General features: G+C 43.6%; 1 protein-coding gene across 1 annotated transcript; it reads right to left on the minus strand.

The window, feature by feature from the left end:
• Positions 1 to 19,580: 19,580 nt before the first annotated feature.
• On the minus strand, positions 19,581 to 51,545 carry SLC17A9 (solute carrier family 17 member 9). The gene is made up of 13 exons (XM_083146781.1): positions 51,069 to 51,545; positions 45,037 to 45,234; positions 43,476 to 43,615; positions 40,184 to 40,283; positions 36,670 to 36,800; positions 34,780 to 34,876; positions 34,237 to 34,333; positions 32,803 to 32,890; positions 30,801 to 30,835; positions 30,589 to 30,704; positions 21,729 to 21,784; positions 21,261 to 21,290; positions 19,581 to 20,357 (listed from the first exon to the last, which is right to left on the minus strand). The coding sequence occupies exons 1-13, from the start codon at positions 51,212 to 51,214 to the stop codon at positions 20,200 to 20,202; spliced, it is 1,392 nt and encodes a 463-aa protein (XP_083002907.1). The 5' UTR covers positions 51,215 to 51,545; the 3' UTR covers positions 19,581 to 20,199.
• Between the last annotated feature and the right edge of the window lie 20,544 nt (positions 51,546 to 72,089).

Here is a 72,089-nt window from a genome sequence, read left to right on the forward strand (position 1 = left end):
GTGAATTTGATGTCCATAAGCAAGAGCAGATATAGCAGCTGTGTGTAGCCCTATGGAAATAGCAGTGAGTGGCAGTTAGTTCTGGACAATCAGGTAGCAGGGGGGGGGGGCGGCAGCCAGTGAGGTTATATCAGTAGGCAAGAGACAGGAAGTGAGCCTCTTTGAAGCTGGATCCCCACCCTCCCTACCCTTTTTCTCTGTGCTACCTGGCATCAAGCCGTTTCACCAAATTTGGTACTCTATTTCCATAGCTATAGTTAACAATCGGCGAGAAGGCGCTCTCGACCAGCAAACAGGTGGGGTGTCAGGTGGTCTCTGTGCGGTATTGCCCCCCCTTTGCCAAGAAGGCGGGCGAGTCCCCAGCTCCAGCTGGGGGCGTTGGTCCTTCATGGAAGGCCACGTCATGCAATAGAAGGGGGCGGTATGTCCGTCACAGCGCAGGCTGTACCCACAAGAAGGGGTGTGGCCATTGGGGGCGCTAAGGTCGCTACCATGGCGACACCCGGGAGTGGGCTGGTCTCAAGCGCTTTCTTTGCCATCCCTTATACAAATAGGGGTCATACCAATTAAATAAACAACTATAACCTTTTAACCTTACGCAGTTGGTGTCAGTGTCGTTATTTGTAGATAAGGTGTTTGTGTCAATTATTTTTAGGCATAAGTGTTAAGTAATGGTATGAATAGCAACAACATAATTCAATAGGCGCCTTATAGGTGTACAAAGCGCTGTGTGTATGTATGTCAGTATATAATAGGTGTACACAGCGCTCTGTATGTATGTCAGTATATAATAGGTGTACACAGCTCTTTGTATGTATGTCAGTTTATAATAGGTGTACACAGCGCTCTGTATGTATGTCAGTGTATATAATAGGTGTACACAGTGCTATGTATGTATGTCAGTATATAAACGGAGTACACAGCGCTGTGTATGTATGTCAGTATATAAAAGGTGTAGACAGTGCTGTGTATTTATGTCAGTATATAAAAGGAGTACACAGCGCTGTGTATGTATGTCAGCATATAATAGGTGTACACAGCGCTGTGTATGTATGTCAGTGTATATAATAGGTGTACACAGCTCTGTGTATGTATGTCAGTATATAATAGATGTACACAGCGCTGTGTATGTATGTCAGTATATAATAGGTGTACACAGCACTGTGTATGTATGTTAGTATATATAATAGGTGTAAACAGCGCTGTGTATGCATGTCAGTATCAGGGCCGCCAAGAGAAATCCTGGGCCCCGGTACAACAACTTCCTGGGGCCCCACGGACTAAACTCCCCGCGGACCCATTGTTACACCACTGCTTACAAGGTGGATACAGGGACAAAGATTTACACCATAATGCCTATTACACATATCACACACCCATTACATATTATACCACATGCCATAATGCTCATTACACGTTATGCCACACACCGTAGTGGGAAGTACACATTATGCCATACACCGTAATACCTATTACATATTTTACCACATGCTATTATGCCCATTACATGTTATTCCACACACCGTAATGCTCCTTGCATATTAGGGGGTTAGCATTCTCATTTCCATGGGATTAACCTGCTCTGCAAGGGGATCACATTCTCTGCCAGGGGTTAACATGCTCTTTGGCATGGGATTAACCTGCTCTGCCAGGAGGTACATGCTCTGCCAGGGGTTAACATGCTCGTTGCCATGGATTAACATGCTCTGCCATGGGCTACATGCTTTGCCAGGGGTTAACATGCTCGTTGTCATGGAGTTACAGTACATTCTCTGCCAGGGGTTACATGCTGACTTCCAGAGTTGGATCTCAGCCCCAGCAGCATGCAGGGAGGCAGCAGACACAGAGCAACCAGCCACCCACCTTCCATCTTGAAACACAGTGACCTGGACATCGGTGGCACCTGCTGCTGCTGCTGGCGGCTGGGATAGGAATGTGGGGAGTAGGGTGGGCTGCGATTCTGCGGAGTGGGTGGTACTACCATGGAAGGTGGCCTGTCTCTGACCCAGTTCCTCCCAGCACCCAGGGACTACCTACCCTAAGTATCCTCCTGTCGCGGAGCCACGGTAAACTCCTGTCACATGGCTGGCTCTCAGCAGGCCCTGGAGTGCCTCAAAAGGACTTCTGTGATGCTGCTGCCCCCATGCAGGCCCACGTCTGCCCACATCCGCAATCCCAATGCCGCCGCTGAACAGCTGACTCCGGCACACTCAGACCCACCAAATAAAAAAAGAACTGTGTGTCCAGACCAGGGCCCCACTGATGGGCCCGGGTAAAGTGTACCTGCTTTCCCCCCCTCTCGGCACCCCTGCCCACGGTCACACTGTTCTAGATACATAGCTTCTCATCTAATTGAATCACACTCTCTAACAGTCTGGGACTTTGCTAACTGAAAATATTTGGTAGCCCCTCATACTTCCTCAATAATTCAGATTTTCAATAATCCCGACTTCCCTCCAGGTAAATACATAATTTTATTTACCCACTGGAGATCAGGCAATGTCAGTTATTTAAAGGACATCACACTTGGCAGCTTTCCTTTGTTTTCTGACATTCAGACTCAGTTAGATATCCCCTTTAGAGATTTTTACCACTTCCTCCAGCTTCAACACTACTGCTTGAAAACGAAGCAATTCTTTTCTCATGGGCTTCTCACGACATTTGAAGCCATTTGCTTAAACCTTCCTCTTAACGAGATTCTCATGAGGTTGTTGGTGAAACTGATTTGGGTAAACCACTCGATGAGGATGACTCATAGCTTCCAGTTTGATCTGTGCTAAGAGTAAAGAGAAGATCTACAAATTACTGTATGGGTGGTTTTAACTAACCCCCAGACTTCGTAAAATGTTCTCTGATACATCAGATAGATTAGTGTTTTTCAACTACTGTGCCGTTATAGGTGCTGATTTATGTTTTTGCTGGTGGGTGCTAAAGGCAAAAATATAGAGGAGTGGCTTCATGGGGAAGGGGTGTGGCCACAAAATAATACCAATTTATATTACGGAGCACAATCGTCTCCAATATTCAAATTACGGCAACAGAGTTCCACATACCTAAATGCCCCCACAGTGCAGGTACATAAATGCCCCCAGAGTGCAGGTACATAAATGCCCCCACAGTGCAGGTACTCCGCGGACAGAATACACTCTTCCCGACATACTGTTTCCCAGGTGGCGGTTCCGGCAACGTGGGTGCTGCAGCTGCAAATTAGCAAGTTAATATGGCAGCCCAGCAGCGGGACTCGGGCCCGTGGGTGCTCATCAAATTTCCGTGGGTGCTCGGGCCCTTGAGCACCCACAGAATCGGCACCTATGTGTGCTGTGGCACACTAGTGTCCCCTGAGCTGTTTTCAAGTGTGACCCCAGATCTAGAGATGCCCAAACCTGTTTAGAGCCACCACCAGTTCAACTGTTTTTTACTGGCCTCTTCTTTTCATGTAAAGGGCCAATGTATTTTATTTTTGTTACCTGTGGGGACCAGTGTGATTGTTTTTTTTTATATAGGGCCAATAGGTTTGTTTTTTTCCTGTGGGGGCCAATGTGTTTTGCCCTGTGGGGATCTCATGGTGTGCCTTGGCAATTTTAAAATCTTATTTAGTGTGCCGCAAGGTAAAAAGGTTGAAAATCACTGAGATAGATGCTGGAGGGGTTGTCTTTCTAGAGGCACCTTCCTTCAAATTTTGAACCTCTTGGTTGAAAGAGGTTTTTTTATCTCATTTCCCAACTCCTTCAGATCCCTTTCTAAACCCAAAATTTTTCTCCTTTAGTTGGGACTTCCAAATAAGGCATCAAAATAAATACATACAGCGTGTTGTTACTGCTACCAGATTGCTGCTAACTGGAAACGCCAGTCTCTCCTTCTTTAAATTCAGTCTTATACTGTACCTGGTATACATAACGTTTGAAATTTATCACACGTATTATTTACAATTCATCTAAAACATTTGATAAAGTCTGGGGTCCTTGGTTTGCCACACAGGACGTTTCTTCTCTATTTGAAATTAACAAATGTATATATTTTATTAAACTTGGTGATCATCTACTTAGATATATATTTATTTTGCTTGCCTCTGTGCTGCCTCTCCCTCATCCACTTTTACAGTCTACCGCGCAGTAATTTTTCTTATCTCTTAAGGTGCCCATAAATTAGTTCGTTTGGGCCGATTTTATCTGACCCCGAAGGATCGGGCCAAGAAATTGGGCCAAATCAGTTGGGTCCGATGTGCATGGGACTTCGCATCGGACCCGAGTCGGAGGTTGGACTTGCTCCCTCCCGGATGAAGGGAACGGGGTCTCGTCTGATACATTGCATGTGAAATGACCGCATGAGATCCTGCCACCAAGGTGCCCAGCAGCTCCAGGGTGGGTCAGATGGCCATACACTGCTACAATAGATTGTCGTAGTGTATGGCCACCTTTAATTGCTTTTCACTTTTCCTTTTTTTTTTTTTTTTTAAACTTGTGTTTATTGGAATAGATATGAAAAATATGTCATTGACACACATTGTTTGCAATATAGATATAACATTGTATAACATTCCGAGTCCAATTTGTCTGTTATTGTGTTCATACAGTTTAGCAAGTAATAGCAGTATCTTGGTACATAAAATACAAACTTAACATATAATGTATAGTACAAAAGCTTTCGTCCATATACAGTCTTTATATATCTAAAAAGGTGGCGTGCCTTTAGCAAGTGTTTCTGTATTATACCAGGTTGTTAATCTCACTACTTTGCGGATGTTTTCTTTGGTGAGAGAAGGTAGTGTTAGTATATATGGAAGCCATATAGCAAAAAATTTTGTTGAGCGCGACTCTGCGTCTAATGAACATTCTATCCAGTCCATTTGATACAAAAATGTCAGTCGGGGCATCATTAGGGAGATAGGTATGTTTTCCTTCTGTATCCACTGGGATAATATTGTTTTCTTCGTAGCGGATGCTATGCGGGCCAGTAATAGTGTTGTTTCTTTGCTCATGGGCGGAGTTTGGGGTTCTATTTGATTCCAAAAAGCCCACTCTATAGTGGCCACAAAAGGTATATTTAAGCTCGTATTAATATAATCTTGAACTAGTTTCCAGAGTGCTTGCACCACCGAGCAAGACCATAGACAATGTACTATGTCCGCATCCGGGCATCCACATTTAAAGCATAGGGAGTCTTCTGAGGTCCCAGTGAGAAACCGTAGTCGGGGAGTGTAGTATGCCCTGTGGAGTATTTTCATATTCATTTCAGCATATGAGGAAGAGACTAGATGTTTATTAAGTGTGTTAGTCATTTGAATAATCTTTTTTAAGGTCATGTTTGGGAATGAATCCTTCCACCTTGCTAACCCCGTCCCACATTTGGTATGGTCTATCTCTCGTCTTATATAAGAATATATCAAGGCTGTAGAATAAGATGAATTAAGACGTTGTCGTAGCATGATATCTAAAGGGAAGCCTCTCTCAATAGATTGGAGACGGGTTAGTATACGTGTAATGAAACTGCGCATTTGGAAGTAGGCGAAAAAAGGGAAATTTATAGTAGGATGTTTACTTTTTAGTTGTGACAGAGTTAGTACCGTCGTGCCCTCCTCATTCAGAAATTGAAATATAGAATGTAGACCCTGGAGGTGCCAACTGTAAATGACTTCATTAGCTTCTCCATTCTGGAAAGCTGGATTTTCTATCAATGGTTGGAATAGGGAATTTTCTGGTTTAAGGCCATTGCGTCTACGTATTTGGGTCCATGCTTTGAGTGGCGCCCATATAAGTGGATTGAGTCGTAGTTCTCTTAGCATGGTTGAGTTTGGAAAGTGTAATATCTTTAATAGATCATATTGGGGTAGCAAGGCTTGTTCAAGATTCTTATTTACATAGTTGTCTCTATTTCCTATCCAATCTATAGCATATCTATAATTAGCTGCTAGAGAATAGTCTTCAGGACAGGGAAGGTTTATACCTCCAAGTGAGGGTAATTGTTTAAGTTTGAACATTGCTATGCGTGGGCGTTTATTTGCCCATATGAACTTTGAGAGGGCTTTATTTATGGTGTGTATATCTTTTTTTGATAGTAAAAAAGGGAGCATCTGTATTGGGTATAGTATGCGGGGAAATGCTACCATCTTGTATAGATGACATCTACCTAAGAAGGATATGGGAAGGTGTTGCCATTTCGAGAAGTCTTCTAACATCTTGGTTATATGGTGGGAAAAGTTTAACTTGTACCATTCCGTTGTGTCGGCTGAGATTCGTATGCCTAAATATTTTATATATCTGTCTGCCCACTTAAATGGGAACGTGTTTCTCCATCCATCCCTCGCTGCCGTTCCCACCGCCAATGCCTCCGTTTTATCAAAGTTGATTAAAAATCCTGATATTAAATTGAAATTTTTTAGTATTGTCAGCATGGATGGAAAAGCCACTGTCGGCTCATGAAAATATAGTAATAGGTCATCCGCAAAGGCGGAGACCTTAATATCATGGGGACCTATCTTGACACCCTGCCAGGTTGTATCCTGGATGAAAGCACGAATCAGCGGGTCAAGGGCTAAGTTAAAGAGTAGGGGGGATAGAGGGCAGCCTTGGCGTGTTCCTCTATATAATTTAAACGTTTTTGTATTTAGTCCGTTAATTGTTAAAAAGGCTTCCGGGTTGTCATATAAAATATTAAAGATCTTAATAAAGTTTGTGCCAAACTGTTGTGTCTGTAGAACTCTTTGTATGTGTTTCCATGAAACCCGGTCAAACGCCTTATCGGCATCACAGCTGACTATTAGTGTTTTATGCTCTTTTGCTTGTTTTGAGCTGTATATTGCTGCCATTAGAGTGCGAATGTTATGGACCGATGTCCTATTTTTAACAAACCCGTTTTGAGCTGGGTGAAGTATACGTTGTAGTATGGGTTGCAATCTACTAGCCAATAATTTCGTAAATAGTTTTAAGTCTTGGTTTAATAATGAGATCGGTCGGTATGACTGTACACGTTTTGGGTCTTTTCCTGGCTTTGGGAAGACAACTATCCTGGCCTCGTTAAATTTGGTGGGGGCAGGGTTTCCTTGGAGCATCGAGTTAAAAAGTTTCACTAGATGTGGGGCCAGTATAGGTGCTATAATTCGATAGAACTCTGCTCCGAACCCGTCAGGGCCAGGTGACTTCCCTTTGTTCAGAGATTTAATTAAGGTCAGGAGTTCTAATTCATCAGTTGGCTTTATCAGTAATTCCCTTTCTTCTTCCGTTATGGTAGGTAAGTTAACAGATTCTAAGAATCGTTGACCCTCCAGTGGGTGATCAGTAGGCGCCTCATATAGTGTCTGATAATATTTTAGAAATTCTTGTGAGATGGTTTGGGTATCAGTGGCTTCTGTGTTAGGTCCGCTGCATAGTTGGGTGACTTGGGAGGGGGAGGAGTAGGACCTAATTAGGTTTGCTAACAATCTACCGGACTTGTTGTTGTGTCTAAAGAATTTGTTTCTTTGTATGTCGTAAGAGAATTTAGCTTTTTCGGTGTATATTAGGTCATATTGGTGTTTAGCGGCAAGATAGGATTGTCGGTTTTCTGGTGAGTTGTTTGAAAGAAGTGTGTTATATGTGGTGGTTAGTCGTTGGCTTAAGTCTTTTAGTTGGGTGTTTAGGTTTTTACGTTTCCTTGAGACATATTCCAGGATTTGGCCACGTATTACCGGTTTTGAAGCTGCCCAGAATAGGTTGATGTCATCAGCATGTTCGCTGTTGTCTTTCGCATAAGTACGGAACGAGTGTTCCAGATGCGTTCGGAAATCTGAGGAGTTTTCTAAATAAGCTGGAAATCTCCAGTTATATGATTTTGGGATAGGTGTATTTAATCTTAATGTAAACCAAACTGGGGCGTGATCAGAGAGCTGTATGGGTTCTATTCGGGTCTTCTCTACTTTCTGAATAAGTGTGTCTGTGATCAGCCAGAAGTCTAGTCTGGATGAGGAGCTGTGGGGATGTGAATAAAACGTGAACTCGCGAGAGTCAGGGTGTTGGCACCTCCAGGGGTCTGAGAGCTTCAACGTGTCCTTTAAGAGCGATAGGGATGGAGGGGTAGGTATTCCCTGGGTGTTCGCATTAGTGTCTCTGTCTAGCTCAGTCAGTTGGACACAGTTAAAGTCTCCTCCCAGTATAATCTCACCTTCCGCCCAGTCTTGTAATTTAGAGTATGTACTGGAAAAGAAAGGTGCATTATGGCCATTTGGGGCATATATGTTAGCTATGGTATATACGGTATCTTGTATAGTTAGTTTTATAAAGAGATATCTGCCCTCGGGGTCCTTCATAGTGTCAATTATAGTGTAGGATAAAAATTTGCTAAATATTGTTAATACTCCCTTTTGTTTGGTTGCACAAGATGCTGCATGATAGTCTCCAATCCAGGAGTCCCTTAGTGTGTTAGGATCGGAGGACCTCCAATGAGTCTCCTGGAGTAGTGTTATGTCTGGTTTTAATCTCTTAAGACGTGTCAAGATTTTTTTTCTTTTGATTGGTGTGTTTAAACCTTCTACGTTCCAGGTCACTAACTTGATCATTGTTTGCGTCTGGGTAGGGTTGGTTGTAGCTAAGGACATTTATCCAATACCTAGCCTAGGCCAGCTTAACAAGATGTGCTTAACTTGGGGCCTTCCCCTGTCCGTCCCAGCAAGCGGACAGTTGGGAAATGTGTGTTCCCTGACGAAGTATGTAGGACATCGGGTATTCCTTGACAGTAGTAAACCTTGTGTGTCGTTAACAATTAAGTATATAATAACATTCCATAAACTTTTTATCATTTCCTGAACCCAGTGAGTTTGGCTCCCTAAGTATCGCCCCGTAGGGACGATCCAGGTATATATGTTCCAGCACGTTGTCCAAGGAGACACCCCAGGAGCCAGTCTAATAAAGAGATCTAACACAATTCGAGTGAATAAAAGGGAATGGGAGGGGGGGGCATGGGGTAGGGTGTAAAGGAGATGTAGGACACCCCACGCCTCTATATAGCAAGGCATTTGGTAATTTCTATCTATTTCTCCTTCTAGACCTATAACAGCTATTGAGGTGGGTAACCATCTAGAATATACAACTGTACCGTTTAAATGTTCAGATAAACTTAGAGCATAACATAAACCTAAACCATAAACCAATGTCCATAACTTGAATTTTGTTCTAAATAGAGGCAATATTACCCGTATCCTTATGGAAGATCAGTCCGCATCATCCATTCCGGATGAGTGCTTAGGAGTCATAGAGTCCACAAAGTTCTTTGCTGTCTGCGGGGATTCAAAGAAGTATGTTTTTCCGGAATATAGCACTCTCAATTTCGCTGGGTAGATTAGTGCGAATTTGACCTCCATTTCAAACAGACGCTTGCAAATTGGGGAGAATTCTCTTCTCCTTGCGGCAACCATGTAAGAGAAGTCTTGAAAAAGTAGTATCTTGGCACCCTGGTACTCCAGTGTATTGTGTTTTCTATATGCCTCCATTAGCCGTACTTTGTCTGCATAATTTAGAAGCTTCATGATGACCGGTCTGGGTCTGTTGGTGGTGGTTTGTTTATCTGGACCAATGCGATGGACACGCTCAACTATCAGCGAGCCGGAAGCAGCAACACAGCCCAGTTCTCTCGGAAGCCACTGGGACACCAGGTGCATGAGGTCATAATGTTTAACCGACTCCGGTAGTCCTATAAGACGGACATTACTTCTCCTGTTTCTGTTCTCCAAATCTTCCAATTTGTCCTGTATGGACGTCATCGTCCTTTCTTGTTCTGAGATGACATTTTTGGCTACTGTTAGGTCGTCTTCTAGGTCTGAAATTCTTTGTTCTGCTTCAGATAGGCGTTGTGCTTGTTGATTTAATTGGGTGAGAGCGGAGTCTAATGAGTCCTTTAAAGGGGCCAACTTTTGGTCCAATAGGGAGGATAGAATTTCGGTAATTTCGTGTGTTGGTAAGGCTCTGGTGGGCTCTGTTGTATTTGTGGGTGATGCCTGGCTAGGTGATCTGGAATTATAGTTGCCGGCCGGTGATTGAGGATTTTCGACTGTTATTGCATCTCGACCTTTGCCCCTGCTGGTCTGCGAGCCACGAGGGATTCGTGGCGGCTTGGCAACAAATTTTTCCATTATTGAAGATGGTTTATAAGGGATAAGAGTGTGATATACAGTATATATATTTTTTTTTTTTTTTTTTTTCCAGTTGTAGGATTTCCTTCTCCACTCTATCCAGTAGATGGCGCTCTAAGGCAGATAGACTCACTTCAGAAGTACCTTGCTAGATTAGCGTGTACTGAGGTGTTAGGCACCAGGTTTAATTTGTAGTTTGCTTATATTGCAATATGAAAGGGTCTTCCCCCCTTCTCCCCCTCAACTCACCACCTCAAGACCCCTGGAGTTGTGGTGCTCAGATGTATGCAGGGCGAGTGTCAGCCAGGCACGGTCCAGCCAGTGACCAGGCTCCCTCAAGCCCTGCCTGCAGTAAGATGGCCGCCCAGCGTTGATCTGCGCAGGGAACCCCCTGTAAATCTGGCAGCGTGGAACGGGGCTGTGAGCTTGTGTCCTCAGGAAGGGTAAGCGGTGTGTGAGGGGTGAGCTGGGTCAGCGCTCCCGCGGCAGGCACGGACGAGACGTGGTACTCTCCTCGTCGCCCTGGAGAGCCGCGGCGGGCCTCTGGTGTACTCGAGTCCCCGGCTGTGTGGGGAGGCACAGGCCGCAACCTGCAGGGACGCGTGAAGCGTCCCCCGGCTCCGCGGGATGTTACCTCCCGGTCCCGACTGCTTGTGGCGGCGGTCAGTCGGTCTGCGGGTGGCCTGGCGAGCGGTAGTGGTGCTCGGGGAGTGCTTTTGCTGGACGCCGTGCAGGAGCCTCTCCAGAGCACGTCCGTCTCCCCCGGCAGCCAAGCCACGCCTCTTCACTTTTCCTTTTTACATAAAAAACATTCACTCCTTGATATTTCATATTCTAATAGGCATTGTGTTGTTGTCAATAAACTTTATCTAAAAAATACTAAACGAAGTTATTTTCTGGGAGAGACTCATTTTTATTTTTTCTTAAATCTATGAACCGGGAGATATAATGGCACATGTAATAGCATCAGCGTTTGCAGAACCATGTCTTGTAAATGACTGGTGCTTTAAAAAACGACGTTCCAAGTTTGCCAGAGGTGCAGGATGCTAGCCCAACTCAGACGTTTATTCCATATGCTTCATATGTGTACATTTGCTAAAGCTTCTTACAGTTAAAAGAGGTGATGTTGTCCATAGAAACTAACCAAATTCTGGGCCAGATGCACCAAGCTTCAAAAGTGATAAAGTGGACAGTGGTAAACAGCCAGCCAATCAGCTCCTATCTGCCATGCCACAGACTGACAGGGTCAGATTCTCTAAGCTTCAAAAGTGATCAACTGGAGCGTGATAAACAGCCAGCCAATCCGCTCCTGCCTGACATTTTTCAAACACAGTCTGTGACATGGCAGGTAGGAGCTGATTGGCTGGCTGCTTTTCACTCTCCATTTTATCGCTTTTGAAGGTTAGAGAATCTGGCCCCCTGTTTGAAATATGTCAGACAGGAGCTGATAGCTGATTGGTTGTTTATCACTCTCCATTTTATCACTTTTGAAGCTTAGTGCATCTGGCCCACTTTATTTTTAGAAGCTTTAGTAAATTTACCCCATAGACTCTCAACTGTAAGATCATGCTCCTTTTATTGCACAATTACATATTTGAATGCATATATATATATATATATATATATATATATATATATATATACAGAAAGAGGTTTCTCTAAACTAGAGACACAGGCACTCGCCACTTTATCCAAAAAACAGTCAAGTTTTTGATAAAAATCAAATAATGTTTTTATTTCACAAGTTGAGTAGAGAGGTCAAAGGGATAACATCACCATGCTCCGACGTTTCGGTCCGTACATAATGGACCTTTATCAAGGAGCCTAAGTAAGCAAATAAACAATGTAAACAGCCCAAAAGTGCCAGTACAAATTTAAATGCTTTAACATGGTGTGGACATAAAAGAACTTACGGTACAGGTGAGTCAATAAAGGAACATCAAAGGTACAGGTGTGCTGCATGCAAGCCGGCATGGAGCAGTGGTAGACATCCACTGAAGGAGCTGTGCTGGCCTGGTTTAAATAGCACTAAGCCGGAAGTCTAATTTGCGCCGGGTCCCGCCGTTTCTGCCGGATGACGTCACATCCTGTGTGACGCAACCCGGAAGTGAGCGGCTGGAATGGACCGCAGGGTGATGCGCATGCCAGTGCCGGATGTCCGGACACCGGAGGTGACGTATAGCGGGCGTGGAACGCATCACAAAGGTGTGTGCGTTTCAGGGACGAAACTACCTGGGCACGCCACTAGGGGACGTGTGACGTGTCAGGTCTCTATAGTCAAATGGGTACGCATTGAAACGGGAAAGAAGTAAGAGAGACATGCGCAGCAAGTGATCGGACTCGATCAGTATGCCGGCATATATCCAGCGTAGGTGCTGAAGGAAACCAGGCACAGACTCATTTATCACGGTAAAGAGATCAACATAGACTAAGTGTGGAATATCACCCTCAGTACCAGTGGCTATATGTGAGGAGCACACCGGTGGGTGGCATAGAAAATTATACCAATTGAGTTAATAGTGTTGTATCACCGAGTGCATAGAGAACCAGTGACAGAGCAAATATAAAGTGAAAATATAGAAAAATATAGAAAAATATAGAAATATAGACAAAAAGACTTTACAAATCTATAAATCTGTACAAATATATACATGAAAGGAAATGAGGGAGAAGAGGTAGGAGAAGAGAGCAGATCAACACAAGAACAGGAAAAAAATTTTAGAACAAGAAAAATATTATTACAGTAATGTAAATATTTATCAGAGTAGTCTCCAACAGTCATTTGAGGAATATGTTGAGGGGATTGTTCTCATTCAAGCCCCTTGGGGCAAGTGTCCCCAGTTCATAAATCCAGCGACTCTCCTTCTTTTTTAGTAGAAGCCCACGATCACCACCTCTTGGGGGTGGCGGGACCCAATCAATCAGTCGGCATCGCAGACTTGCGACCTGATGCCCAGCTGCGAGGAAATGTCTCGGTATTGGTAAATCGGTTTTGCCGGTTTCTATTGCTGTTCGGATTGAGTTCCTATGGTTCGCCATACGCTCCCTGAATTTCCGGGTGGTCATACCTGTGTATGCCAGCCCACAAGGACAGGTTAGGAGGTATATTACGTGATCTAGGAGGCAGTGAAGGCGGAATCGTATCTTGATCGGTTTCCCAGATAGGGGATGAGGGAAAGAAGGACCGGTAAGCATACCATTGCAGGTAGTGCAACCGGTGCATTTGTAGCAGCCAGGACGCTGAGTTACATAAACATCCATTTTGCAGCCTGCGGGGGAACACCCACACCATTTGATGGTCACCGACCATCGAATAATGTGGAAGACATACGCACATCTAAGGTTGCTCGGAGCAACCTTAGATGGCGCAAGTGCACTGAGGGAAGTGGGCGGGTAGCTGACCTTCGGGGCGGTCATCGGTCCAGCATTCTCATGGGAATGCCCAAGAAACGCTAGGCGTTCCCATATGCTAATGTGCTACCACCGCCCCCACCGCCGGGATGGGTACCGTGCGCACCCAACAAACAGGTTGTTTGCCATGGCCGCACGCACCCAGTGTATGCACATGAGCTTAATTGCGCATGCGCAAACAACAAACATCGGCCCCGTGCAAATGAAAGCAGCCCTGTGAATAGACCTGAATAAAGTCCATAGTGCTTGCATATAAAGGGTATCTATCCCCTTGGCACCCCTGACATTCCAAAGACTGCTGTGCACAATGCAACCGGAGGACTAGTGCATGCAGTGTGAATTGGGATTTTTGAAGATTAGCGACTGTTACTGAATGAGGGCCTCACTGTAGTGCCGAGTCTGTCACATAATTAGAGACTGATTCAGAGATGGACACAAGTCCCATATTTGTACAAATGGCCAATGTATTTTGGGTACTTGTGTATTATCACGGCGCCCAATTTCATCTAAATCGCATACAATATCGCATATGATATCATATACGATTTAGCGGCCGATTTTCCGTGATTTCCTGCCGATTTGCATGCTATTCCATCCTTGCGCACTATCCAAGTCAGCCCGAAGAGTGGCGAGCAGATGTGGTACGCGTCCTCCCGACCTGTTCATACCCCCACTATCCATGTCGGCGTGGAGTTGATTTTATAAAGCGTGGCTAGCGCAGAAAACCACCGAGCCCGAAGCGTGGCAAGCCCCGCGAGGGGCCGCGGAAAAAGATCCTGAAGCGTGGCGAGCGGACGCGGAATGCACGTCAAGTAATCAGCGTCCACTCACCACGCTTCAGGATCGCTGCGCTTTATAAAATCGCCACGCTTTATAAAGTCAACTCCACGCTGACGTGGATATTGGGGGTATGAACAGGTCGGGAGGACGCGTACCGCGTCTACTCACCACGCTCCGGGCTGACTTGGATAGTGGGGTGTGAAAGGACGGAATAGCATGCAAATCGGCAGAAAATCACGGAAAATCGGCCGCTAAATCGCATCCGATTGTTCCATGCGATTTGCGGCCACCGTGATAATACACAAGTACTGTATTTTATACTGTGCATGCATCGTAGTCACACAGCATAAATAACTAGATGATCTAGCAATGGCATTTGTAGTGTGGATTAGGATGCAGGGTAATTAACAGACAACAACTGTATGGGCAAGATAACGGGGGAGAGGTGAATAAGTGTATCATGACAATTTTCCTGGCCCTGGTGTGCAAGTTGTGAGGTCCGATGATGTAATAGATTTTAATCCAATGCTGCGTCACTGTGCACAATTTGCAGATCTGAGAAGCCATCTGTGGACATCTCTGTACAAAAGATGGCACCGGTGTGACATTTTCATATATCTTTGTAGATCCGCTGCAATGATGAAGCAGCAGCAGCAATGCAATTAGAACCCACCTTTAAATCAGATCCAAAGCATGATAAATGAAAGTGATTATTATGAAGGGGGGAAACAAAATAAATATCCAGCTAATGATAAAGCATTATCAGGAGATTTACAACTGAAATACAAGATCATTGGTACCTGCATGAAACAGCTGCTTATGAGAACATAAAGTGTACACCTTACAGCGGTTTCAAGGTCAGGCTGTGGTATTGCCACTGCACATGTAGCAAGAAAATAACCTTTTGCAACCCGATTACAAGAGATAGGACGTAAGGGACAAAGCTGCAGTCAGACCTGAGCTGAGTATATCTCCAGACTCCATGAAAGGTTTACACCGGCTGCTCCAGTGGACCCCACAGAAACACAAGCATCCCAAAGGCAGGCTGCAGCAAGACAAACATCTGTTGGAAACAGCTGAATGTTATTTTCACAACAGTTTTCAATTTGTAGCCACAGCTTTGGTATCTGTTCCCTTCTTCTTCCTGCTTACAGGCTGGCCAGGCGCAATGCAGAGCAGGGCAGAGATATTTATTGATTATAGGACATGACTATTCACATAGTATTGTCGCTAGATGAAGTTTAGTGAGTGAATGGCCCAGCACCATCTGTCCACTTGGCATGGAGCAGAGGCCTCTGGAATAATGCTATTGGCTCACATTAGCCCATCCACAGTGACACTAACACTTCCATACGGCAGACAGGAGCCTGGCCATATGGACTTAGCTCACAGTGAGAACTGGAGGGAAATGATGCAGTTCTATCAATAATATCCAATCACCATAATAAAGAGGAGTGCAGAGACTAAATCTGTGTCAGTGCACAGCTCGCTCTCTCTCTGTCCCCGCAGGAGACAACCTAGGCATTACATTACCTCAGTCCACTAATTCCAGATTTTATCCAGTAGGAAAAAAATGGCTCTGCATTGTTACCATGGCACATAACAATGAGGGATGACTAAGTTCTTACTAAACATAACGAAGAGACCTGGGAGGTTTACATATATACACACACACAAAGGGACCAGTGAGTTTGTATATAGCCGTAAAATTAAACCGTTAATATCTATCTGTTTATACATGAAGAAAAGACCCATCAGGAATATATACACAAATCTCTGTATTCTGGATTTCACGCTCGCATGTGAGTGCGATGGTTTTAAATGCACAGGCGCATTTGTATACACCAGGTGCGTGTGGCCACGCACCCAAGACTGCAGGCGGGGGACGGGCTGGGGATTCGCCCAGGGGAACACCCAGTGTTTCATGGGCATTCCCTGGTGATACGGGTGCGGGGGGCGGGCAGCCGACATCACCGGATGTCACCTGCCTGCCCTGTTCCTGTTGAGGGTGCACACACATATATAAGAGACCTGAGAGTCCCTTAGATATGCGTGTACCTTCCACATAATTCGTTGGTTGGCGACCATCGAATGACGTGGGTGGTGCCTCATAGGCTGCTAATGGATGTTTTGCTAAAACATCCATTTGCATCTGTGCAGGCAACCCGGCATGTGAGGGGGGGGGGGGGGGGGAGCTGTGAGCGGCGTATGTATGTGGACCAGAATAAGGTCCAAAGATGAGAACACAGTGAGGTTTTAGATGTGTATAAACCTGTGATGTTTATACATCGTGGAACATACAAAAAGGACACTTTTGAAGTTGTAAATCTGTATACGAGGAGTAGACCTCTGTATAAAACAAAGAGGTGAGATTTGGGGGCAAATTCAACTTGTGGTGAGACGTGTGAAATGCGAGGGCACCCCTTTTCGTTTGCCATGGCATTTAAACACCAGCAACAGCACTCCTTTTCCCACCGTTCATCTGACCGAATACCCAATTTACATAAAAGTGCTCACTATGGGGTAGCAAACACTTTTGTCCTTGCTGCAGTAAGTGTGGCATCTGCTGCGCACATTTAGGTGGCCGAGGATTGAATTCCCCCCCCCTCCTTTAGATCTGTGTACACAAGTAATAAACCTGTGTTTAAAGAGCTCTGTACTTTCAAATATGAAACTGGCTAGTGTTCAGAACTCTCTGTACATATGCAATAGGTGTGGCTAGTAAATAAAAAGCGTGTACTTGTAAAATATAAAACCATACTGCATGAGCTAAACGGGAGCGGGGGAATATTGACCTTGAACTATCCCAAGACGGTTTTTCTCCCCTCTCGCACAGATACTGTAGTTTGCTTTCAAATAAGTTTTTTTATCCTGTGCCTCATAAAAATGCTTGGTTTAAAAGTAGAGCAATGTGTTAAGTTTAACAAAAAATCTGAAGTTAACATGAACCACCAAATCTTTCCATATGCTAACCAAGACTTACGGAGCAGATTGGATTTTACTTGGACGTGTGTTTGAGTGTCCCAAATGATTGTTATGGTCGAGAGGATGTCAAAGAGGATGAACATCCTGGAAGGCCTGCGCATCAAGAACAATGAAAAAGTGGAAAAAATATTTAGAAAAATAATAGCATCAGAATGATTACAGAAGTGGTAAACATCGACAGAGAAATGGTCAGCCAAGTTTTAAACCTAGGGGGTTATTCTGGTTGGTTTGCAAAGGCAAATTCCTTCTTTAATGGACAAAACCCTGTGCACTGCAGGTGAGGCTGATGTAACATGTGCAGAGAGAGTTACATTTGGGTGGGGTGTGTTCAAACTGAAATCTAAATTGCAGTGTAAGAATAAAAAACAGCCAGTATGAAGGGCGGTTTCACACTGTCCGGCTCCTGCCGGACGGGAAATTACCGCACGGCTTAAAAGCCGTGCCGCCCCTACAGTGTGTAATGGACAGCTCTGTGTCCATTCACACTGGACGGTCACGGCGCGGCCGCCGGGTAGCAGCCGGATCTTACCACTGCAGTGTCCGGCTGCCGTGCCGTGGCCGTCCCGTTCTGCCCATTCAGTGTGGTGTGGAAGGCAATGGGCGCCTTCACACACCACGGAAATTACCGGATACTTACGCCCGCCCCCATGTGACGAGTAGGGCGGGCGTACACCCCATCAGACTGGAAATGCCAGTCAAACTGTTTGGACCCACCCCCATGTGACGAGGGGGCGGGGCCACAGGATTTCAAAACCGGACCATGTGAAAGGTCCAGAAATCCGGCTAAAAGCCGGACAAAGTGGGTTCGGCTTTTTTCCGTCCGGTCAAAACCGGACTGTGTGAAACCAGCCTTACTCTGCACAGAAACAAAATACCTCACCCAAATCTAACTCTATACATGTTACATCTGCCCCACCAGCAGTGCACATGGCTTTGCCCATTAAAGAAGGAATTTGCTTTTGCAACCCAACCAGAATAACCCCCTAGATCCTAACATGACAACATTCTGTGCCAAGATGGTTCCAAGGCTACTCACTGCCGAGCAGAAAGATCATCTAATCTGTAATTTGTACAGATATTTTGTAACAAATTAAAGCATATTTAAAACAAAGTTATTATCTTTAATGAAACATGGTTCGTCCAGTAAGATCCTGAGACAAAATGGCAGTCCATGCACTGGATAACACCATCATCACCAAGAATGAAGAAAACACATCAAAGTAAATCCAAAGCCATGTTAATTGTTTTCTTTTATATAAAGGGTGTTATTTTGGCAGACTGGATACCAGAAAGTGCAACGTGGGATGCTTTATGTTAAAACCGATTAGTACTGAATATTTTTAAGAATTATTTTATGCATCTCCTTTCTACCTTGCCCATACATAACATCCACTTTCCCCGATATTAGTTTCCAATATTTTAAAGATGTCATTATCTGAAGCCCCAAATGCTATACAATATTATAAATGGAATCATGCAGTAGCCCAGGAGAATATTTTGGTTGTCCTTGGAATGGAAAACAATTTATCCTACCCAAGCATCAGAGCCCTGGAGTCGCTTTGAGGAACCATATTACATGGCTCATTTCAACCAAAATCCAAGGTTGACTTACCAAAGAAAGGTACGAGCAGTACGACCAATCAAAAATACTGTAGCAGTCATCTGGGACAATTATTGGTTAATAAAACAGTGTAAATAGGGATGGTATTCCAACAGCACAATGAATGATCCCAATATCTTCTCTTTATTCAAAGCACACAGCCAGCACTCACTTTATTAAAAGAGTACTTTAGATCTGCCAAGTGTTAAGCTGGCAATGCACTCATACGATTTGGGCCCTTTTGACCCAATTCCGACTCATTGGGCTCAGAAATCAGGTGAAAAGTGCACATATCGTAACCGCAGATTCTGAGTCGATGCGTGATCCTGTGCACATCGAATCAGATTTAGAGATTGCAAGTGCTGCATGTAATCCGATAGCACTTGCCCGGTGGCTCCCCTACGGGCAGTTGCCGAGGTATCGCATGCGATCTCTCGGATAAGTGTATGGCCAGCTTTAGAGGGTGATTCTGGTTGACACACAAAGCTGCAAAATTCACAGCTTTGTGCGTCATCTATGCAAAATGCTGGGCGTTCCCATGAGCGAGACCCCTTGCCGCTGCCCGCATATGTGCAGTTGCTGACCATTGCGCAGGGGAGCAAATGGATCTGAATAAGGTCCTCAGTGCAATGCTATGTTTCAGCACATGTATGGAGAAGAGATCATCTCAACAAATGTTCAATCAGAAAAAAGAAAAGGCGTGTAAAAACTGAATAAGATTTATTAAGACTTTCAGCGTACTACCGACACATTATACACGGGTTATGGAATGCGCTGGGGAAGAATGAGTTGCCCAGTTGTATATGGGTTTTATGTACTGCTCAGGTGTTTTCTGTAACGTATACACATATTATAGTACATCACACAACAAAATGTACAATTGGGATGGTACGGTTGGTATTGGGTGTTGGTGGGAATTGAAGACTTCCCCCGACAATATAGAATAAATTAAAAATCTTAATAAAAAATATATATCCGCTGCTGTGCAAACTCCACCGTAAACCCTGGGAGATGTATATAGCAATCTCTGTCTGCACTGTGTACCTTATACAGATTTACTGTCAGAGCACCAGATTTTGGTTTCATTGCTAGTTCTATCAATGCACAAAGTACAGTGGTTCCCCTTGATCAATTTAGCAAGTGTGACTCTGCCACTGTAGGTGTTATGTACCACTGGCAGATGCCGCCCAATAACTCCATTCTCCAGGTGCCCCGGAACTGGTGTTAGAGGGCAAGTAAAAAAATGTAATCTCAGTTATGGTCCAAAGTGCTTCCTCTCCCCACGTCTGCCAGTTGGAGATACAGATTGCTCCATCTCGTCCTGCTAGATGTGAATCATATCCACGTCCATTCTTTCAGACTTCGCAAACTCCAGGAACACAAGTAAACCCAAAACATTCACAGCAACCACCAGGTGGAACATGGGGGCCCAGGAACCAGTGGTTTCAATGAGGTAACCAGACAGATAGACCAAAACGACACCTACAACAGAGAAAAGGCATTATAAGAACGATGGAAATATATATGCAAATTATTTTTGAAAGTGAAGTCAAACCCGCACACTCAGATTGGGTCACTGTACAAAGATATAAACTGGGTGATAGGACCAAATGGTCAAAGCTTTTAAAGGATTGCATAATATTTAATCACCAAAAATAAATCAAATCTCATCCAGAGTAGTTCTCGCTATAAAATGGAATGACAATGGTTTCTCTAACAGCTACTTCATAAGTTCTTCCAGATGCAGCGACTTGTCCTCATGTACAGCATTCTTCAGAGATTAATAAAACTCAATACATGCCTGTATAAAAGGCTGAGAACATCTATCATAGTATGGAGACCTCTGGTGGGGAAACAAAGGTATGACGCATTTATAGAATAATAAAACACCCACTTTTCAAAACCCATGTCCTCTTTATATTACAAATAGATGGGGTGTCCAGAAGAATTAGATTACATAGAGCTCAATTTCAAGCTCCACTAATTTCAAGCTTTGAATAATGAATTAAATGAGGGACAGCATTAAAACTTATGTAATGAAGAGGGCCATTATGGTGGAAATCATTTACAAGCTGTACAGAGGGAGAATGTTGGAGGTTTCGTTTTACTTTCCTTTGGGAAGGATCGGGGCGGGGGGGGGGGGGGGGGTGTTAAATGTTGCTCAATATTTACAGGGAACCTGTCAGGGACTTGTAACATATCCGGCTGCTAAAGTAAGGACAAAGCTGCTACAGTATACGTCAAAAGTCTGTCCCAGCATTTGCATACAGCTGCATTGTTTACAGAGCTATCGGAGCCTAGACAAATATATCTCCTGTTTAAAGACAAGACTAAAACAAGGACATTCACTGTCCGAGGAGAGTTACTGAGCAGGATATTACTTACCCAGTAAAGCGCCGCCTGTGTTAGCCACACCTGTTAGTAGAGATCAGTTGTTACCACCAGTAAAACAACAGACACATGTACACAACGTTTCTTGCATTTGGCTAGGTTCACTTTTGCACTCTGCATGTTCTAATACTGATATTGGTTACAGCTCGATTAGTTGAACATTACACTGTGGAAGTTCAGGCCTATAAATATCCTATTGCCATGACGATCTAAATTTTGGTCACGCCCTGTGAAATCCACATTGCTCTAATCGGCTACATGGGTCTAGCTGTATAAACAATCTAAAGATTGAATTTGCTGCAGGTTTCTCAAGCTCTGAGGACGTTTCAATGCTCCAAGTGGCCAAAGGTTGGGTTATTCCTGTTAGAATCCTCTTATTCTTATTTAGAACATTCTCAGCAGTAATACCTGGGTGAGAGTAACAAAGCGAGACAAAATGTACAATAAGTAATATAGCTTTACCAAAAAGGAAGCCGGCACAGGAAGGAGCGAGGTCCTGAACATTGACCGTTATACCACTGTGAAAGCACAAGAAAAAAAGGCATTAGCAAAGTTATTTTTTTAACTCATACACATGGTTATGCTTCTAGAACATATTTTTTCATTCCTTATTTTAGTAGATTACAAAATATGTATTTAGCCATATTCCATAGAATTTTAACCACAAGGAGCAGCATGATCGCATATACTCTCATTATCGCATGAATACCGGCATCTGAATTCTGACATATGTCCTGGGAAATCTTTCCAGAAGAAGAGCCGCCCCACAAAATACAGACTTCCAGGTTTTCTACTGCATTTGCAAGGCCCCCAGGCAGCATATATGCAAGCTGCAGGAGGAAGGAGAGTGTACTTCAGATCCCATTGTGAGATTCATTGTGGCAACAGGCCCTTAGGTTTCTTGCATATACGTATATTTCAGCCCCAGTGAATTCTATGGGAATCCCTGTACACCACAGTTTGCAGTTTATGTCGGAGGTTCATATAGCGTATGCCATGTATGTATTGTGGTTACCTTCTATAAATGGCAGATTTCATAGGTTTTCCTGGAGATATTATATTGATAAATCCCATGCACTGTGGTGTTCCTCGTGGTTTGCAGTCATTAGATCTACAATGTCTAGGTCGACAGTCAAAAGGTCAACATGGTCAACAGTGAAAATGTTGACATTCAGAATGTTGACGGTCAAAACGTCTATATGAAAAAGGTCGACGTGAGTTTTTAATTATTACTTTTTAACCCCTTCATGACAGAGCCAGTTTGTGCCTTCATGACAGAGCCCTTTTTTTCAAATCTGACATGTCTCACTTAAGTGGGGATAACTTTTTTTTGCTTTTACTTATCCCAGTGATTTTGAGATTGTTTTCTCGTGACACATTGTACTTCAAGTTAGTGGTAAATTTTGGTCGATACAGTCTGTGTTTTTTTGTGAAAAATACCAAAATATCGTGAAAAAATGGAAAATTTAGCAATATGCAAAATGTTAAATTTTCTGCTTGTGAGACAAATAATCATACCACTCAAAATAGTTAATAACTAACATAGACCATATGTCTACTTTATGTTGCCATCATTATTTCAACCCCCTTTTCATTTTTTTGGACACTAGGAGGCTTCAAATATGACTAGCAAATTCTCAAATTTTCAAGAAAATTTCAAACACTGATTTTTTTAGGGACCAGTTCAGTTCTGATGTGACTTTGAGGGACTTGTATGTGAGACACCCCCATAAATGATGCCATTTCAAAAACTGCACCCCTCACAGTATTCAAAACAGCATTTTGGAAGTTTGTTAACCCTTTAGGTGTTTCACAGGAATTAAAACAAAGTGTAGGTGAAATTTCAAAATTTCTTTTTTTTTGCAGAGTTTCAATTTTAATACATTTTTCTAACAAATACAGTAGATTTTACTAGAGAAATGTGACTAAAAATTGATTCCCCCAATTCTTGTGTTTTCAAAAATATCCTATATGTGGCCCTAGTGTGCACGTTGACCAAACCACAGGCTTCATAATAGAAGGAGCACCTACTTGATTTTGGAGCCTCCTTTTTATGAGATTTTTTTTTAGGCACCATGTAGGTTTCTAGGCACCATAAGTGCTAAAAGTTAGGAACCTTCCCCACAAGTCACCCCATTTTGCAATCTACACCCCTCAGGGAATTCATCTAGGGGTATAGTGTACATTTCAAACCCCCAGGGGTTTCACCAATTTTGGTACAACTGGGATGTGAAAATGGAAAATTACATTTTTTTACACAAACATGCAGTTCTGGCTCAAAATTTTTCATTTTCACAAGGAATGAAGGAGACAAAGCACCCCAAAATCTGTGCCCCAATTTCTCCCGAGTACGGCAATGCCTCACATGTGACCAAAAAATACCAGTGGGGCGCATAGCAGGACTCAGAAGGGAAGGAGTGATTTTTGGATTTGGCAGCACAGATTTTGGTGGAATGAATGGTGGGTGCCATGTTGCATTAGCAAGACTCCCAAAGCACCAATACAGTGGAACCCCCCCACAAGTCACCCCATTTTGCAAAGTACACCCCTCAGGGAATTCATCTAGGGGTATAGTGTACATTTCAAACCCCCAGGGGTTTCACCAATTTTGATACAACTGGGATGTGAAAATGGAAAATTACATTTTTTTACACAAACATGCAGTTATGGCTCAAAATTTTTCATTTTCACAAGGAATGAAGGAGACAAAGCACCCCAAAATCTGTGCCCCAATTTCTCCCGAGTACGGCAATGCCTCACATGTGACCAAAAAATACCAGTTGGGTGCATGGCAGGACTCAGAAGGGAAGGAGTGATTTTTGGATTTTGCAGCACAGATTTTGGTGGAATGAATGGTGGGTGCTATGTTGCACCAATACAGTGGAACCCCCCCACAAGTCACCCCATTTTGCAAAGTACACCCCTCAGGGAATTCATCTAGGGGTATAGTGTACATTTCAAACCCCCAGGGGTTTCACCAATTTTGGTACAACTGGGATGTGAAAATGGAAAATTACATTTTTTTACACAAACATGCAGTTCTGGCTCAAAATTTTTCATTTTCACAAGGAATGAAGGAGACAAAGCACCCCAAAATCTGTGCCCCAATTTCTCCCGAGTACGGCAATGCCTCACATGTGACCAAAAAATACCAGTGGGGCGCATGGCAGGACTCAGAAGGGAAGGAGTGATTTTTGGATTTGGCAGCACAGATTTTGGTGGAATGAATGGTGGGTGCCATGTTGCATTAGCAAGACTCCCAAAGCACCAATACAGTGGAACCCCCCCACAAGTCACCCCATTTTGCAAAGTACACCCCTCAGGGAATTCATCTAGGGGTATAGTGTACATTTCAAACCCCCAGGGGTTTCACCAATTTTGGTACAACTGGGATGTGAAAATGGAAAATTAAATTTTTTTACACAAACATGCAGTTCTGGCTCAAAATTTTTCATTTTCACAAGGAATGAAGGAGACAAAGCACCCCAAAATCTGTGCCCCAATTTCTCCCGAGTACGGCAATGCCTCACATGTGACCAAAAAATACCAGTGGGGCGCATGGCAGGACTCAGAAGGGAAGGAGTGATTTTTGGATTTGGCAGCACAGATTTTGGTGGAATGAATGGTGGGTGCCATGTTGCATTAGCAAGACTCCCAAAGCACCAATACAGTGGAACCCCCCCACAAGTCACCCCATTTTGCAAAGTACACCCCTCAGGGAATTCATCTAGGGGTATAGTGTACATTTCAAACCCCCAGGGGTTTCACCAATTTTGATACAACTGGGCAGTGAAAATGAAAAATTACATTTTTTTACACAAAAATGCAGTTCTGGCTCAAAATTTTTCATTTTCACAAGGAATGAAGGAGACAAAGCACCCCAAAATCTGTGCCCCAATTTCTCCCGAGTACGGCAATGCCTCACATGTGACCAAAAAATACCAGTTGGGCGCATGGCAGGACTCAGAAGGGAAGGAGTGATTTTTGGATTTGGCAGCACAGATTTTGGTGGAATGAATGGTGGGTGCTATGTTGCATTACCAATACAGTGGAACCCCCCCACAAGTGACCCCATTTTGCAAACTACACCCCTCAGGGAATTCATCTAGGGGTATAGTGTACATTTCAAACCCCCAGGGGTTTCACCAATTTTGGTACAACTGGGCTGTGAAAATGAAAAATTACATTTTTTTACACAAAAATGCAGTTCTGGCTCAAAATTTTTCATTTTCACAAGGAATGAAGGAGACAAAGCACCCCAAAATCTGTGCCCCAATTTCTCCCGAGTACGGCAATGCCTCACATGTGACCAAAAAATACCAGTTGGGTGCATGGCAGGACTCAGAAGGGAAGGAGTGATTTTTGGATTTGGCAGCACAGATTTTGGTGGAATGAATGGTGGGTGCTATGTTGCATTACCAATACAGTGGAACCCCCCCACAAGTGACCCCATTTTGCAAACTACACCCCTCAGGGAATTCATCTAGGGGTATAGTGTACATTTCAATCCCCCAGGGGTTTCACCAATTTTGGTACAACTGGGCTGTGAAAATGAAAAATTACATTTTTTTACACAAAAATGTACTTCTGGCTCAAAATTTTTCATTTTCACAAGGAATGAAGGAGACAAAGCACCCCAAAATCTGTGCCCCCATTTCTCCAGAGTACGGCAATGCCTCACATGTGACCAAAAAATACCAGTTGGGTGCATGGCAGGACTCAGAAGGGAAGGAGTGATTTTCTGATTTTGCAGCTCAGATTCTGGTGGAATGAATGGTGGGTGCTATGTGGCATTAGCAAGACCCCCGATGCACGGTGAAATGATGAACCTAGTAATCCATCGATGTGTGGTATATTTTGAAACACTCCTTTATACATAGGCCGGGTTTGTCGGGGCAAGTTTCACAGTGGAAAATAGTTTCCTTTCTTATTCCCTTTTTATAGCAAACTTTGCACCTTTTTTGTGTCCTGCCCTTTCTTGCAGTGGAGGGGATTTCGTTGGGAAAATGCTGCCCTGGTACAATACGGGGGCCAGTACTAGAAGTACTGGGGCCCTCTGCCTGCTGGTTCCCAAATATTAGGCCCTTTATGACTTCCTCTTGAAAGTGCATAAATGTCCCCCTCTGGCCGGTAGAACGGAATAGCACGTAAGCGTTATACAGTGCCATCTGGATGATATACACGGCCAGTTTCTTGTACCAGATATTTGTTTTCCGCAGGGCACTGTACGGCTTCAGTACCTGATCTGAAAGATCCACTCCGCCCATGTACTTATTGTAATCTAGGATACAATTTGGTTTTGAGGTGTGGGTACTGGTACCTCGTACAGGGATGGAGGTGGTACTGTCTCCATGAATTGTTGTCAGTATAAGGACATCCCTCTTGTCCTTATATTTGACCAACAACATATTTTCGGTGCATATTCCCCTGCTTTCACCCCTTCTCATTACTTGGGCAATGTGCGTTTTGGGGAGGCCTCTTTGGTTCTTGCGCACAGTACCGCAAGCTGCTGTACCTCTTGAACCAAGGGCCTTAAACAGGGGGATGCTGGTGTAAAAGTTATCCACATAGAGGTGATAACCCTTATCCAGGAAGGGGTGCATTAAATCCCAGACAATTTTGCCACTAACACCTACGAGGGAGGGGGGGCATTCTGGCGGTTCAATTCTTGAATCCTTCCCTTCATATACCCTAAACTTGTGGGTGTACCCTGTGGTGCTTTCACACAGCTTATACATTTTTATGCCATACCTTGCCCTCTTACTGGGAAGGTACTGGCGGAATTTAACCCTTCCTTTAAAATGTATAAGGGACTCGTCAATACAAATAAATTTTTCAGGGATGTATAGCTCTGCAAATTTGGCACTGAAATGATCAATGACCGGCCTGACTTTGAATAGCCGGTCAAAGGTGGGATCATCTCTGGGTGGGCACTGTGCATTATCGGTGTAATGTATAAATTTATGGATTGCCTCAAAACGAGTCCGAGTCACGGCCATACGGTAAAATGGGGTGCTGTACAGAACATCTGTACTCCAATATTGCCTAATTTGTGGCTTTTTTACTATGCCCATATGAAACACCAGACCCCAAAACGTCATCATCTCTACTGCATCTACAGGGGTCCACCTAGCAAATGATGACGTGGGGTTTTGAGCAATAAACTGCTGGGCATATAAATTAGTTTGCTCCACCATTAAATTTATAAAATCATCAGAGAAAAATAAATTTGAAAAAGTCAATTTCTCTGAGACCTGTGGAATCAAATTGGATTCCTGGCATGGCCAAAAACTCAGGAACCTGGGGCTCAAAATTGTCTGGTGGTGGGGTCCATACGAGATCAATTATTGGGGGGGGGGTCTCAGCTGCTCTACGGGGGCGTCTTTGAGGGGGTCCCTCATCACCAGAGGAGGAAGAGGAGCTTAAGACGAATCCTTCAAATTCCCCGCTTGCCTCACTGGCTGTGTCAGAATCAGAGGCAAGCATGGCATATGCCTCCTCCACTGAATACATTCTTCTGGATGACTGGGATGACATTTGGGATGACATTTTTATTTTTGTGTTACTGGTAGTGAAATGTTTCAACACGTGTATAGTGTAGGGGGGGGTACAAACTTTATTTCAACCCGGGGGGTATGTAGTGTGTTGTGTGTATGTAGTGCAGAACAAAAAAAATACTTTATACAAAAAAAAAAAAATGAAGGGGTTAAAAAAAAAAAAAAAAAATTGAAGGGGTTAAAAAAAAAAAAAAAAAAGGTCCTGCGCCAAAAATTGAGCACAGATGTTGGTCAGTAACATCTGTCACTGAACAGCGCTCAAAGGCAACAGGAATTTGATCAAAAAAAAAAAAAATAGATCAACCCTGTGCCGAAAAAAGCTGATCAGTGATGTACGTCACTGATCAGCGCACAGTGGCCACAGGACACCCACAAAATCACAGTGTGTGTAAAAAAAAAATTAAAAAAAGACCACACAGCACCCACAAAAAAAAAAAAAAAGGTGATCAGTGATGCGACACTGATTACCAGTGAGGGGCAGCAGGTGCACAACCTTTGGTGCAACTGGCAGCAACTGACAGGTATATATAAAAAAAAAAAACCTCTGCACCCCCAAAAAGTTGCTGATCACCTCAGATATAGTGATCAGCACAAAAGGCGGGGGTAGCAGACACAAAATATACACTCTCTATCACTCTCTGTCACTATCTCTCTCTATCTCTCACTATCTCTCACTATCTCTCACTATCTATCACTATCTATCACTATCTATCACTATCTATCACTATCTATCACACTGCAGCAGCAGCACTGACAGTTATATGTATAAAAAAAAACCTGCACCCCCAAAAAGGGGGGGTAGCAGACACAAAATCTCTCTATCTCTCACTATCTATTACTATCTATCACTATCTCTCACTATCTATCACTATCTATCACTATGACACTGCAGCAGCAGCACTGACAGTTATATATATAAAAAAAAAACCTGCACCCCCAAAAAAGGGGGGGTAGCAGACACAAATCTCTCTATCTCTCACTATCTATTACTATCTATCACTATCTCTCACTATCTATCACTATCTATCACTATGACACTGCAGCAGCAGCGACAGTTATTTATATATAAAAAACCCCTGCACCCCCAAAAAGGGGGGGTAGCAGACACAAAATATAGCTCTCTCTGTCACTATCTCTCTATCTCTCTCTCTATCTCTCTATCTCTCTATCACACTGCAGCAGCAGCAGGAAGTCTCAGGAAGTCAGATCCAGGAAGCGTCCAGCACGCTACAAGCAGTGATCAAGTGATCAGGTAAGGTATTTGCAAGGATCAGGTAAGTATTAGCAAGGATCAGGTCAGTATCACGGCAGATAGGCACGGTGACCGCTCTGCACGCTACTCCAGACCGGAATGGCGTCTGCAGCGCAGTCACCGGTAGTTTAAATGTCGCGCCTTGGCTGTGATTGGTCCGTGGGTCCCACGGACCAATCACAGCCTTGGGGGCAGGTGGGGTGAGGGTGGGGTGAGGTGTCATCGTCACCGATGACCCCCTCATGCCCCCTGACGCCCGGCGGTGATTGACACCTGTGTTACCAAGCGTCTGATTCGCTGGTAACACAGGAAAACGCTGTGAATGGCTGTTCACACTGAACAGCCAATCACAGCGATCGCCGACGGGGGGGCGACATCGCAGCCCCCCCTGGGCATGCAGGGACATGTCTGCTGTCAGGGACAGCAGACATCGTCCCTCTGTCACTGCGTCTCGAGACGCAGTGACAGTTTAAAGTCATGACGTATATATACGTCATGTGTCGGGAAGTACATCCCGGCCATGACGTATATATACGTCAAATGTCGTGAAGGGGTTAAGCCAACAGGTGGTATTTCATACTCATCAACCAGCTGTTGACGAACTACACATCCCAGCATGCCTTGCCTTAGTTTTTCTATTTAACCATGCTGAAACTGATGCAAGGTATGCTGGTATGTGTAGTTTATCAACAGCTGAAGAGCCGCTAATTGCCTACCCCTGCACTACCGAACTTTTGACCCTGTCGATCAAGACATTGTAGATCTAACATACCATTTGGGTAAAGAGTCTTCAACCAGGGTCAGCTGCAGACCACACATTGCAATAAGATGCTGGTTAACACATATAAAACATACCTGTTATGTTGTATGTAATGGGATGCGGTTAATTTCCCGGCGGTCGGAATCCCGACACTGGATTCCCGACCGCGGAAATCCCGAAACTTTCTCCCTCCGTGGGTGTCCACGACACCCATAGAGGGAGAATAAAATAGCGTGCCGAGCGTAGCGAGGCACCGGGCCCGCTGCGTGGCGAGCGCAGCGAGCCCGCAAGGGGGGGCGATCCATGTCCCCCCCTTGTCGGGATTTCGGCGGTCGGGATTCCGGTGTCGGGATTCTGAACGCCGGGATCCCGACCGCCGGGAAATCGTATCGGACCCGTATGTAATATATGTGCTGGCTGCCTGACTCCGGGGGTCAGCAGTGCCGCTGTGTATTGTACGAACTATAAATCAGATCTCAGCTTGTCCCATCCGTATACTCCCACCGACTCCCAGACTCCAACCGACTAGCTTCACAGGAATCTGATAGAAGGTGTTATAGAGGAAGGACAAGCTGAGTGTGATGCTACTGATCCCCAATGTCAGGTAACCAGCACATATTACAGGTATGTGTAGTGGTTGTGTGTGTTATCATCCCTAAGCCACCCATGCAGTGTGTGGCCTGTACTGCAGCCAATGGGCCTTTCAACCATGTGACCTATCCAGAATCAGAGAGATGGAGAGAGGAACCTTACCTATGGTTAAAGGTTTGCAGACCCACTGACACAGAGGCAAAAGTAATAGCCTGGAAATAACTGGTTGTGTGACCAAGACACAGGACAAAAATGCTGGAGGCCCCCATGCCAAAAATCTGTAAAGATAATGCAGGAAGATTATTGGTAAAAGGATGGCCCTTGAGACCTAGTAAGTACACAGCACCTAATGCAACTACAAGATGCTCCCTCACCTGCATGAGCTTCCGGACCCAGACAGCTTTATATCCTGAGATAGTACAGGGGGAAAAAATGGGTTAATTACCTTTTGAAAGAAACACACTACAGACAAACTTGTAACAGTTGACTGTTGATAGATTAAAAGGCCAGGTTTTAGCCAAAATGACTCCATTTTGTCTGTTCAGTTTAAAATTTATACCTTCTTTAAAAAACAGACTTTTTCATACTATTCATTTTCAGTAAGGATTTTAGTCATGCCCCTAAATAGGTTAAACAATTATATTTACGAGTATGAAGTGTTATGTTATCTTTCCCAAGGCTATCTTCTGTAGACTATAAATAATGAATCGCTGACAATGAACATGAGTTATGGATTTTTAGAAAAAAAATATATATTTAATTTCCCAATTTGAGATTTCAGACACCTTGTGCATTAGTGCTCAGATGATCGCTGACCATTTATTGTGGGGCTCAGTCACTTTGCCTTATTTTAATTTTGACTAGTACCTGCCATATTAGAATAATCTTCATAGGCAACTACAATAACATCATCACCTACTGTAGAAACATAGAATTTGACGGCAGATAAGAACCACTTGGACCATCTAGTCTGCCCCTTTTTTTAATCATGTTACCTCAAACCATATTTGATCCTTATATTTTTGTAATTATATCAATATGCTTATCCCAAGCATGTTTCAATTGTACTACTGTATTTGTCTCTACCACCTCTGAAGGTGGGCTATTCCACTTATCTACTACTCTTTGTGTGAAGTAATTCTTCCTCACATTTCCCCTGAATCTTCCTCCCTCTAGTGTCAGTGCATGTCCTCGTGTTCTGTTGCTCCTCTTCCTGTGAAGAATGTCTCCCACCTGTACCTTGTTAAAACCCTTTATATATTTGAACGTTTCTATCATGTCCCCCCCTTTCCCTTCTCTGCTCTAAACTATACATATTAAGATCTTTCAGTCTTTCCTGGTATGTTTTGTGATGCAGGCCATGCACCATTTTAGTTGCCCTTCTTTGTACAGATAGCCTTCTGGAGATATGGCCTCCAGAACTGAACACAGTACTCTAGATGAGGTTGTACCAATGACCTATACTGTGGCATTATTACTTCTTTCTTTCTACTGCTTATACCTCTCACTATAAAACCAAGCATCTGACTTGCCTTCTTCATTGCTTTGTTACATAAACTACTACATATAGTTACTGTTGTAGAAGAAATGCAATAAAAACTTTTTTTTTGGTACTTGTGTAGTATCACGGTGGCACTTCTCAGCGGATCGTATGCAATATTATTATTATAATCCAATTTGCATACGATTCGATCTGCAATGCCATTTAGCACACCCCCACTATCAACATCAGCCCAAAGCGTGGCGAGCGCGGTAAGTGTCCTCCAGACCTGTTCATACCCCCACTATCCACGTTGGTGCAGAGTTGACTTTAAAAAGTCCGAAGCGTGGCAAGCGCAGAAAGCCCTGCGAGAGTCCACGTAAAAAGAGCCCGAAGCCTGGTGAGCGGATGCAGAATACACATCCAGTAATCTGTGTCCCCTCGCGGGGCTGGCTGCGCTTGCCACGCTTCAGGAGCGTTTTCTATGTCCGCTCGCCTCGCTGCGCTCGCCACACTTTATAAAATCAACTCCACACCGTTGTGGATAGTGGGGGTATGAACAGGTAGCGAGGACGCGTACCGTGCGCGCTTGCCACGCTTAGGGGTGACGTGGATAGTAGGGGCGTGCTAAATAGCATCGTGTATCGAATCGTATGCAAATCGCATACAATATTTACATACGATGCGATCCACAGGGAAGTGCCGCTGTGAAACTACACAAGTACCTTTTTTTTTTTTTAAGTTACTTTTTGCAACTACGTGCAGTCTCATCAATATAAATACACCCATAAAATGAGTCTCCATTATGTGCATAGGCCATGCGGAATTCCTCAGCAAAGAAATGGGCTAATCATATTGCTGCACACATTATTAGCAGAAGTGGGCCAGTTCCTTACCTTGTGTGATGAGGTAGTCAGATAGTAGCCCACTCATAATGGCTGCAGGGATAGCTACAAACCATGGCACGACATTAAACACCCATCCCTAGTGGGCAAAAAATTAATCAGAATCCAAAAGGATCCAGGACACCAGAAATGACAGATATAAAAGTCAGAGACAGCAGAAAAATAGGCACTAGTTCAAAGGTTTCCAAAGTCGGTCCTCAGCATCCCACACAGTGCATGTTTTGCAGGTCTCCTCACAGAATCATGTGAAATAATTAGCTCCACCTGCAGATCTTTTAAAATGTGTTGGTCAGTAATGAGTGCACCTGTTGGGTAACTTGGAAAACGTGGGGTCCTGAGGACAGAGTTTGAGAACCACTGTAATAGAATAAAGAGAGACATAGAGAACCAAATCACTTACCAAATACATATCAAGGAAGCACCGATACAGAAAGAGAAATGAGAAAAAATAGATGTGACCAGAAAGTAGATAACATTTTCTATTTGTGCATGAATATAAGCCAGGTAATATACAGCTTTAAACATTTTTATTGCAAATATAAATAAAAACAACACTATGCTCTTAAAAGGGTATTTTATAAAATGGGGGCATGCTTGATTTAAAAGGAGACTACTATATTTCAAACAAATATGATGCAGTGTACATGCCATAACCAATCAGATATGAGCTATGACCGCACAACACTTCCGAAAAGTAGCTACACGATTGGTTGCCATTTGTTATAGCATATCTATGGGCTTTGAACATGGTGGATTTAATTTAGGGTCACTGTGACATATTAGTATGTGAACTTCAGAGAAACAGATCACAAAAGCTGGACACACCATGTAGAATTTATCCATTAAAGACCGAACCAATATCCATGCAGCTCTTTAATTAATTATGAGCCAATAACATTGGTCAGGTCTCCTCAGTCTCATGGAAGACTAGTTTTCATTATTTCCTCATTAAAGCAATTGAGTCCATCTGACGCAACCCTTACAATTGCTGTACAATGCTTTATAATATGGTGGCGCTATATACACTTGTAAAGGCCCGCTAAAAGCAGCTCAGTTTTACAGTTTGAGCTGCTTTCAGCTCAAAAGCCGCCCAGTGTGTGGGCAGCCGATGAGCGCACCAGCGGCCGCCATTCATCTGCTGCTATTACCAGCACACTGAACAGCTTTCCATAGCGTCCTGCTATGGAAAGCCGTTCACAGTGGCGAAAAATCAGTGTGTCTGCAGAGAGCGATTTTCAGCGCATCGATTTTAGCCATCATCGCTGTGCATACACGCTTTGCAAAAACACCCAGTGTGTACTGTGTATGCACCTTAACAGTAGTGAATGGCAAGTCACATCTGTCAGATAAAGATGTGCAGTTTTTACATTTTGCCAGTAGGTGGCACAATGGGATCATAGGAAGAATGAGTAATAGGGTTCTCACCTTGGCATCTGGGAATTTTTCTTTGAAATATGTTGGGAGCCAGGAGAAGAGGGTGAATGCTGTGCTGGCAACACTAAGCTGGGCGATAATCACTGCCCTATAATTATATGTGTGAACATATGACTGGATAAGTTGTGTATCAGACATAGGATTTTAACCTGTTATTCTACAAGATGAAAACAAGTTTAAATGCTTTTATTTGTTTATAAACAGATTCTTATACAGTGCGGCAAGTTAAGTTGCACTTTACAATTTGAAATATGGATAAAACAAACTGGGTAGTTACAGTTAAAATGGTGGGAGGGCCCTGCTCACAAGCTTCCAATCTACAGCAGTTGCACCTAATAGTAATGTTATGGTTATAAGATATGACAAGAGGCGCCATAAAGTTTAAAAGTCTCCAGGTAGACGTAGGATTGTGCAAGTAAAGTTTAATTGACATTTATAAAAATAAAAAAAATAAAAACTGGTTAATTTGCGTTTACAATTTTTATTGTTTGTGTTTGCAAATGACCCTTATGCAATCATTACAAGCATACTTACCACACAGGAGCCTTCCTAAATAAACGTTTCCAGGGCACATTGGTCTGGGCAGACAGTAGGAAACCTTTTCCAAGATCTTCAAAAGTCAGGATTCTTTCTGTCAAAGACAAAGCATTGAATCTGCAAAACAGCCTTACAATAAAATGCCATCACCTATTAGGACAATACATATGCTCACTCTCACACACACACACACACACACACACTGGTATGGATTATGTATTACAAAGGTTCCATGAGTGACACCTGCCCTTCTGCTCAACGGGAGGTTTATTTTGGTATGGATTATACTGGGGAGGGCACCACGGCAGGGTAGTGCTGGTGATTTACATATTTACACTGCACTCACCTCATTACACTCCAAATGGTATTTCATTTTAAATTGATGGAATGCTAGTTCCAAAGTATTGCAATACATTGTCAAGCTAACCAACCACATCATGGTTAATGAGTACCAGGTGAAAAAGCAATCTCCTTAAGTGCAATCTAGTCCATGGAATTATAGAACACTTGTTCTGGTGTAGTGGGTTTTCAATTTGGGATTCCGACTGTTGGAATGTCCTGACAGCTGGAATCCCGGGCCATTTTAATTCTGTTTGACCGTTTCAATGTTCCGGCTGTCGAGTGTCGGAAACTCAGTGGATCAGCAAAAACAGCCACGTATTGACGAAAAACACAGTGAATTGGACAATCCGCTGCAGTTTCCGACAAAAGAAAATCCAATTTGTTTTAAGTCTGACCTCTTTCTTTTCGGAAACTGACTTCAATGCGGTCGATAACAGCAGCATTGAATAGGTGAGGACAGCTATTTTTGTCTCGGGTGTTCATTTCTATTATATAGAACATCTATTGGATTCCCCTGCACAGTATTTGTATACTATATAGAGAGTATACAAATATTGGTGCGCCTGATCATGAGTGGCGGCTCCAGAGGAGGGGCTGCAGCACAGTTTAATATTCAAATAGGGAAGTCATAGCAACTGCTACCAACTGCCATTGCAAACTGTCTCACTGGCAGTTGGTGCTGCTCCCCTATTTGAATTTTGGCTATGCTGCAGCCCTTTCTCTGGATAAAAATACAGGGCTTAATACTCTGTATATTAACTTCCTTGATAAACTTTGGCTTCAATTGTGTATTCTATAAAACATGTTTAAGAAGATTTTCATATTCCTTTAGTCAATTTAAACTAACAGTATGTGATATGGTCATTAGGTCGACCTAATTAGGGGTTAGGTCGACACCTGAAATAGGGCGACATGCATTAGGTCAACATGAGTTTTTCACATTTTTTTTTTTTTTTAAGCCGACATGTGCCGAGAGGCGGTATTTCATGCTGTACAATCCACTACGGCGTGGTGGGAAAATAAAATACTGTGCCGAGTGTAGCGAGCCACACGGTACACTTTGACAGTGTAAAAAAAACATGAAAAACTCATGTTGACTTTTTGACCATCGACATTTGCTAATGCTTGTGTCGACCTTCAAACTGTCGGCCTTAGCCATGTCAACCTATTTCAGGTGTTGACCTAAGCCCTGTCGACCTTCAGTGGTCAACCCAATGCATGTTGACCTAAATTGGGTCAACCCAATGACTCATACCCAGCAGTATTATGCGTGTGTCAATTGAAAGACATTGCATTGTCAGGATTGAGAAATAGGTGACCCAGTGTAACCTGTATGCTCCTTGAGCAACCTACACAATGATCAGCCAGGGCACGGTGTACCCAAATATTATGGAGATGATTAAAAAAAACCTTGATATATGGGTTCACCGTGCCCTGGCTGATCATTGTGTAGTGATCAGCCATGTCCAATAACTTGTATTTCAAATTACACTTGGAGCTACTGCCCTATGCAGCGGCTGTACCAAGAACAGAGCATTAACTTACCTCTCTCTTTTAGTAGGTAGGTGCTCATAAAGTATCCCCAGACCAGAGTAAGAGATCCAGCAAAATAGAACACAGTCTCCCACCCATACCACTCCAGCAGTAGAGAACCAACTCCTCCAATCAGCAATGTCCTGGAACAGATCAATAAAGGTCAAAGTAAAACACTTAAAGAAGTACCCTTAAAAAGGATCACATTTATTGTGTTCTAATAATGAAGTATAACCAACCAGTCACCTCCATACAGTCACCTTTTACTGCATTGTTATAATATACATGCTAATGTATGCAGGATACGGTCATTTGGTCTACAGCCTGATGCTCGACAGTCATTAGGTTGACACCATTAGGTTGACATGGAAAAGGTAGACATGGGTCTAGGTCGACATGGGAAAAGGTTGAAAGGTCATCAGTGTCTAGGTCGACAGTCAAAAGGTTTTCACGGTTTTCACTGTTTTTTTGAGCTGACATGTGTTGACAGATGGTATTTCATGCCCTACCATCCACTAGAGCATGGTGGGAGAACAAAATAGTGTGCCAAGCATAGCGAGGATCCGTGCCCGATGCATTGCGAGTGATGCTGTGCACAGTCGACTGTGTCCATGTCGACTGTGTTGACATTCAGGTAAAAAAAAAAAACAGTGAAAAACCCCATGTCGGCCTTTTGACTGTTGACCTAGACATGACCTGTCGAACTAATGACCTTTCGACCTATAACCATGTCGACCTTTTCCCATGTCTACCTAATGACTGTCGACCATCATGCTGTAGACCAAGTGATCCCAACCTAATGTATGCCATGAATAATAGAGGAACCATTAATAGTAGTAGTAGTAGTAGTAGTAGTACATTTATTTATAAGGCGCCACAAAGTGTCCGCAGCGCCGTACATAGCAAACAAAAATCTAATTACAAGGTAACGTACGGGGTGTGTTGATAAAATACAGCATAAATAGGGGTATAGCTGGTAGAACTAAAATCAGCATCATTTCAGGTTTGGTTTGAGTCTAGACACTTTGCGCTGAACACTGATATCTGCAGCACTGATCACTAGGGTTACTCCCTTAGTAACCGTGAGCATAAATGTGTACAAGTTATAAGTGATCTTGTGCGCTGACACCGTTCACACTCCTGGAGTGTGTCACTGAAGGAGTATTTTAACCAGACCTGGACCTTTGAAGCACCTGGGACCCCTGGTTTTTCTGGAGAACCAGGGTTATCTAAGAATTACAAGATCTTTCTACAGGCGCTTGAAAAGCCAGAATCTGGTAAACCACCACCTTAATAGTTTTTTGGGGATACAGCAACAGGATTGCTTATAGGTGTTTGGTGTGATATTGTTTTAACGTGTGTTATAAATAAAATGTTGTTATAATATCACACTATGATATAATTTTTATCTTTCATATACCTACCAATCAATGGAGAGCCTCTAGTTAGGCGAATAACTCTAAAATAAGGAGAGTATTATTCTTTTTATTATTTTTTATTTTGTCACTGAATTTTTTAACCTCACTCTATATTTTGGAAAGGTGTCAGCGCACAAGATCACTTATAACTTGTACACATTTAAAATCAGCATCAGTTCAGAATTAGGTGTCAAAATTGTCAAGGAGACTGAAGATGAAGTAGAGGAAGGGAAGAACCGGGCAGGAGCACTGGTGAGGTAAAGAGGTAGGGTGAGTACGTGAGGAAGGAGGGCTCTACTCATAAGAGTTAACATACTAAAAGGAGGTGGGTGGACGAATGAAAAACAATAGGATAAGTAGGAACGGATGGGAACGGAGGCAGGATAGGAGGATCAAAAGAGGTTAAAAGGAGGGATAGGATAGTCGAAAAAAGTGGGTTTTGAGGGAGCGCTTGGAGGAGGTAAGGGATTCAGAAAGCCGGATGGGTGGCGGGAGGTTGTTCCAGTGCAGGGGGGCAGCGCGAGAGAAGTCTTGGACATGGGAGTGGGAGGAGGTGATTAGGTGAGAGGTCAGTCGGCGGTCAGCAATGGAGCGAAGAGGATGGGAGGGAGTGTGGATAGAGATCAGTGAAGAGAGGTAAGGAGCGGTGGAGGAGGAGAGAGCCTTGTAGGTGGTGGTGAGGAGTTTAAAGAGAACTCTGAAAGGAATGGGGAGCCAGTGAAGAGATAGACAGAGGGGGGAGGCGGAGGTAGAGCAGCGGGAGAGGAAGATGAGCCTAGCAGCAGCGTTAAGAATGGTTTGGAGAGGTGCGAGGCGGGTGAGAGGTAGCCCAGAGAGAAGGATGTTGCAGTAGTCAAGGCGGGAGAGGACAAGAGAGTGACGGCGAGATTTACTAAAGGGAAAATGCCGTAAAACCCCCGTTTTACGGCATTTTCCTTTGTATCAATAAACGTCCGCAGCGTTTTCGCTTTGCAGGGTATCGCCACCCTCTGGGTGGCGATACCCTATAGAAGCCTATGGGCTTCTTTCGCCGCCCGCCGAACGCCGTCTGCGCGCCCACCCCCTCCCGTCCTCCTGTGATCATCTCCTCCCCCTGGTGTCACAGCCGGCAGGACATCCGGCTTCAGGGGGGAGGAGGAGACACAGGGGGACGCTGGCAGCCGCCGGGAGGTGACAGAGACCCCCGCAGCCAACATCACAGGTATCGCGGGGGTCTCCGTTACCGCAGCCCGATGCTGGCCGCATATGTTAGTACATATGCGGTAGCATCACGGCGGCTGCCGTGCGAAGGGCGGAGGTGTATGTTGATACATCCCGCCATGAATGAGAATTTTGGTCGCGTCAGTGGAGAGGAATGGTCTGATGCGTGAGATGTTGCGTAGATGAAAGCGACAAGACTGTGAGAGAGCACGAATGTGGAGGGTGAAAGGGAGGGAGGAGTAAATGATGACATCGTGGCAGCGCGTTTGGTCTGTGGAGGTGATCTCGGTTTCACCAATGCTGATTGGGATAGTGGGAGAAGAGGGGATGTTCGGGGGATGGAAGATTAGAAGTTCAGTTTCAGGAAGCATTGGGTCATCCAGGCTGAGATGGCCGTGAGGCATTCGGAGACCTTGGACAGGAGTGATGGGGATAGGTCGGGGGAGGAGAGATAGATTAGGGTATCATCAGCATAAAGGTGGTAATGGAAACCATAGGAGCGGATGAGGGTGCCCAGAGAGATTAATATCATAAAGGCATTAATCATAAGTATCCAGTCAATGCATAATGATCTAGCGACAACATAGGGGCGTCAGGCCCAATGATGTTACTAGCTACTAATAAACGGTTAGCTGCATTCTTATGAATATGAATGTATTTCACCTTACTGGTGTCAAATGATCCATTGCATTCTCATAAAAGTAACTGCTTACATTGTGTAAAAGCAATGTTTAGAGTTTAAGATATACAACTTATGTTTTTAAATACATCATGTTTTTTGTTTTGTTTTTATAAAACCATAGTACCTGAAATCCACAAGGAAAGATGTCCAGCACAATGTGGCACCTATATTCTAATGAAATAAACTGTAAAGCTATATTCTCATTAATACACAACATTTTTCATACCCAAGTTGAGATCCGCATCCGACAACACTGCATGTGAATGCCCGCTCATTGTCACGCACACGCTGAGAAAACAGACTGGCCAAAGCAGGAAAGTGTACACCTAATATGGAGGTAAAGTACAAAGTCAGTGCACACATAAATAGGGGGTATTCAATTAAGTGCCTTTAGTTCGACTTGTTACAAAAACAGCTTAGTCGAAAAACACATGGATCAGTGATTTACTCGCAGACTCACACACTTTCTGTGAAATTGCGCAAAGTTTTGCCTTATGTTTAGTCATTTTTCACATATGTCAATTCAATCAGCGAAAAAAAAAAAATGAACTTGTGAAAATTGCTGCAATTGACTATTAATTGAATATCCCCCATAGAAAGAGTCTAAACTGGGCACAGGCATATGGACTCTCATGATCCTGCAAAAAATTAAATAAACACATACTGAAGAGCATTCTATGGGAGCAGGTCCAATACCAGTAATAAATCTTGTTTCTACGTATGAGGTGAAAACTTAAAAGTGGTTCTACTTTCAGTATTGTTCACATATTACATACAAGTCCCTGTCCCATATGACACTCAAGCATACTTCAGGCCTTTATGGACCAGGATCCGGGTTCGCAAATACTCGCCATACCAAGTATTTTACCCAGTTTTGAGCACCAGGGACTCCTTTTTTTGTGTATGGCTGCGTCCCTTGGGACGTGATCCGCCCAGTTGCGATGTGGCCACAGAGTCTCCTCTGTGAGCGTCACATATCAGCCAGGCACCGCCGCCAGGGCAGAGTGAAGCATGGGAGGAGGAGAAGGATACCACGTGGAGATGGTTTGTACTTTGTGCCCGCTGCTCCAGAATAATTGATTGCCAGCCTGGAGGGTGAGGAGGAGGTTGTCATAGCAATGTAGGTAAGTGGCCCTTATGTAGCATAATATATTGTCTCCAAGTGGCTCTAGCAGGCACAGTGTGAATGTGGCACAATTGCATACCCTCCAAATGACCCATTCCATTAGGTACAAAATGCTCTGTTCCTGAACTTCCCTGCCAGTGGCATTTACAGAGGTGGGGCTGCAGCACAGTCCAATATTCAAAGAAGGGGGGGGGGGGTCACATCAACTGCCAGTGAGTTCAGGACAGTGATGTTTGGGGTGGCAGTAGGTGTGGCTCCCCTTATTGAATATTGAACATCTGTAACTGCCTCTGACAGGGAAGTCCAGAAACAGAGCATTTTGTACCTAATGGAATGGGTCATGTTGGAGGGTATGCAATTGTGCCACATTCACACTGTGCCTGCTAGAGCCACTTGGAGATCAATTGTGTGGTGTAATGTAAATTGGTACTATTATGTGGGCATGCCCCTTCCCCACGAAGACATACCCTAAATTTTCAGTGCACACATTCAGCGCGCACTGTCCCCGTTTCAATATTTTGTGCCAGATGCACTAAGCTTAAAAAAAAAGTGATACAACGGAGAGTGATAAACAATCAACCAATCAGCTCCTACCTGACAATTTTCAAACACAGTCTGTGACATCTCACTTAGAAGCTGAGTGGCTGGCTGTTTATCACATACATACATACATACATACATACATACATACATACTGTTTTCCAATAGTGGAAAGGCGCCTATAATACAGAAACACAGTCCATAAGTGATAATTCTTTTTCAATGATGCAACGAGGATTTTATCCAATATTAGTTTTTATTTTGTCCTTCAATGGAGAGTCAATAGTACAATCAGATGTATAAAAAAACATATTTTTGAAATCCTCGTTGCATCATTGAAAAAGAATTATCACTTATGGACTGTGTTTCTGTATTATAGGCACCTTTCCACTATTGGAAAACATTTTGTGGGCTTAATTCCTTGACCCCTCTGGGAATTTTGTGGTCAGGCAGCCAAGTCACGATTGTGTTAACTTGTATACCTTGTTATATTTGCATTTCTGGTAGCGTGTTTAGGAATATTGGGAATTCATTATTGATCATACATACATACATACATACATACATACATACATACACACACACACACATCTTACTTTATGTGAGTGGGCCAATTGATACCACCCCCCCCCCCCCTCCCGACCCACAGTGGGGTTCACCCAAATATATTCCAGAAGCAAAACAGAAGAAAAAAAAAATAGTAGGTGCTAGTCTGCTTCCAATGAATGGTGTATAATTGTCCCAAACACTGTTTACTTAGGTGTTGGCTGCAGCTCCAAGTTACTAAGGCGCTGTTTCCTTAGTGAAATGATCCTAATACAAAAACAACACATGGTTTGGAGCACTTCCCACACTAAATAAATAAAGTAAATTAATCAAAACTCTTTTATAAATGAAGAAGATTTTAATAAATCAAAAAAATATATGTATATAGCGATTAAACCAATGGGATAATTTAAAATGCACAACAAAAAAAACAATAAATTTGACAATTCAAATGATATCTTACAATCAATTTGTGGCTACTAATGACCATATTTATAACACCCTTAATTAATGAATTAATTAATGTGGTTTACTTTTACTCCTATCCAGTCCATTGATATATAAAGTAAATCCAAGTTAACTGCACCCTGAAAGAGCTTTGTAAGTCAAGACAGTGGGGGTTATTCTGGTTGATTCGCAAGGGTGCGAATTCGCAGCCTTGTGAGTCCAACAAACAACATCTGGCGAATGTCCGGCGCCCACCTCCCCCCCCAGCGCGGGTTTGCTCGCACAGGCTGCGAATGGATGTTTAGCATAAACATCCATTCGTATGCCGCAGGTAACCTCCCACATCTTTTGCATCGAAAGATGCGGAAGGTACAAGCATATAAAAAAGTGACTTTCAAGTCACTTCCATATGCATGTGCGCTGGGACGGATATTGGCGGGCAGCTGACATCCAGTGATGTCAGCTGCTAGCCCCCTGCACCCGTGTCACCGCCTCATTACCATGAGAACGCCCAGCGTCAGTCAATAGAGCAGTTGATACACTTCCATATTGCTTCATTTATAGCTCTTTTTGTAACAGAGATGGAACAGTTTATCCAAACTCTTTGTAGATAATAGTTTGCAATGTATGGGGTATGGATAGGAGAGGTAGTTCTATTTTTTCCCTCACTTGCCTTGAACAAGCCCCTTCCCTACACAATTCATCTCTTACCTCTGCTCTTATATACCCTGTACTTGTACGATACTGTTAGTTTTCTGCGGATCCCTTGACGATGACAATAATACTAATAAAGACACACACATTTGCATAATAAGCAATTAATTTGGTTGTTAACAGCTATCCCCATCCCCGGGGTTACCTTGCAGGAGTCCCATCAGGAAGCGCAGAAGACTGATCAGGAGGAGGGGGGCGGTGGTCATGTGGGCAGCCAGAGGGGTCACTGCTGTGATAAAACCCCATGTCAGAGCTGACAGGAGAAGAACCTTTTCTCCACCCACCCTAGAGAAGGAAACATGACACCAAAGGAAGACAACTAATGCATGGCGGGCAAAAAAACTATTTAGCTTCAATTCTAAATCTAATGACATTTATTTATCTATCATGTACAAGTGCAAATCGGCAACCCATGGGGAAGGGGGACATTTCCCCAGGAGGGGGACATTTGATTAGGCACTTGATGTGCCAAGTTTTGCTTAGGATAAATCGCTTGCAATTTATCCTCTGCAACTCCCAGGGAGCTGCAGGCGGAGGAATGCGGACATAGAGTTGGCGGGGGGGGGGGGGGGGGGGGGGGGAGCAGAGTGCCAGGCTGGGGGAGCTGCTATGTGGAGGAAGCAGCAGACCCTGGTGAGGGGGAACAGAGAGACGGGCAGGGGGAGAGGGAGCTGTCAATTACAGTGCGGCAAGAAAAAAAAAAACAATACAAATGATTGGGCAGCCATTATTTGGCTGAGCACTCTCTCAGCCAATCAGCAATTGGCTGAGAGTGCTCAGCCAATCACTTACTACCCATTCATTTGTATTGGGGTTTTATTTCTTGCTGCTCCTCCTGCCCGACTCTCTGTTCTTCTCACCAGCGTCTGTCGCCTCGGTGTCCCCCTACCCACCTCGCAGCGCCCCTCGCCCAGAGGCCGCACATAACATTTAACAAATGTTATGTGCAGCTGGTCTCACCTCCCCATTCCAATCTGATGTGCACAGGACCGCGCATTGCATCAGACGGGGTGTCTAAACATGCGATTTGGCCCGATTTCACTGCCCGATCCATCCGAAACGGGTGAAATCGGGCCCAAATCACATAGTGTATGGGGGCCTTAAGAAGAGTCAGGTCAAATGATGCTGTATTCATGCACGTAACTAGCTCCTGCCAACCCTACACTACCCCTTTCTCATAAAGAAACTTGCATGGTTTCTGGCTTTAGCACATATGGCAATATAAAATTATAGATTGTTCCAGAAACTATTTTTCCTCTTTTAGTTGGCATAGTGATGTTCTGAACAGCAGGGGTAACATCATGTGACAGATGCACCAAGCTTTGAAAAGTGATAAAGTGAAGAGTAATAAAGTAGTAGCCAATTAGCTCCCAACTGTCTTGTAACTGGTTGGGTTTGAAAAATGACAGAAGCTGGTTGGTTGTTTCTCTCTCTGGGGTAGATGTATGAAGCAGTGATAAAGGGAGAAGTGATAAAGTGCCTGGAACTTTATCACAGGCTAATCAGCTCCTAACTATCCCTTTTTAAACCCAGCCTGTAACTTAACAGTCAGGAGCTGATTGGCCGGTGATAAAGTACCAGGCACTTTATCACTTCTTCTCAATCATTACTGCTTATACATCTATCCCTCTCTACTTTTTCACATTTCGAAGCTTGGTGCTCATGGTCCCATGTTTATTATTAAAATACCCCTTTGGTGTACTCACTTGTCACTCAGATGTCCACCCACAACCTGTGTCAAGCAATACCCCCAGAAGAAGCTGCTCAGGACAATTCCGGATTCCCTCTTGTCCCAGCCAAAGTGCTCGCTTAGTGACATGGCACAGATCGGCATACTGGCGCGGGCACAATACAAGAGACATGTTCCCATCAGAAGTGTCACTATCCAGACCCGGGACTCCAATCTGTAACAAAAAAGAGGCATTTTAAATTCTCTTGTGACTATGACCATCTCATGAAATGCTGTTTAAAACAACAAGCAATGGGACATGAGATCAGAAATGAGCTTGAAATATTAAATTTCTATATGTAACAAAGACTCTCTCACATTTTAAAAAGTACAGCAAGAAAATAGCATCCCTGCTAAAGCAAACATGGTGTCCAGGGATGGATGGGACTACTGCTCCAACCCTCCACATAAGAATAGGTTCATTATGACAGTATTATGATGGCTAGCCCAGCAGGCCTCACAGTTCCTTTCTCACTGACACACTCACTCTGACCCCCCCCCCCCCCCCCCCCCCTTTACAGGTGGGATAGTCCCCAAAAATTTGAATGTCTGCAAAAATCACGAAAGTTAGGAGGTTAGGGAAAGGTCTTCAATTTCCAAAGTATGTGAACCTGCTTACTACCTGTTATCCAGACATAAGGCGGCCAGCACGGTCTACGCTATGACAGATAGTACACAAGTCACATGCTCATTTTCCTACATTGTATGTTCAGAGTTTGACAATTTGGTTTAAATCCAATCCTCCAGACTGTACATAGGCCTGGATTTCAGCTAATAACAACCAGTAACCTTTGTACCCCATAAGCCCCTAAACACAGCTCATATTATTAGTGGGGGTTTGTGTAGCAGACTGTCAATGGAATCCTTTTCACTTCATCTGTATGTTTGAGGAAGTAGGGTACAATGCATCTTATTGAGAGGGTTCTGAATATAAAAGTGTAACAAAGCATCAAAAGTCCAAACTTGGTCAATCTGACCATATCACAGCAATCCTACGACTTGCTGCTGGTCTATCTACGGGTCAACTGTTACCTCCCTCTGCCTCTCTTCCTGGCCTGACCCCCTCCTTCCATGGCCCAAATTCTCCAGGTCATTGCCACATTTAAAAAATAAATAAAATAAAAAAGTATATAAAAAGGACATTACTAATAATGTGTACTGTGTGGTATGAGTATGAGATAATTACTACTGTGTGGTATAATGTGTAAGGGGAATCACATTGTGGCATTTGCATTAGGTTTGTAAAGCGCACCTGTACTGTGTGGCATTATGTGTAAAAGGTGCTCTATCGTGTGTTGTAATGTACATAAGAAGTAATACCATCTGGTGTAATGTGAATAAGGGACACTTATATAACAGAATAGGAACATGTGAAGATATTGCTAGGAACAAGAAGTTATTAGTACAAATAATGTACGCCAGTAAAATGTAATATGATCAATAACATTTATATTAATTAAATACAGTAAATATACATAAAAATAACGATAATATTTAATAAGTATATAGTTATATAATTATGTACCGGCCGATACAGCAAGAAAATTGAAAAAATAAAATAATATATTTACCTGTTCCTATTCTGTTCACTGGGATTGGTAATCCCGCCTAGCCAGCAGCTGGAACACCACACACTTAGGGTTGGGTTAGCGCTCACTGTTTGTTTTTGTTGCCGTCTACCTTCCACTTATGTAACAGTCTATTTGGATTTTTCTCAATTCCAAATTTGCACTGGTGGTGGGATACGGTCATTATGTTGACAAGCATTATGTCGACATGGGGTTTTCCTAGTTTTTGAGCTGACTTGCAGACAGGCAGTATTTCATGCCCTACCATCCACTAGGGCATGGTGGGAGAATAAAGTAGTGTGCCGAGCATAGCAAGGCACCGTGCCCGAAGCATGGTGAGTGCAGCGAGCCATGCGAGGGGACGCAGTGCTACGTTTCAGTGTCCATGTCGACTGTGTCGACATTCGGGTCAAAAAAACAGTGAAAAACCCCATTCTGTACCCACAAGGGGTATGGATTATTAGGTCTCCAGCAGTTAGGTCGACATGCATTGGGCCGACACCATTAGGTCAACATGCAGAAAGGTCGACATGGGTCTAGGGTGACACAGGTGTAGGTCGACAGTCAAGAGGTCAACATGGGGTTTTTCACTGTTTTTTTACCCGAATGTCGACATGGACACTGAAACAAAGCACAGAGTCCCCTCGCATGGCTCGCTGTGGTCGCCATGCTTTGGGCATTGGTGCCTCGTTAGGCTCAGCACACTATTTTATTCTCCCATCGTACCCTAGTGGATGGTAGGGCATAAAGTACCGTCTGTCGGCACATGCCGGCTCAAAAAAATTAGATGTCAGCCTAATGCTTGTGTCAGCCTAATGACCCTGTCAACCTAACCCCATGTCAACCTTTCAGTCATGTCGACGTAGTGGCATCGATCTAGTGAGCGTATCCCGGCACCATAGTGGCTATAACTTGCCAACCCCTCTGGCACAGGTAATGGTCACCAGGAGCACTACCTTATGTACCCTCCATCTCAATATAAACTCCATGTCAGCTTTTAGAACTGGAACTGAAAGTCCAAACCTGGGGTTTACATGAATGTACCAGCACCCACACATGGTTTTTTTTTTGGCAGTAGTTCCATTCTGGATTAAACATCAGAGGAACAGACAGATCTACCGTTAATATTAGCCAAACAGCAGGAATGCAATGGAAAATCTACACAATTACCCTAATAGACAGCTCTATGTGTGGCTAACATAAATCAGGCAGTGCATGAGTAGATTAAGTTAAGACCAGTACTGGTTATTCTAAAAAAATGACACAAGTTTAATGAGACAATATAAATTTATTTCAGACACACCCTACGCAAACACATACATTACCCAAGGGCTGTCCTGGATTAAGGAATGTAAACTGGGCACTTTTGACGTCAACATTTTTTTCTTATAATACTACTCAATTTCATAGTTAGACTAGTCATTTGCGCAAAATAGGTTTCCAAACACTGCAGTAACTGCAAAATTATCAGAATTTACAAAATTTGACAAACTAGACAGATCACATAAAAAAAAGAAAATAAAATTATATTATATATAATTTTTTTATTTTTTATTTCCCAACGGACTGCAATTAATTTAAAAATGATGTTAAGTGGATTGCTAGAACTGGGAATAGAGCAGCCACTAACGTCACCGCTAGCACTAGCGGCAATAAACCAAAAAAAAAGGATTAAAGCTGTAAAGTTCCTTTGATGTGGGTAGCAGCTGTCATTCACACTGTTTTTGTGTTTGTTGTTTGTTTTTTAATATTTAAATGTAACTTTGATACATAAACTCAAATACGCCAAAATACATGGAAGGGCATGGGGCAGACCATCAACAAAACTGTAAAGTAACAAATATAGGCACACAAAAAGATCATGTTGCATAAATAAACAATAGTTGTCAGGATATAGCTGTGTACACACATGGCGATTTTAAGAACATATCGCTGGCAATATGGTCGCTGAGCGACCATATTGCCAGTGATTTATGTGTGCTGTGGGCAATAAATTGCTGGTTGCGCGCTCCCGTGTTCAGCCCCTAATGGTCACTTTTCCCCTTTCGGCTCCCCCAGCAAGAGTCTCCTTTTCATCAGCAACAATCTCTGGTCACTGATGAAAACGGGACACTGAGCAATATATTGCACAGTATGTACACAGCTTAAGATAGACAAAAAAATCCATGTGTACAGTATGTCATAAAGGGTACAAGTAATAAAAATCTAACCAGGTGTAACAAAATACAGGGAAGGAAAGGTAATAAAAAAAAGGGGGGGGGGGGATTGCTCTGTGGGGTGCAATATACCGCAATTATATCTCATATATCTCTGAGAGCTTGTCAACATATTTATTTAATCCTTCCAGTGGACAGCCAATGAGAAAAGACTCTGCGGTACACCCCGCAGCACGTCGTATATATATACTAACATATGTGATTAGTATCACAAAGAACAGTTCTTCTGAAAAAAGCTGCCCTTTGTGATGACAGCTGCTGACAGTAGTAGCACTGCTTATACCGCTTATATCTCATCCTAACCCTCTGTTTACGCTCACTTCTATCCCTGCTGTGTCACCCCAGCCTTGTCTGCTCCTTACCGTCAGAATGTAAGCTCTAACGAGCAGGGCCCTCTCTCCTCATGTGATTTTCTAAGAATATATCTCTGCCACTGTTAGAATTGCCTCAGTGTCCGCTGCTGCAACTGTGTTTTATTTACCATGTACTTGTCCTAATTTGCATTTGTACTGCAAGTCACAATTATTCTTGTTTTGTTCTTTGCTCATCTATGTATTGTCAGGCGCTGCGGAACCCTTGTGGCGCCATATAAATAAATAAAATGATAATAATAATAATAATAATAATAATAATAATAATAATAAAAAAAACAACTGAGTGGGCGGTTAGTATTACTTGGGGCATAATGTGTGAGGCATTAAATGCCATGAGGGAGGGGGGTTCCGTGACAGAAGCTTGCTCTGAGTGCCATGCTTTCATGCTACATCTCTGGGCGCAGGGCTGCGGTAGGTATCCAATCGGATACAGGCAGGGGGCACGATGCAGAAGAAAGCCATAGGCTTCTATAGGGAAATGCTGCCTTGCGTTACCCTGCCTCCGCATCAAAGCCTGGCATATGGAAAATTTGTCCAAAGCAGGCTTTTGGCCATATTTTTTCTTTAGTACATCATCACGTTTCAAGGCTGAAAACACATTGTTTTTCTCCCATATAAGATGTACAGAACACACACATCTACAACATGCATGAATGTTTGTAACGGTCACCCAACTCTCTACATTCCTAAAATATTTCAAAACTAGTAAGCCCGCTCAGAGCAAATGCTTTGAAAGCTAATCTGCTACCTTGTGATTGCCTCTGTGTTTGTGCATGTGTGAGAGAAAAAGATGTAGGGTCACTCGCTGTCAACAGACGGCAGTGTTTTTCAGAGACACACAAACGAACACTAGACATACATTAATGGTGCGTACACACAGAATATGATCGCTGGCAATATAATGCTCAGCAATCATATTGCTCAGTGTCCCGTTTTCATCAGCGACCAGAGATGGTCACTGATGAAAATGATACACTGCCGGGAGAAGAGGCAGGGGAAGTCGCTTGCCGGAGGAGCAAGCTCCTCTGACCAGCGACCAGTAGGGGCTGAAAACAGGAGCGCGCACCCGGCGATTTATTGCCGGTTCACACTCCAATCACTGGCAATATGGTCGCTCAGCGACCATATTGCCAGCGATATATGCTGAAACCGCCGGTGTGTACACAGCGATAGATAGATAGATAGATAGATAGATAGATAGATAGGATAGATGATGCTATCAAAATCAATAATTTAATTCAGAAACATTCTAACAGGACAAATCTGACACTATTATGTTCCATGTGATGGAGATAAGGAACATCCAAAAATATTAACTGCACCTATTCCAAGAAATACTGAAGACCTAATAGTTCCCTCTAGTAACTAAAAATGTTATTGACACAGATAAGCGAATGAATTTAGTGATGATACTGGAATGCTGCTCCAATCAGCCATAAAAAAAGTATCTATCTCACTCTCTGACTGGAGCACATTCCAGTTTCCAGAAAACAGTCGCCATATGTGTCGGCTGAGGGGAAAATAGGAGCAAACTCCTAGCGGATTTTATAGCAGTTGTCAAAAGTTTGTCAGCGTTCCAAAGCTTTGAGGGTTTATAAATGTCAATGACATAAACCTTGCAATGAACAAGCTTAGGCAATCGGTGGGATGACCACTGCTGTGCAACTACAAGACCCAGCATACCTTGCTAGTCTGTCAGAGACTGACAAGAGGCATGCTGAGATTTATAGCAGCATAAGAGATGATGTTCCCCTGCCACAGACATAGAACAGCAGAATTGTACGTGTAATTCGAAGTAGACTACAAGCACTAGACAGAGTCATGGAAAAGAATAGAAGTCACTGGGCTGACCTGGTCCAGTAAGGGTCACCCCCACTGCTCCTCTTCGTTCGATCCACATGAAGTGGGGTCTTGGTTTGGGGCTGCAGGTCATCATCGTGTTGCAGTAGTCGCACCAAGTCACTCCTATAGGCATGTTTGCCCCCAACAGAGGCCATTCAGTAACAGACGGAAAGCTGCCTACTCCAGGCTGGCACATAGAGGCATGTTACACAGCCATACGGGTAGTCTGCCTCCCTGCTGCTGGGGATCTCTGCTCCAGGCCGGCCGCACTCACACTACGCTCTGCTAGTTTCTTTCGTTTGCTAGAGCCTTGCACAGGATGGATGGGAGGGATTAGGCTCTCACTTCTTCTACACCCCCGACAATCTGCTTTTCCACGTGTCAATGTAATCTACTGGTTTCCTCTTCCTGGTGGTGTCCGGGTTGTTGTTGTAACAAACACAGAAGTCGGACTGTATCAATAGATGACATGTAACTAGAGAGGGAGAAGCGCTGCGTATCGTATACTGTATACCCCCATTCTCCATCAACTTTAAAGTGGAGAGTGATAAATACGGGACTATGTAAAAACCGGACCCGGACAAGACTCTGCACCACCGGACAGGACATCAAAATCTGCAGCCCGGAGCTTGTAGGGTCCGGTCCGGGGGTGTCTTGTTGGGGGGGTGTCTTGTCCGGGGGTCCCTGTGATAGCTATCACCAGGGACATGGGGGAGGGGAGATTACAGCCTCCCCGTGTGGTCCGGACTGTCCGGTTTTTGCTACATGCCCGGACCATACAGGGAGACTTTATTCTACCCCCTCTCCTCTACCTGGTGACAGGTGTGACAGGCAGCCCCCCGGACAGGACACCCCCCGGACCGGAGGCTACAAGCTACAAAATGCAGAGTTTGATGTCCGGTCCGGCGGTCCGGGGGTTTTGTGTTGGTCCGGTTTTCACCCATACCCGGGTTTTACCCATACCCGATAAATACACGGCCAATCAGCTCTTAACTGTTACAGCCTGAGTTTAAAAAATGACAGTTATGAGCTGGTTGGTTAGTACTTTATCTCTCACCACACTCTCACCAGTACTTCCCTGGTAATGTATGATTGCCATCACCTGTGAGGAGCTAGGTAACACCACAGGTGATGGTAATCATACATTACCAGGGAAGCCCAGGAACAGAGCATTTTCTCCCTGAAGGAGAGGGTCAGGTAGGCAACCCTGCATTTACTCAGTTACTATACCAAAAGGAAACCAGCCTTTTTCTCTGTGCAATCCTTCACATAAGGAATGGCTATCAATGGGTTAACCATTGATCGTTTCCTCTCATGTACCTGCCCATAGGCATACCTGGCATGGTTTGCTATCCCATTTTTAACAGGAACGTCCTGATCTGAGGAAACTGTTCTAATATTCTATTCTATATATTGCAACAGGCAGGTTCTTCGTGATTAACAGGTAGTTGGGAGGTATTTCACTGTCACACCGTTCAGAGGCGGGTGACTCCACAGCAATTAAATGTTGTTTTTGTTTGAGGGAGAGGTGATCTTGTACTGTAGTAGTAGTACTTGTTTCCAGTCCACTAGAAATACAGCCAAGGCAACTGGAGGTGTAGCCATTCAATAGCACACCACGCCCTCTGTCACAATTCCCATTTTGGAAATGTTTGGAGGGATGTCTGTTATTGTAAATTCTCATGAGCACAACTCATCTTCCTTTTATATTCTAATCTTACCTGCCCTACATTGTGCAACTGTGCATCAATGAAGGTCTCTATGTCACCTATTACATCTTATGTTTGAACGTTGTGTAGCTTCTTTGTTGGGGGATTTCCATTTACCCACAATGATTATTACTCATTATCCTACAATGATTCCCGAGGTTCCCTCATTTTTGCCTGTTCTGTCTTTGTTATATATGCCCGTAATGTACTTCTGACTCATATAAATATGTATGTATGTATGTATGTGTGTGTATGTATATATGTATGTATGTATGTGTGTATATATATATATATATATATATATATATATATATATATATATATATATATATATACACACACACACAGCATGGGGGGGGGGGAAGCAGCACTCCATACGACTTGAATAAAGGAACACTTCACGCCATTGATACTGGACAATGTTTCATTGCTTTAATCTAGCAATTTCCTCTGGTCATAGCAACCAAACATACAAAACTAGCTTACCTTATACCCCGTGTGTATGCGACTTCTGCATACTTTCCAACATGACCCATTCCAGGAGGGACAAAATGCTCTGCGCCTGGACAGTGGCAGTTGCAGAGGTGGGACCAATGTCGCAAATTCAAATTGGGGAGCCACACCTGCCAATGACTCCCAGACTGTAGTATTTGGGGTGGCAGTTGGTTGGGCTCCCCTATCTGAGCTGTGCTGCAGCCCTGCAACTCTGCAAATGCCACTGGCATTGGTGTCCAGAAACAGAGCATTTTGGCCCTCTTGGAATGGGTCATGTTGGGAGGTATGCTTCCGGGATCAGGACTGCACGCCCGGCCGGTCGGCACCATACTTGCCTACCTGACCCTCTCCATGCGGGAGAAAAATGCTCTGTTTCTGGACTTCCCTGGTAATGTATGATTGCCATCTCCTGTGGTGAAACACCTTTACCTAGCTCCCCACAGATGATGGCAATCATACATTACCAGGGAAGTCCAAAAACAGAGCTTTTTCTCCTGCATGGAGAGGGTCAGGTAGGCAAGTATGGTCGGCACAAGTGTATGACGTCACTGTAGCGTGCGTCATCTCTGTGCCACCATCACCATGACTACCTAACACATCAACAGGATAAAGTGATTCCTGGTGATGGTGACACAGAAATGACGCACGCTACAGTGAATATAGTAGTGGATAACGGAGTGCTCTCAACGCGTTTCATCGCTCATGCCTTATTGCCTAGGCAGTAAATCCTTTTCTTGGAGTCCGTATGGGATATTGGCGATTCGTCAGAACATATGTGAGAAGAGAGGTATCCGCAGGAGACAGGCACATAAAAGCTCTTTGACTGGGTGTACTGGCTCCTCCCCTCTACTTCCTTCCCACAAGCCAGTTAACATGAAAACTCAGAGATTCCCGCTCAGCACTCTGGCCTTCTCCTGTATATATATATATTGCAGGGGGGATCCGGCACTCTGCGCTGGTGCCCGCGTCAATACACAATATACAGCAGGGGGGAAAGCAGCACTCCATAAGACTTGAATAAAGGAACACTTCACGCCATTGATACTGGACAACGTTCCATTGCTTTAATCTAGCAATTTCCTCAGGTCATAGAAAACAAACATACAAAACTAGCTTACCTTATACCCCGTGTGTATGCGATTTCCGGGATCGGGACTGCATGCCCGGCCGGTCGGCGCAAGTGTATGATACACTTGCGCCGACCGGCCGGGCATGCAGTCCCGATCCCGGAAATCGCATACACACGGGGTATAAGGTAAGCTAGTTTTGTATGTTTGTTTTCTATGACCTGAGGAAATTGCTAGATTAAAGCAATGGAACGTTGTCCAGTATCAATGGCGTGAAGTTTTCCTTTATTCAAGTCTTATGGAGTGCTGCTTCCCCCCCTGCTGTATATTGTGTATTGACGCGGGCACCAGCGCAGAGTGCCGGATCCCCCCTGCAATATATATATATACAGGAGAAGGCCAGAGTGCTGAGCGGGAATCTCTGAGTTTTCATGTTAACTGGCTTGTGGGAAGGAAGTAGAGGGGAGGAGCCAGTACACCCAGTCAAAGAGCTTTTATGTGCCTGTCTCCTGCGGATACCTTTCTTCTCACATATGTTCTGACGAATCGCCAATATCCCATACGGACTCCAAGAAAAGGATTTACTGCCTAGGCAATAAGGCATGAGCGATGAAACGCGTTGAGAGCACTCCGTTATCCACTACTATATTCATGTAAGATGACTTCATGTTTTTTCACTTTTGCACTTTATTAAAAACTCCACTAAAAAATTTTAATTGGAGTTTCTTTCCTTATTCACTGCATGGCACCAATATCCTGGATCCTATCTAAAACTTCTGTGGGGAAATCCTGCCCTGAGAGGCTCAATTGAATTATCCAGGCAGCATCCTGGTAACCCTCTACGACAGGACACCTTCACATCACTAATGATGAGCACAAAAACTTTTTAACACGGTACGCACAATTTAATTTGAAACCCATTGTGGAATTCAACTTACCACACCAGAGAGCGCTGTTTTTCTCATTCTTTTTTTAATATAGATAGATAGATAGATAGATAGATAGATAGATAGATAGTATAAAATATCGCACCAGCTTCACCTGGGATGGTGACCGTGCCAGGTCCAAATAAATATGCTCACAGTTCCCAATAAATAGGATAAACCAGCACCAGTCCGATATGGAAAAAATCAATACATATTTATTGTCCACAGACAGCAAAAAGGACCAATCATGGTCATGTCAGAATCAACACCCAACAGGCTTAAATAGTATACTTAGCGTTTCAGCATAATTTCAGTATATGGCAGCGTCTCCTCGGCGGCCGTTTCGGTGCCTCAGCACCTTTTTTAAGAGGGGTGACCACAAGAGGTGGTATACTGAAACGCTAAGTATATTATTATTTAATGGAATACAGGTCTAAAAAGCAAAAGTCTTTGGTAAAAGGTATTGCTGGTATTACTAGCAGCAATAAGTGTGGGGGTAGGGGCACAGCATTAGGGGGTGCCTGTGCACCCTTACCACTCAATGTGCGCACGCCTATGCTGCTTATCAAACTGCAGCAATTACCAACATTTCAAGAAAAAATCCTGCTGTGTATTATAGACGTCCAAAGCCTATACACGGTGATACCGCATAGGGATGAGATTTCTGCTGTCACAACGTTCCTATCTAATCATCCTGAGTATAAGGGCCCTGACCTGCCATTCTGTACCAGTTTATTAAATATGATCCTGACAAAGAATTTATTCTTGCACGACAATAAAATACTTCTTACAAAGTCGCGGATGTGCGATGGGGTCCCCAGTGGCCCCATCGTACTCCAACATATATATGTTCGGAGTCCAGCAAGAGATCTTCTTCCAAGACCCAGATGTGGCTAGCCAAGTAGCCTTCTACTGTCGATATATATCTCCGACCTCCTCATCCTGTGGAGGGGAAACCAGGAGTCGTTGGTCCAGACTATTGAGTGTCACAACAGTAAGACACACACTGTCAAGCTGACATACAATATTAGCGAGCACACCATACAATACCTAGGTGTGCAAATATCGATCAACCAGGGACAAATACAAACTTCCCTATACTCTAAAACGTCCAACAGAAACAATATGCTCCATTACAACAGTTGCCACCGACAGCCACTCAAGCAAGGCCTCCCATTTTCTCAGTTCATTCGGGTAAAAATAATTACATCAGACCCGGTACTGGCACAGACCCAAATGGACAAAATGTCAAAAAAAATCCTGAAACACGGGTATCCAGCGGACCTCCATGAACAAGCAAAAACCAAGGCTGATCAACGGAACCGACAGAACCTATTGGTCAGCAAGAAGGAGAACATGACAACTCCAATAATCCCATAGGAATACTTTGTCTGTGTGTACATGTTTTTCCAATATCTGTTCTACTCTGCTAAATATATCTGACTTTATCTTGCTGAATAGAGTGACGTATTTCACCACTTTTCTTTTCTGCTAAATATATCTGTCTTGATAGGGTACCAGCGGTGCCCAGTATTTTGTGTAATGGGCCAAGCGGTGCTCATTATATACCTCTAATATTTACTGTGCAGTAAGCATAGTAGTTATTGCTACTCAATTGTCCTATGCCGTGTAACCTTCAGCCCGCATAGAGATCAGTAAACGACCTCCGCTATGCTAGCTGCAGTCACGTTCGAATGCATTGTTTATGCAGGTTACCGTGGTGATGGGAGCACTGAATGACTCACAGGTCTGTGATGTCATTCCACAGCGCTGACCGGCCGGGCGTGAAGTCCCGTTCCCGGAAGACGCCGCTGCACTAGGGTGTATAAAGGTAAGCGCACTTTTGTATTGTATTTGACCTGAGGAAATTGATCAATAAAGATCAAGGAAACGTTGTCTGTAAAATGTCTACCTAAGAGTGCTGTTTATTCAAGTAGTTTGGAGTACTACTCCCACCCCCAAGCTTTGTATACTTCTCTATTGGAGTGGGCACCCAGCGCAGTAGCAGACCAATAGGGATAGCCGGATCCCCACCCCTCCGTTTATATATATATATATATATATATATATATATATATATATATATATATATATATATATATATATATATATATATATATGGAGCCCCATCCGTTCTCGAAATGACCTTGTAGTTTGCCCAATATAATAAAGATTACATGGACAAACAATCACATAGATAACATGCGTCATTTTACACGTTAACACCTGTCTAATGTGGAAGGACTGTCCAGAATTTGTCTGTTTAAAAGAGCGACAAGTTACAATATGTTTGCAGGTAGCACATGTTTTTTTAAATTCAGTAATTTTTTTTATTAATTTTCATAAGAAAACAAACAACAAAAGCAAAAAAATGAAATAAAATCGTACAAACAGTAGTAGGGCAACAGATCAGTAGGTGCATGCAGGAGATATGTAATATCCAGATTAGGATATATGCAGGCAGATGGAAAAATATACGTACAGTACATGTTCATGCTCACAATAATAGAATGAATTTGATGGACGTCACCCCTCCATAATAAGGATATGTATACATTTACTCATCCACTCGGAGGCGCCATCCGAGCAGACGAGCTCACGAAAAAAGAAAAAATGTAAGAAGGCACGATCATAGGGACATAAAGCATGAGAAACCATGAAGCACCCTAAATCTTCAGCTCCACATAATCAATTATCAAAAAAATCACTGAACTAAAATAAAGGTATTATACCAGATAACAGTAATAAAAGAAAACCTCCCAAAAGGCCCAAATCAACCCACCCAGAAAACCCCTAACCCTTTACTACCCACCCCCAACTTAGGTGTACTTTATTCCCTGTAACCACACCCCATAATCCTACACTAGCAATAACCACAGAGGAGAAAAAGTTAGTGGCCTTAGCTGACAAAAGCAGCTTGTCTAGCCAAAAAGAAAACCTAACTTACCACTCGCACCCGAACCCCCCACCTACCAACTATCCCACTAAATATCCCCTCCCACCCATACTATCCCACCAAAATAAAGGATGTTGAAAGGAGAACTACCGGGGCATAAAGAACAGGATATATTTTACAGTGTGGATTAGCAGAAATGGGGTAAATAATTTCTAGAAATAGGATGTAATAGGATGGTGTGAAAAACAAAAAAGTTTAACATAAATGATCCAGAACTGTTATAAGTGACTCTCCCGCCTAATTCAACTGTACACACCCTATTGTTATATAGTCACAAATATATAATACATACATACTGAAACAGGGAATGGCAGCAAATAATGTAAATAGGAAGGAAAAAATAAAAAGGAAAAACAAACTCAGACTGCAGATACAGAGGCGTATGAAAGGAAGGTCCTTTATTTTAGAGAAACTACACAATATATCAATCCGGCCAGATGTCGTAGCCTTTCATTCGTGTAGTCAGGATAAAAGTCATGACCCAGTGTATATAAAGGCCAGGAGGTAGACTTGTAGCTCCGGGAGAAGCAGGATACACAGGCCCAGAGATCCCACCAGGAAACATAGGGGAAATCAACAAAGGAGCAGGATATGTGTAGACTGGCTCCTCTTTGCCAGGATAGCGTCCACAGTAGAGAGAGCAGGAGTACCGATTTGGAGCAGCCGGGGCTGTGGGACAGGGCTTCATATAGTTCACCAGATCAGAAGGCAGACCCCCCCCCCGCAACATCGGTAGTAGGGGCTATCTCCACCTGGCAGACTAGATCCAGAGGGGGCACAGCTGAAGATGGTGCGGAGGTAACAGGTACCGATGTTGTGTAGATATGCACATCCCAAGTGCCACAAGGATCCTCTGTGTAATCTTATCCGTATGGCAGTGTGTATCGAGGAGATTTGGGGACTCTGTACAAGGCATGGGCACATGGTGTGGTAGCACAGATAGTACACTCTCAAGTGCAGCAATAGTCTTCTGGGTAAAAGCTTCAATTGCCTCCAGCAACAGCTGTACAGGATCAACCATATTAATGGTGTTAGCTAAATAGTTCAAGGAAGTGCAGAGTAGCCCGGTGGCGGCTAGCACACCACCAAAGCTCAGCAATGACTAAACAATAAGAATTAATTATCCAGATAGTTATAAGGAAATATATTATGTGTATATTCCAGTGGCAGCAGGGCAGACACACTAAACAGGGATCAGTCGGCAGCGTGACACCCACAAAAGGGAGATATCTGCAAACATCCACCAAGCAATGGAGCAGGCTAAATGGTGTTGTATGCTGGCATCACCATGCCCACTGCTAAGGCCCAAGATGGCGGTGTTCACTGACACCGAGTCACACCACACCTACAGGATATCAGATCAGTGGCTCCTGCCACACCAGGAGGTTTTGAGCAGGGAAGACAGCCGCCGCATCAGTGCGCCCAGCTCCGGGTCCCGTCGGTGCAGCCGCCAATCAAAGCTGCTGTGGGAGCAGCCAGGAGAAAAGTCCCAAAATGGAGCCCGGCAGCACGGAGGGCAGACGTCCAGACAACCACAGCAGGCCAAGCAGGCCACGCAGGAGAGCCGCGGATGGCTCTGGAAAAGCAGAAGGCGCTCTGGAGGGTGAGTAGAGGGGAGCTGGAGGTTCTCGGGCCCCAGGGCAGGATGTACAGACAGGATTTTTGCGGAGCCCACGCCACACAAGTCCGCTCACGGAATGGACCAAGCCACGCCCCCAGGTAGCACATGTTAGACAGCTACAGCACCCCGGGGGCTTGGACACTGTATTCGGGGGCCTATGGATGCCCATGCCAGTGATGTCCGTTCTCATCAACCGATCCTTCAGATTGGATCCTCTTTTAAAGGCTGCTAATGGTCTAAGATTTTTTAGCCCTGGTAAATCTGTATCCGTTTTAATAATGGGCCAAAGGGCATTGGTGGCATGGACTAGCTGTGGAAAACGTGCTAGTCCATGGTAGAATCATGGTCACATCTCTAGTTTTGGTCACATCTCTCCTGTTGCTTCTGTTCCTGAAGAATATATGGATCATAACCTCTCTGGATGAATTTAACAATGAGACAGTCTAAACGATGCTCTACCATTTGTCTATCACTCTTGATGCGGGCTATCCGCATCATTTGTGATAACGGGAGTCCCCGCTTCAATGCTGACGGATGATGACTTGCCGCCATAACAAAAGTATTGCGGTCTACATCCTTGAAGTAGACATCAGTTTTAATCTTGCCTGCCTCAATCGTGACAGCCACATCTAAAAAATGTGTAGCACTAGTACTCCAGGTGGCTGTGTATCTAATCGTGGAATCAATGGAATTCACACAACTAATTAACTTCTCCAGGTTCTCAACACCCCCACTCCACAGGAATAAAATATCATCTATATAGCGTGTATACACCAATAGATGAGGACTCACATCAAGGAGACTCCGGAACATGGATTCCTCCTGTGCATAGATATTTGCAAATGGGGGGGGGGGCCTACGGCAGACCCCATAGCACACCCCCATAATTGCAGATAATATGCTCTATCAAATAGGAAATAGTTCTGTTTCAATGTCAAATTTAGTAACCTGCAAAAAAAGATTATGATCAAATAACATGGGATCCAAGAATTGATCAATAAAGTCAGATACAGCCTCCATCCCCCATCATGTGGGATGGAGGTATAGAGGCTGCAAACATCCAGACAAACCATCAACTTTCCCTCAGGGACAGACCCAATCTCATCTAATAGCTGCAGAAAGGAAGGGGTGTCTTTAAGGAAAGACCGCTTCAACAAAAGCAATGGTTGTAACAGGAAATCTAACAGTTGAGCTACGGGCTGGTACAGGGAATCCCTAGCAGCAATTATGGGTCTACCAGGTGGTAGATCCCGGTTCTCATGGACTTTAGGTAAAGAATACAGTACTGGGACCTTAGGCCATTTAGAACATAAGGCTTTAGAAATTTTGGATGAAATAATGCCACTTTTCAAGGCTACAGACTGATACTGTTTAGTGGGATTAATACTGAGTTTCTGATATACCTCAGTATCAGCAAGTTGGGAATATAATTCCTGCCGATAGTCCTTAAAGTCATGGACCACAATGGCCCCGCCCTTATCGGTGGGTCTGATAACAATGTCCTCATATTTACTGAGGGCACTCAGGGCCTTGGACTCGGCTACTGTAAGGTTCTTCCTTATCTTGGTTGGAGCTGAAGAGAATTTATTGACAGAGTCATCCAAAAAGCGTCCGAATGTACGGATAGAGGGATTATGGGACACTGAGTCAAACTTAGATTTAGATCGAGTTATTAAGAATTTGTCCAAAGGGCTGCTAGTGTCCAACTTAGGTTGAAATTGAAAATGTTCCTTCAAACGCAGTTTCCGAAGAAACTTATGCTGGTCCAATTTCCATGTAAAAGGATCATAAGAGTTGGTTGGAACATAACTCAGTCCTTTTTTCAAAACTTGGGTTTCAGTTTGTGTGAGAATACGATGAGATAGATTTATCACTACATTCTCCGGTTCGCCACCAGGCGTGGCGGATTTTACCTTATTTTTGCGGTTTTGCCGCCCCCTGGCGGGTGGTCGGCCTCTGTCCCCTCGAGTAGGCAGCGATGTGGCTTGTCATAAAGGGACGTCTTGGGTACTGGAGGCTTCATCGGACTCAGATACCACAAAAGTCACTGTCACTTGTGGCAACTATTTGATCTTTACGTGTCCAATGTTTAGAGCCTCTCGGTTGCCATGGGCTTCTTTTCCGATCACCACTCTCCTGGCGTTGGTTGCCACCTGACTGCCAACCATATACTCGGTTTTTCTCATAATCCTGATCAACCGTTCTCCTCTTATTCCACTTGAATTTAATCAGCTCATCTTTATAACTCTGGCATTGCTGTTCATGTTTTTCCAACCAGTGTGCATTAGAGGTCTCATTAAGCTTAATGTACGCTGGCATTGACCAGCGTACTGATTTTTGTTCTGGTCATTGGTAGTTCTCGTCCAGCTTCCTCTATGACAAGGACCATTAGGTCCAATGCACAGTGGTTTAATATCCCAACCCATTTCCGTACAAATTCGGGGTTGTGCCTCCCAATAGTGGGGATATTACGGACCCGAAACCCCCGACACATTTACTTTTACACCAGCACAGATTGAGGGCATTCTCTTTGAAGAGGATGATCCCACACAGGAATCAAATATTTCCATTGAAGAAATTTACCATCAGTTATTCTGCCTCCATCGTCGTGATATTGACTTCTCAATGCATGGCTCTTCACTCTCTGACTACTTGCGTGCTAAAAATATCCCTAGGGGGTTTCGGGTCCGTAATATCCCCACTATTGGGAGGCACAACCCCCAATTTGTACAGAAATGGGTTGGGATATTAAACCACTGTGCATTGGACCTAATGGTCTTTTTCATAGAGGAAGCTGGACGAGAACAACTATGGTCATCTTTTAACCACCCCCATACTAGCAGAGTGATACCGATTCGTCATCTAATCACATGTAATACGATGTTTACGGTGTACCAAATAATTTGTCCTTGCAGACTATCGTACATTGGAAAAACTGAACTTCCTTTTAAGGAACGAATGGCGGCACATAGATCGTCTATTCCTAATGCTCTATCCAAAGGTGTTAGTGACCAACCAGTCCCGAGACATTTTTTAGAGGCAAAACATAGCCTTTCATCCCTACGCTATAGGATGATAGACCATGTACCTTTATCTTTGCGAGGGGGGAACAGAGGGTTACAATTACTTAAATGTGAAGCCCGGTGGATTGCGAAACTCAATACGGTATCCCCTCGGGGTTTAAATGAATATTCTGGCTTAATCGTGTTATTATAATATATATAAAACAATATAATATGATGATGCCTAAAATATATAGCGGTATTATCTATAAACTGTCTGTATATTCATGCATCTAGTGTCTGTTCTCTTGTTGTAACTATTTACATTATTTATTTATACACATTGTATATTGTATATTTTTGTGTTACACTAGCGATTTAGGTCTTAGCGCTGCAATTACAGTGTATTGACCTTTTTCTGTATTGTTTTTATTATGCACTGTATTTTGAGTTTGGTATATTTTGTCTATATATTTTTTCTATGCATGTGTTGGAATTGGGAGGAGGGCGGGTCGCCAGAGGCAGGTATGAACATTTGTTCCCAGCTAAAGGTAGACCTTTCCCTACACTGATACTTCAGAAGGTGGGACTGAGGTTTCGTTGTCTACGTACATGTCATACCTGGTTGGTATTTATAGGAGGATAGTTCACTGTTTGTATTGAGCCTGAAGATAATACACCTATGTATTGAAACGTTGCTGAGCACAATAAAAGTTTACTGTGATTGGAAAGTGGTCTGGAGTGTGTGTGTGTGTGTGTGTATATATATATATATATATATATGTAGGCTCTACAAGAGCACGCGGCAAAGGAAAGAGTTAGTGTTCAACTTATCTACCAGGACTATCTCTCCCGACGAACTTTCTGTTCTTAACAAGGGACTCTCGTTCATACCGACAAACAAGCATAATGATTTCGATTGGCAACTAGATTGCCATAAGCTGGCACGGAATATGAGGCTTAAAGAACATTTCCAGGACATCAGACCGACAGGTAATAAAGACTCTGTGACTGACTTATTTGTGAGAAAACAAAAGATTTCTTCATTTGACCCTATCAGTCATAATGCCTCTTTAAAGACTTTTAATAGACTCTTGGGGGACACTATGGTTAAATATACTACAGTTAACGTTGTGAACCATTACAATTTATCTAAGAATGAGCAACGTGCTCTTCATGATTTAAGTGTGGATAAAAGTATCACTATACGCCCTGCCGACAAGGGGGGCGGTATAGTGATACAGAATCTAGATGATTATTGTGCCGAAGTTTATCGGCAATTAGCTGATATTAAAGTTTATCGCAAATTACCTAATGACCCCTCGATTGTCTTTCAAACTGAATTATTTAAAATCCTTGATGATGCATGTAAGGGTGGCCTGATTAATGAGAAGTGTTGCCTTGCTTTGAAAGTTTTACATCCTACCGTGCCTGTCTTATATACACTTCCAAAGGTCCACAAACGGTTAGTGGACCCCCCTGGTCGACCAATAATATCGGCCAGGGGTAGTTTGTATCAACCAACATCACAGTTACTTGATATGTTGTTACAGCCACATATTGTGATTCAGGAATCGTATCTCCTGGATACTACCAGTTTTTTGAATAGATTGAATGGGGTTGGTGACATTCCAGTTGACACATTATTATGTGTAATGGATGTCACCAGCCTCTATACATCTATCCCACATGATCAGGGCTTAATTGCCATGAAAAACTTTTTGTGCAATAAGGTGAACGATTTTGGGTTCGATGTTTCATTATTTCTGTCACTATTGGAGCTGATATTGACACGCAATTACTTTGCTTTTGATGGTAAAATGTACCTGCAGACATCCGGGTGTGCGATGCGGGCAGCCGTCGCTCCGGCGTATGCCAATGTTTATATGTTCGAACTTGAACAACAAATGTTCTTTAAACACAGGTTTTGCCCTTATATCCGGATGTTCTGCAGGTACATAGATGACCTCTTTGTTTTATGGACCGGGGGATTGGAGAAGTTTGAGGTCATGATGAAAGAGATTAATGATTTAGATACACCTATTAAATTTACTTATACATCGAGTACTAGTGAAATTGCGTTTCTAGATGTCAGGGTCTCAATATCTGATGGGTATTTGACAACTACTGTCTTTTCTAAAAGCACTGACAGGAATACTTTATTAACATCGAACAGTCATCATCCACCATCATTGAAAAGGGGTTTACCCTATTCGCAGATGATACGAGTGGCACGTATCTGCAGCGATTGGGTTACCCTACCAATGGAGTTGGACAAAGTGATTGATAAATTTCATGAAAGGGGTTATCCCTTGAAATCATTGTTGCAATCCAAGTCTAAAGTCTTGATGTTAAATAGAGAGACACTTTTGAAATCTTCAGACAGAAAACATGATGATATTTTCCCCATCATCACCACCTATGACACATCGAGCGCAGTTCTGCCTATAGCCACTAGAACTCTTTGGCCCATCGTATCCACAGATACAAGTCTAAAATGCTTCCATAATGTCAAACCTTTGACATGTTACAAAAGAGGAAGAAATTTACGTGACATGTTAGTTCATGCAGATATCAGCGGATTTAAAACTGATTCTGCTATAACTAAGAAAAAACCTGGGTGCTATAAATGCCCTAATTGCGTAACCTGTGGTTACTTGATTGCAGCCAAGAGTTTTAACCATCCACATTCTGGCTTTAAATTTAAAATCAGACATGTTCTTTCCTGTGACTCACGTTACGTGGTATACATTATTATTTGTCCTTGTGGACTATATTACGTGGAAAAGACATCCAGAAAGTTTAAGGAGCGGATGGCTCTCCACCGCTCTTCTATTAAAGCGGCTTTATTAGGCAAACCTTGCGACCAACCTGTTGCTGTCCATTTTAAACAGCACAATCATCAAATATGTACTCTGAGATATATGATTATTGACCAGATACCTGATAGCATACGTGGTGGTGATCGCAATAAAAAATTATTAAAGTTGGAAGCAATGTGGATCCATAAATTGGATACTGTTTGTCCTAGGGGTTTGAATGAGAGGATCATGTGGAACACATTGATGTGAAGAGATGGATACACACATGGCGATATTGGTCAGAAGGGTTAAAATGTACGTTTATCTTTATTCTGTATTTTTATTCTTGTTGTTTTAGTTTGGGCACATTGTCATGGTGTGTTCATTTTTATATTCATGTATTTTAAATGTATATGTATTTTTTTATTATGTATGTATTGTTTTTGCTGTGTAACCAGGTGTTCCTTGCAGGCTAACACACATCCCCCGCTCCTGACTCGCAGATCTGTTACTCGTTGCTTAGCAACAACCAGCTGGTAGTTGACGCTGATGTCATCTCATGTCGCCACTCCAGCTGGAGGCAGTTCTGTGATTAGAGGCGTGGTGGAGGGTGGATGCAAGCAGGAGCACAGGTACATAAGGTGAGCTGGCAACAGCTTAGAGTTGTGTGTACTTTTCCTCCTGACGACGGGGCAGCAAGCCTTGAAACGTTGAGGTAATAAAAACCACCATTTACAAGTCCTCCAGTGCCGTGCTTGGTCTCTTCTTGATGTTGGGATCCTACCGTCTATATATATATATATATATATATATATATATATATATATATATATAGTGCCTTTAATCTATACTTTACCCAAAATCCACAAGGGTGTCAATCTCCCACCCCCCTGGCAGGCCAATTATTTTGGCACGTGGATCACTATTCCAGCCGACATCAGTCTTTTTGGACACTATTCTCCAACCTCTAGTTCAGCAGCATGAGAACTTTTTATTAGACACAACATCTCTTCTAAATAAATTAAACGCAGTACAGTGGGGTTTATTCTAGTTCATTCTTTCTGACAAAATCCTTCTTAGATGGACAAAACCATGTGCACTGCAGGGGGGCAGATGTAACATGTGCAGAGAGAATTAGATTTGGGTGAGTTATTTTGTTTCTGTGCAGGGAAAATACTGACTGCATGATTTTACACTTCAATATAGATCTCTTCTAAAACAGTCAATAAGAAAGGGGGTATTAGGAAAAGGAGTGAAAGAGAGGGGAAAAAGGCTAAGGAAAGGAGAGAGGCGTTAGAGAAGGAGAGGAGGGAAGGTTGGGGAGAATGCGCTGAGTGTTGGGAGGTTTTGTTGCTGTCAAGCGGTCTGCAGAGTCACGGGACCATTACGTGAATGGTGGTGTCTGAGGAGAAGTGACGTCTGGTAGGTCTGAGGATCAAAAATCTCTCATAGGGACAGGTAGAGTGAGGATTCCTTAAATTCTATCCAGGGTAACCAGGTCGAGGCGAAGTTTGAGATATTCCCGGACGGGATGGAAATAAGGTCTTCCATTTCCATGTAATAGTCAATTTTCTTTAGCCATTCTCTAATGGGGGGGGCTTTGGTAGATCTCCAATGGACTGGGATTACCGATTTTGCTGCGTTATTTAGGTGTCTCAGAAGTGAGTGTTTATAAGTTTTAGTGGTGGCCGTTGTAATGTTGAGCAACCAGAAGCCAGGGTCTCTTGTTACTTTCCCATTTAAGATTTTTTCGGTGCACTGAAAGATGGTGTTCCAGAAGGGGCTGATCACAGGGCAATCCCACCATATATGTATAAAGGTACCACGAGCTGAATTACATCTCCAACACTTATCAGACATTGCTGGAAACATCTTATGGACTCTTGTGGGAATCCTGTACCATCTATAAATAAGTTTGTATAAATTTTCCAGAGTGTCCAAGCTAAGGGAGCTTGTCTGAGAGATGCGGAAAACCGCCTCCCAGTCTATATCCTGGACTTTTCCTTCTAGATCCTTCTCCCACGCTGAGGTAAAGGATGTTGGAAGAGGGAAGGTGTTTTCTATAATCGATGTGTAGAGCTGTGATATTGTGTGAGATGTGGGGTGTGGGTTTGCGCATAGGCGTTCTAAAAGGGTGAGATCTCTAGCAATTTCTGATTGTTTGAGGGATGACAAAAAATGGCGTAGTTGAAGAAATTTCCAAAATTCCTCCTTTGGGAGACCCCATAGTTCCTGTATTTCTGAAAATGAGCGTACCCCCTCTGGACCCACCAGTTGACCGAGCCGAAAGATGCCTGCCTCCGTCCAGTTTGCGAAGGAAGAAATGTGTAGGCCTGGAGCGAAGCCAGGGTTTGAAAGGAAGGAGGTGAGGGGGGAGATAGTCGAGGAGATGTGTGGTAAAGTGCGGTGTTTTTTCCATAATTTAAGGGTGGGGGCAACTGTTGGGTGTTCTACTATGGGAAGCTTTGGTGACCAGGGGACAATTTCAATGTAGGTGTGGAAGCAGTTTTCTTCTAGTGAGACCCATGGTTTGGAGTCTTTAGCACGTGTCCAGTCTAGAATGCGGTTCAGGTGAACAGCTTGATAATAACTAGGGATATGAGGAAGTTGCATGCCTCCGCTAAGTTTCCGCCTAAAGAGTATATCGTGCTTGAAGCGGGGGGTGGAGGATCCCCATACAAATGCGCGTATAAGTTTTTGTATAGACTGGAACCATGTCGGAGGTATGTATATGGGGAGAGTTTGCAATTTATACAAGATCTTTGGTAATGAGTTCATTTTAACGACGTTTATCCTACCAAACCATGATAAGTGTAGTGATCTCCATTTTTGGTAGTCTGAACGGAGGGAGTTTAACAGTGGAGTAAAGTTTAAGGAAAAGAGTTTGGATAGATCTTTGGATATTTGTACTCCTAAATACTTCAATTTAGAGTCGCTCCACGTAAAGGGGAATGAGAGTTTCAACGAGTTCACCGCTGTAGAGGAAGTGGTTAGGTTCATGGCTACAGATTTAGAATAGTTGATCTTAAAATTGGAGAGTTTGCTAAATTTTTGGAATTCTGTCACTAGGTTTGGGAGGGATGTAATTGGGTTAGTAATCAGAGCTAACAGATCGTCTGCAAAGAGGGCAAGTTTATGCTCCTGACCTCTTATGTGCAGGCCAGAAATGTTAGGGTTCTGTCGTATAGACCTGGCCAAGGCTTCTATACATAGTACAAACAGGAGGGGAGATAGAGGGCAGCCCTGTCTCGTCCCATTCGCAATGTTGAATGAGTCTGATAGAGAACCGTTTATTTTCACCTTTGCTGTAGGTGTTTCGTATAAGGCCAATATTCTATGGAGGCAGGCCGGTCCTAGACCAAGGTGCCGCAGGACACCCTCCATAAATCCCCAGTGAACCCTATCAAAGGCCTTTTCAGCGTCTGTTGTTAGTATCATGGAAGGTACCTTAGATATGGATGCGAAGTGGATCAGGTTAATAACTTTGGTAGTGTTATCTTTGGCCTCACGGCCCGGGACGAAGCCCGTTTGGTCTCCATGAATCAACTTGGGGAGTAAGAGTTTCAGACGGTTCGCCAGCAACTTGGCAAATAGTTTAATGTCTATGTTTAGTAATGAAATCGGCCTATAGCTCGAACAAGAGTTTGGGTCTTTGCCTTCTTTGGGGATGACTGTGATATGGGCTTCTAAAGAGTGTTTTGAGAAATGTTTACTGGCAGATAATGAGTTAAATGCTCTGGTGAGGAGAGGGGCCAGTTTATTTTTGAATGTTTTATAATAAGAGGCGGTGAAACCGTCAGGACCGGGGCTTTTACCTAGGGGTGTTGAGTCTATGGCTTTTTCGACTTCCTCCAGTCGGAAGGGCTTCTCTAAGAAATCTATGTCTTCTGGAGCTAGGGTAGGGAACTTTACAGAGTTTAAATAGGAAGCGACAAGGTCTCGGTGGGAGAATTTGGAGGGGCCATCTGTTCCTTCAGTTAAATTGTACAAAGTTGCATAATACTTTCTAAATGTCTCTGCAATATGCCGTGTTTCATTATGTGTAGTGCCTTTGTCATCTTTTATGGTGTGAATGAATGTAGTGGCCCGTTGTTCCCGGAGGAGGGTCGCTAAGAGTTTGCCCGGTTTATTGCCCCATTGGTAGTGGCGGCTTTTGCATTTACTATAGGATAGTTTTATCTTGTCAGCGAGGAGTCTATTTAAGGAAGCACGTGCCTCTTCTAGTTCTACGTGGTATGTAGGGGCCAGGGATGCTTTATGTGAGGTTTCAAGAATTTTGATTTTGTGCAATAGTTCTTCTATTTTCCCCGTTTTCTGTTTTTTCAGATAGGAACCTAATTTGATACATGTGCCTCTAAGTACACATTTGTGTGCCTCCCAGACAGTGATTTTAGAGGTGTCTCCAAGATCATTTGTATCTATGTATGTGTCGATGGCTAGTTCTAGTTGGGATTTGCAGTAAGGGTCCTGTAGGAAGGTGTCGTTAAAGCGCCACGACCAGGGTTTTTGGGTTTGTTGTGGTAATTTAATGCGGAGGAAGACAGGGGCATGGTCCGACCATGTAATTGGGCCAATGGAGGTGTCCGTTATTAGATGAAGGTGTCTGTGGCTAAGGAATAGGTAGTCTATTCTGGAGTAAGCCTGATGGGCATAGGAGAAGAAAGAGTAGTCTAGGTCTGAGGGGTGGGATAATCTCCAGGTATCGGTCAACTGGTAGTCCAAAAGGAGGCGACGCATCTTTCTACATTCCTTTTCAGGTTTTCGGGAGGATTTGTTTGTAGTGTCGCGGGCTGGATCCAGTGTCCAGTTTAAGTCACCTCCCATTACTACTATCCCTTCTAACAAGGGTTCAGCTTTTTCGAGTACAGTCGAAAGGAAAGAAGGCTGCTTTGTGTTTGGGGTATATATATTAAGTAAGGAAAAACGCTGGTTATAAATAGAGCATTTCAAAAGGAGACCTCTGCCTTCGACTAGTTTATGTGTAGATAGATTGGTGAGTGGAATATGTCTGGCTACTAATATTGCAACGCCTAGGGTCTTACCTGCGGAATTATTTGCCATGAAGACATGTGGGTAGTAATGGCATTTCAGTGATGGTACCTGACCAGTGTGGAAGTGGGTTTCTTGGATGAAAGCTATGTCTACTTTATCGTCGTGTAGGCATTTAAGCAGTTTAGACCTTTTTTCAGGGATATTTAACCCCTTAACGTTAAAGGTGGCGATTTTCAAGTCACTCGGGTTGGGCATGTCTACATCGGGGTATAGAGAGTGTATTCTTAAGCCACACCGTTGGAATGGTTATTGGCATCAGCTCCACCAGATCCCAGACAGAGGAGATTAGGGAAAGCTTAAAAGGGTTGACATGACAGCGCATCAAAGGGAGGGGGAGAAAGGGACTGAGAGTCATACAGAGATATAGAAATAAAGTAACATAAAATACCATAGAAGGATTAGCTGCGATTGGACCAGGCATGGGATCCTGCCCAAGCCTCATCCAATAACTCAAAGGGTGCAGCAAGTGGGGGGTGGGAAGGGGGGCACACCGCGGCAACCATCCCGACCACAGGAGGTCACATAAAGCAATTATGCAGGTGTCGTCTCGATTGTGTGGAGGGAAAACATTTTCCAGTTAAAACTAAAAATCTGAGGCTATAGTTGTCTAAGACAATAGTCAAGATCAATCCAGTAGGGGGGAATTAACAGAATCTCAAGAAGCGAGTAAGCGATTCAGTTGGGGTAGGGTAAGGATTATTTGCTGGTTTGCAGACAATGTTAACAAATCTAAAACACTTAATGACTTAAAACTAAACAGTCAACAGATGTCAACGGGTCTGCTTGGGGAAGAAAGGAGAACCAAAAAGAAGAACATTGCAACAAATGAATGCCTACTGTAAGCAGCAGTAATTAAACACATAAAAGTTTTTTATAAGGCAGATATCGTCTCGATCTCACCAGGCAGGGCGGTCCAGGACTTCTCAGGTTACTTCAGAGGGAGCGGTGCTTGCTGAATGTCTAGGTCTCCTCCTTGGGGAGACTTTATCCCAGAGTCCCTTTTGAAAGTCCAAAGAAGGAGTTTCCGGGGCCGTATGGTAGGATTCCCAATCTGGAAGAGGTATGGGTTGCATGCCGAGAGTTGTGAAAAATTGTGGGAGATCTGTGGGTTTGTTTAAGATGACCAACTTGCCATTGTGGGTTACTTGAATGTTGAACGGGAATCCCCATCTATATTTAAGATTCAGTTTACGTAGGGCATCAGTGAGGGGTTTTATGGACCTTCTTTGCTGTAGTGTGGACCATGCTAAATCTGGGAAGAGTTGGATTTTATCTCCATTAAAGTCTATACCGTCTAGTTGGCGGGCTCTCTTCATTATTTCTTCTTTCTGTATAAAATAATGGAGGCGGCATATCACGTCTCGTGGTTTGTCAGTGGGTGTACCTCTTGGCTTGAGAGCA

The sequence above is a fragment of the Crinia signifera genome, chromosome 6, assembly GCF_055691185.1.
Source record: "Crinia signifera chromosome 6, ASM5569118v1, whole genome shotgun sequence".
Classification (NCBI taxonomy): Eukaryota; Metazoa; Chordata; class Amphibia; order Anura; family Myobatrachidae; genus Crinia; species Crinia signifera.

Excerpts from the sequence above, each read along its gene's own strand:
- SLC17A9 (XM_083146781.1), bottom strand. The coding sequence starts at position 51,214 with ATGGCCTCTGTTGGGGGCAAACATGCCTATAGGAGTGACTTGGTGCGA. Across the intron at positions 40,284-43,475 it reads CCTGATGGGACTCCTGCAAG|GTGTACACTTTCCTGCTTTG; the intron begins GTAACCCCGGGG and ends CCTCCATATTAG. Across the intron at positions 34,877-36,669 it reads CTACCTACTAAAAGAGAGAG|AAAGAATCCTGACTTTTGAA; the intron begins GTAAGTTAATGC and ends TGTCTTTGACAG.